The sequence below is a fragment of the Zingiber officinale genome, chromosome 4B (genome assembly GCF_018446385.1).
Source record: "Zingiber officinale cultivar Zhangliang chromosome 4B, Zo_v1.1, whole genome shotgun sequence".
Classification (NCBI taxonomy): domain Eukaryota; kingdom Viridiplantae; phylum Streptophyta; class Magnoliopsida; order Zingiberales; family Zingiberaceae; genus Zingiber; species Zingiber officinale.
In genome coordinates, this window is record NC_055993.1 from 102171790 (window position 1) to 102243878 (window position 72089).

At 37.6% G+C, this 72089-nt stretch overlaps 3 protein-coding genes across 4 annotated transcripts; 2 read left to right on the top strand and 1 right to left on the bottom strand.

Annotated features, from left to right (window-relative positions):
• The first annotated feature begins 10982 nt into the window (after positions 1–10982).
• LOC121977783 (F-box protein SNE-like) lies at positions 10983–11749 on the top strand. Its single transcript, XM_042530206.1, has one exon. It carries the CDS (start codon positions 11008–11010, stop codon positions 11455–11457), a length of 450 nt encoding a protein of 149 aa, XP_042386140.1. The 5' UTR covers positions 10983–11007; the 3' UTR covers positions 11458–11749.
• Positions 11750–13495: 1746 nt separating this feature from the next.
• Positions 13496–23668, top strand: LOC121975793 (GTPase Der-like). Its single transcript, XM_042527661.1, has 12 exons — positions 13496–13913; positions 15394–15461; positions 16648–16731; positions 16833–17126; positions 17651–17790; positions 17966–18053; positions 18159–18341; positions 19919–20080; positions 21850–22043; positions 22431–22581; positions 22704–22863; positions 23391–23668. The coding sequence occupies exons 1-12, from the start codon at positions 13553–13555 to the stop codon at positions 23450–23452; spliced, it is 1947 nt and encodes a 648-aa protein (XP_042383595.1). The 5' UTR covers positions 13496–13552; the 3' UTR covers positions 23453–23668.
• A 20988-nt stretch (positions 23669–44656) lies between these two features.
• Positions 44657–48004, bottom strand: LOC121975794 (zinc finger CCCH domain-containing protein 24-like). 2 transcript variants are annotated; one of them, XM_042527662.1, is made up of 2 exons: positions 47691–48004; positions 44657–47268 (listed from the first exon to the last, which is right to left on the bottom strand). In XM_042527662.1, the coding sequence occupies exon 2, from the start codon at positions 47182–47184 to the stop codon at positions 45100–45102; it is 2085 nt and encodes a 694-aa protein (XP_042383596.1). In that variant the 5' UTR covers positions 47185–47268; positions 47691–48004; the 3' UTR covers positions 44657–45099. The 2 variants fall into 2 exon arrangements, with proteins under 2 accessions (XP_042383596.1, XP_042383597.1); XM_042527663.1 differs by having other exon boundaries at positions 47575–48004.
• Between the last annotated feature and the right edge of the window lie 24085 nt (positions 48005–72089).

The following is a 72089-nucleotide window of genomic DNA, read 5'->3' on the forward strand; positions in this document are numbered from 1 at the left end:
GTCTTGGCAAATAAGGAAATTTAATTAAAACTTCCTTAATTCTTTTGCCATGAAAAGGAAAAATTTATTTAATTAAAACAATTTTCCTTTTCTCAATTTACATGGTCGGCCACACCAAAGCTACAAACAAGGAGAGTTTTAATTAATTAAAACTTCCTAATTTGTCTCCAGAAATTTATAAAATTTCTTCAATAATTTAATCCCTTCATGATTGGTTTATAAAAAGGAAATTTAATAAATTAAAATCTTTCTTTTAAACATGTGGATAAAAAGAAAGTTATCTCTAAAAATTAAAATCTCTTTTAATCTACAAATAAGGAAAGATATCAAATCTTTTCTCAATCTTTTGTAGAAACTAATAAAGAGAATTATTAATTTTTTAAACTTTTCTTTTAAATCATGAACATGGTTAAAAAGGAAAGTTTTCTTAAAATTTAAAATCCTCCTTTAATCAACAAATAAGGAAAGATTTCAAATTTTAAACTCTCTTTTAAACATGTAGATGATTTACAAATAAGGAAAGTTTTTACCAAAAATTAAAACCATCCTTTTAAACTACAAATAAGGAAAGAGATTAATCTCTTCTCTTAATCTTTTGTAGAAAACTATAAAAGGAAATTTTTAATTTTTAAACTCTCTTTTAAAATCATGATATCCACATAAGAAATAATTTTAATAAAAATCCTTTTTAATATTCTAGTGGTCGGCCACCTAAGCTTGGGACCCAAGCTTTGGCCGGCCACCTACATGACTCATCCACTTGATCTTGGCCGGCCCTAGCTTGGGTTCCAAGGTAGCTTGGCTGGCCCCATTGAATGGGTAAGAAGGTGGGTATGCGGTGGGTATAAATCTCTATATACTAGAGGCTACGATAGGGATCGAGAGGAGGAATTGGTTTTGGTCTCCCGATGAAATTAAGCATCCCGTGTTCGCCCCGAACACACAACTTAATTTCATCAATAATAATTCATTCCACTAAAGAACTATTATTGAACTACCGCACCAATCCCAAATTACATTTTGGGCTCCTTCTTATTATGAGCGTGTTAGTCTCCCTGTGTTTAAGATATCGAACGTCCACTAATTAAGTGAGTTACTGACAACTCATTTAATTAATATCTAAATCCAAGAGTAGTACCACTCAACCTTATTATCATGTCGGACTAAGTCCACCTGCAGGGTTTAACATGACAATCCTTATGAGCTCCTCTTGAGGACATTATCAACCTAGTATCTCTAGGGAACAGTTTCCTTCTATAATCAACAACACACACTATAAGTGATACCATTTCCCAACTTATCGGGTTTATTGATTTATCGAACTAAATCTCACCCATTGATAAATTAAAGAAATAAATATCAACTATATGTGCTTGTTATTATATTAGGATTAAGAGCACACACTTCCATAATAACTGAGGTCTTTATTCTTTTATAAAGTCAGTATAAAAGGAACAACCTCAAATGGTCCTACTCAATACACTCTAAGTGTACTAGTGTAATCATATAGTTAAGATAAACTAATACCTAATTACACTACGACCTTCCAATGGTTTGTTCCTTTCCATCTTGGTCGTGAGCTACTGTTTATAATTTATAAGGAACCGATAACATGATCTTCTGTATGTGACACCACACACCATGTTATTTACAATATAAATTAATTGAGCAACTACATTTATCATAAATGTAGACATTTGACCAATGCGATTCTTATTTCTAGATTAATGTTTATACCAAAAGCTAGGCTTTTAGTATACACTCTAACAATCTCCCACTTATACTAAAAGACTAAGCTGTCATATCTGCTGCCATACATCTGATTCCCAACCCTTCAACATGTCCATCAAAAGCTCTTGCCTTAAGGACCTTAGTGAAAAGATCTATAGGTCATCACCTGATGTAATCTAGGCAGCAACAACTTCTCCTCGTTTATACGATTTCTCGTATTGGGTGGTACTTGCGCTCTATTGTGTTTACTTACCTTATAGACTTATGGTTTCTTCGAGTTTGATACTGCACCAACATTATTACATTAAATTGTAACAATCTTTGGACAAACCAGAAATCATATCTAAGTCTATCTTGAGGTTATTGAGTCATTCAGCTTTTATGGCTACCTCAGAGGCTTGCCATATACTAAGCTTCTATGGTGGAGTCCAGAAAAACACCTATGCTTATCACTCTTCCATAGTTATGACTATACCTCCTAAAGTAATCACAAAACCCCGAGGTTGACTTATTATTATCCCTATCCGATTGGAAGCCAAAATCCATGCAACCCACTAGGACCAAATTAACTGCCTTGTAAGCTAGCATATAATCTCTAGCGCCTCTAAGGTACTTTAATATATGCTTTACTGCAGTCCAATGTCCTTGTCAATGGTTACTTTGATATCTGCTAACTATGCCCTTGGCAAAACAAATTTCAGATCTCGTGCATAGCATACATTAGGTTGTCTAACTGCCGAAGTATAAAGAACTGCCTACATGTCCTCAATCTCCTTTAATGTCATCGGAGACATCTCTTTAGATAAAGACACTCCATGCTTAAAAGGTAAGAAACCTTTTGAGGAGTTTTGCATGCTTAAAACGAGCAAGGATTTTTCCTATGTATCAAGCTTGGAATAAATATATTTTTTCTTGTGATCCCTTATTACTTTGATCTTAAAAATATATACATTCTCCCAAGTCCTTTATATCGAATTATTTGGACAACCATACCCCTACTTCTGACAACATTTTGATATTGTTTCCAACTACCAAAAATGTTATCTACGTATAGTACAAGAAATACCACCACGTTTCCATCACATCTTTTGTATACACAAAACTTTATCCGTTTACTCAATAAATCCATAGGTGTGGATTACTTTGATAAACCTGGATGTTCCAAGACCTTGAAGCTTTGTATCAGTCCATAGACGATTGAGCTTACACACAAGATGCTCTTAGCACTTTGTAATGAACCCTTCGGTTGCTTTATATGGATGCTTTCTTCAAGACTTCCATTAAGGAATGTCTTGACATCCACTTGCCAAATAGATAAAGAATCCGGATAGACTTATGCATGGCTACCGGTGAAAAGGTTTCCTTTTCAATAAGCCTTCTTTGAAGGTTTCTACCTTCCTGTCTATCCTCTTTTCTTTATAGACCTTTTACACCCAAAGGCTTTTACACCACTTGGTGGTTCTACAAGCTTCAGATTTTATTAGAATACATATATTCTAATTCTTTATTCATTACTCTTTGCCAAGATGCATCTTTATCTTGGAGTGCTTCATCATATGTCAGGAGATCGGGTTCATGTCCTCCGGGATCGAGTCCAAAAACTCTCCCAAAACATGAACCTATTTAGGTTGCATAACAACCCTCCCACTACAACAAGACACTTTCTGTAATTGTGTATCAATTTGTGATACGTGTTGCAGTTTTCTTGTGGTATCTCATCTTGTACAGTTGGTACTAGGTTAGACATGTCCTTTATTATTTCCTTAAGAACAAATTTACTTATGAGCACGTGGTTCATTATATAGTCCTTTTCTAAAAAATCCATTGATGCTAACAATGACCTTCTGATTTTTAAGACTATAAACCTACTTTTGTTTATCTAGGATAACTTACAAACAAGTGAACTCCTATCCAACTTATCATTGTCTCTCTTTAACATATGTGCTGGATTACCCGAATCCAAATATGCTTCAAAATAGGTTTTCACCTATTCAGCAATTCTATATGAGTAGAAAGTTCTAACTTGGAAGGTACTATGTTCACTTTCATTTTCAGAGTTTATCCTTAAAACAAATTTGGTAATTTTCTGAATAACTCATCATCTATCTAATTATTTCATAAGAGTCCTTTACCTTCTTTCTACTACACCATTCTGTTGGGGTGTACCAGGTGCAGTTAGTTTGGATTGAATCCCTACTTTTGATAAGTGACTCCTAAATTCTCCCAAGAGGTACTTGCCACTACGATCTTACCATAGTGACATTTACTTTAACATTTCTCCGCATCAGCCTTGTACTCTTTGAACTAATCAAAGTACTTAGTCTTGCGGTACATTAAGTAAATTTATTTGTATCTTGAATAGTTGTCTATAAAATAGACGAAATATTCAATACTACCTCTTGTTTGGATAGTCATAGGATCACACAAATCAGAATGAACCGATTTCAACATATCTTTGACTCCATACCCCTTGGACTTAAAAGCTTCTTGGTTATTTTCCTTCCAAGTAAGACTCGCAGGTTGGAAAGATTTCCACTACCAATGAACCCAAAAGTTCATCAGCTACCAATGAATCCTACTTAAGTATAACCTAACTTTAGGTGCCAAAGATATAATTGGTTCATTTTGAATGTTGCTTTCTCTTAAAATTAGAAGATGTGTTACTAATTTCCATTTGTTGCATCGTGAGAGTTATTGGATTATAAATTGTCAACCATCATACCAGAATAGATAACTTCCCTATTTTTCTTGATAACAACTTTGTTATCAAAATAGACACAATATCTATAATAGTTTAGAAACTGAAATCAGGTTCTTTCTAAACTTGGTACGTAAAGACAATTACTTAAAATCCATATTTTATTTTTATCAAAGGATAAATATCTCCCACTGCAACAGCTACCACTTTTACAGTTGTGGACGGTGATTTACCTTTCATTTAGTTGTCGGGTTTCCTGGAACCCTGCAATGAATTGCAGACATGATTAATGGCATCTTGTATCTACACTCCAGGTTCTGGTAGATAACACCACTAGACATGTTTCAACTAATGAATTAAATACACCTAAATTGTTCTTAGTTCTTTAGAAGACAGTTTACCTTAATGTCCAAGTCCTATTTCCAATCATTACAATTGGGACTACTAAGTCTTTTCTATAGTATGACTACTGGGGATTGACAAACATCATAAATCCTAAGAATCACAAAAATATTTGGTCAAGATCAATTCTTTAAAATCCCCATGAATTTTGTATGCCACGATAGTGTGGACGTATACAAAATCAAAGAGGAGATTTTATCCATTAATTTTATTATCTCGTCAATTTTACTTTATGACGAATAAAATTAATAGTTGATCTGTCTTTGATCAAATATTTGGTCAAAAACTTTTTGAATTTAAAATAAAATATTGATTCCTCAAACAATATTATTTAAATTCACCAACACCTCAAACACCGTGAATTTTGCATGCCACGTTAGTGTGGACGTATACAAATTCAACATTTGTAAAAGGAGGGTTTTACCCATTAACTATCTTGTCAACGTATCTTTATGACAAATAAAATTATCTCAAACACCGTTAATTTTGTATGCCACGTTAGTGTGGACGTATACAAAATCAATCATTTGTAAGAGGGGTTTTAACCCTTTAATTTTATTATCTTGTCAATCTAGTTTTATGACAAATTAATAGTTGGTTTCATTTGGTCACACAAATAATAGCAGTGACTCCGATGGGGAGGATACTATTAGATGTGTCTAAGTGTATACCATTACTTGACACTAAGTCCATTAATAAGATTATGCCCCTTCCGTTGGGGAAGATCACACGCTCTTAATTAACTTCCTATAGTCATCCAAAAATGGAAGTCTGTTCTAGTGATCCACAAACAAGCTCATCCGTTATGGAGGAAGGCACTCAGAGCCAACACGCAAGCTTGTTTGCATCACTTACAAACCAGTAATGGAGACCATGGGATTTATTTAAAAATCCCTCTCCCACTTAGTTATTTATAAATGAGGAATTTTAACTATGCTAGCCTACTAGTCATGTATACTAACATGCACACACAGCACAATATAAAAGCAATAAATAGAAAATCTAATTTTCAACTATTATGGCTTTTATCTCTAGTTGTCCTCCGTGTGTTGTCATCTCAAGCTGCTGCCATATTTGGCCACCGCCACCGGGTCGCATCCATCTTGCTCCTAGTTCCGCTGCGCCTCTGGTCCTTAGAAGGTTCCACGCTTTGCAAGATTCGATCCATGACATACATAGAATTTTACATTTTGATCCTATATTCCATAAAAGGAATGTACATGTATCTAGATCAAAAATAAAATCCTAATAAAACTAAATACAGCTCCTGCTGTATTTTAATACAATCATGCACACACAGATAAATGCCTTTGACATGTCCAAAGGTCCAATCACACACATAATAACTAAAAGCCATAATAGTTGGATCCTGCATCCACAAAGTTAGCACATCCTACTATTAACCTGCCTAAATTATGTATGACATGTGCATAATTAAACTAATACCAAATACACAGAGGCAAAACCCTAGCTCTAATACCAATTGTTGGTTGCTACTCGGAAAACCTAGAGGTTCCACTGTACAAAAATTTTGTACAAAGGTCTGAACCTTTTCCTAGCTACCATGTGTTCTTTTAAATTAAATTTTGGATCGCCTGCGGAACTTAACACGTTTGATCCAAAACTTAATCTATTTATTCTTTTAGGTTTTGACTTGGATCTCTTGCGGAACTTAACACGTTCGACCCAAATCACCTTAAGTTATTAATTCCATTAAATATTAATTTCCATAATTAGTTCCCAGTACTGACGTGGCGAGGCACATGGCCTTCTTGGATATGGGAGCAACCACCACCGACTAGACAAAACCTTTTATAGAAATCTAATATTTAATTTCCTAAAATAACTTTAGGTTAACCGAAAAGAACAATCAAATCACAAGGAAAAATAAAACAAAAGAACACAACTTCGAAAAACATATTTGAAATACTAGAATCGTAAGCCTCTTGTATTTGGTATTATTTCCAAAAATAACTAGTATGATGCGGAAAGAAAAAATACTAGTTATACCTTTTAGAAAGACCTCTTGATCTTCTACCGTATTCCTCTTCTAACCTCGGACGTTGTGTGGGCAACGATCTTCTGAGATGAGAATCCACCAAAGCACCTTCTTCTCCTTTCTTCAAGTTTCGGCCAAGCACAAAGCTTCCAAAAGATGAAGATCTTTTCCACTAACCAAGCTCCAAGGGATACAAGCTTTCTCTCCTTCTTCTTCTTCTGCTCCAAGTAGTATCCGGCCACCACAAGCGCTCCAAGCAAATTGAGAGGGTTCGGCCACCACCAAGAGGAAGAGAGGGAGAGGTTGGCCGGCCACACCAAGGAAAAGAGGGAGAGAAATAATAGAGGTTGTTCACATGAAGGCCCTCTACCCCTCTTTTATAATCCTTGGTGCGGGCAAATAAGGAAATTTAATTAAAAACTTCCTTAATTCTTTTGCCATGAAAAGGAAAAATTTATTTAATTAAAACAATTTTCCTTTTCTCAATTTACATGACCACACTAAAGCTACAAACAAGGAGAGTTTTAATTAATTAAAACTTCCTAATTTGTCTCGAAATTTATAAAATTTCTCCAATAATTTAATCCCTTCATGATTGGTTTATAAAAGGAAATTTAATAAATTAAAATCTTTCTTTTAAACATGTGGATAAAAGAAAGTTATCTCTAAAATTAAAATCTCTTTTAATCTACAAATAAGGAAAGATATCAAATCTTTTCTCAATCTTTTTGTAGAAACTAATAAAAGAGAATTATTAATTTTTAAACTTTCTTTTAAATCATGAACATGGTTAAAAGGAAAGTTTTCTTAAAATTTAAAATCCTCCTTTAATCAACAAATAAGGAAAGATTTCAAATTTTAAACTCTCTTTTAAACATGTAGATGATTTACAAATAAGGAAAGTTTTACCAAAATTAAAACCATCCTTTTAAACTACAAATAAGGAAAGAGATTAATCTCTTCTCTTAATCTTTGTAGAAAACTATAAAAGGAAATTTTTAATTTTAAACTCTCTTTAAAATCATGATATCCACATAAGAAATAATTTTAATAAAAATCCTTTTAATATTCTAGTGGTCGGCCACCTAAGCTTGGGACCCAAGCTTTGGCGACCACCTACATGACTCATCCACTTGATCTTGGCGGCCCTAGCTTGGGTTCCAAGGTAGCTTGGCCGGCCCCATTGAATGGGTAAGAAGGTGGGTATGCGGTGGGTATAAATCTCTATATACTAGAGGCTACGATAGGGACCGAGAGGAGGAATTGGTTTTGGTCTCCCGATGAAATTAAGCATCCGTGTTCGCCCGAACACACAACTTAACTTCATCAATAATAATTCATTCCACTAAAGAACTATTATTGAACTACGCACCAATCCCAAATTACATTTGGGCTCCTTCTTATTATGAGCGTGTTAGTCTCCACGTGTTTAAGATATCGAGCGTCCACTAATTAAGTGAGTTCGACAACTCATTTAATTAATATCTAAATCCAAAGTAGTACCACTCAACCTTATTATCATGTCGGACTAAGTCCACTGCGGGTTTAACATGACAATCCTTATGAGCTCCTCTTGAGGACATTATCAACCTAGTATCTCTAGGACACGGTTTCCTTCTATAATCAACAACACACACTATAAGTGATACCATTTCCCAACTTATCGGGTTTATTGATTTATCGAACTAAATCTCACCCATTGATAAATTAAAGAAATAAATATCAACTATATGTGCTTGTTATTATATTAGGATTAAGAGCACACACTTCCATAATAACTGAGGTCTTTATTCTTTTATAAAGTCAGTATAAAAGGAACGATCTCAAATGGTCCTACTCAATACACTCTAAGTGTACTAGTGTAATCATATAGTTAAGATAAACTAATACCTAATTACACTACGACCTTCCAATGGTTTGTTCCTTTCCATCTTGGTCGTGAGCTACTGTTTATAATTTATAAGGAACCGATAACATGATCTTCTGTATGTGACACCACACACCATGTTATCTACAATATAAATTAATTGAGCAACTACATTTATCATAAATGTAGACATTTGACCAATGCGATTCTTATTTCTAGATTAATGTTTATACCAAAAGCTAGGCTTTTAGTATACACTCTAGCACGTATACGGCAAGGTAAGCCATTATCTAGACAATGTTTCACCAAGTTAACACTCAAACTCAACGTTCAGACACTTCTGTTAAGTTTGTCAGGGAGTAATAATAATAATGAAAAATAATTTCGAATTGATTTCAATCAATTGAGATTTATTATATTTGACAACACAATCAAAATCAAGATCAATATGAATCAAATAGTAAAAATTAATACTTCCAAATATATTATATTTATTACTATGCTTATAATTGTATTTCATATTTAATCTTTCCATTATTATTTGGATAATTTGTATAAATAAGCCTATTGATTTTAGTAAATAATAGATCAAAAATTAATTCTTTATTCTATTTCTTTTCTTTATCTATTATATTTTTAACATGGTATCAGAGTCATCCTCTCTTCTTTCCCATTTTTCTTATAGCAGCTACCTACAGGAGTTTCTACATACAAGCCATTATTCAGACAATGTTTTATCAAATTAGTACTCAAACTCAATATTCAGACAATCTCGTTAAGTTTATCGGAAGTAATGAAGATAATTAAAAATAATCTCGAATTAATTTTAATCAATTGTGATTTATTATATTTGATATCACAATCAAAATCAAGATCGATATGAATCGAATAGTAAAAATAATATTTTCAAATATATTATATTCATTAATATACTTATAATTGTATGTTATATTTAATATTTCAATTATTATTTAAATAATTTATATAAATAAGTCGGCTTTAGTAAATAATATCTAGTAGTTTTAACAGTTGTCTTTTTCTTTTTCGTCTCCTTCTTCCCATATATATAATACCTCAAGTAAATCTAACATGAATATCGGAGTGACCTGACGAGATCTTTTCGATGCTAATCTAACCTTCTTTTAGGATACATTTTAGGACATTTCATCTCATTCATCGGCGATCTCCAGGGAATGCACATGTTAACATGTTCATTGATTGATGGCACGGTATTTGACCGAAACACGAACTATTATGCACTGCAGGAAAAATCTGGGACGTTGGATACGAATTCATCTGTGCTTCTAAATTTACCCGATGTATGAATAGAGAGGGAAAAGTTTGTCCATCTCTAAAATTATTTGAGCCCAAAAGGCCAAATACCTGAATTATATAAAATATTAAAGTTAAATAAATATTATGAAATATCTATTTACGCGCGCCGTTCAAATAAATTGTGGAAGAGCACGGACCATATCCGGCAGTCTATTTTGCATAATCGATAAGAAGAAGAAGGAACAGTAGATTGGATGATGGTCCTCCGTCCGATTTCCCCTCCCCTAGAAAATCTCGAACACTCAGACGAGTTTCATGTTCTTGACGGATAGCAAAATCCAGAGAGAAGTCCCATGCAGAAGACGACACACGTAATCGCTTCTGACTCTGCACCAAGTGCTCCAGTTCAAGCACTCGGCCCCATCCATCCATCCATCCATCCATCAAGGCCATGGGATATGATCCATTAACAGAGCAGAGCAGAGAGCTTCTGTTCTCTGTTGACTCTCGGGCTACGCAATTAATGTTTTGGCAGTGATTGCAGGGTACGGGAGGGAGAGACTGTCAGCAGAAGGCTTTGGAGCCTCTCCGTTTCTCATCTTGCTCCTCAAAGAATCTGGCTGCCCACCGTTCTGTATTTGCCATTTGATCTCCAAGGTATATATATATATCTATGCAAAAAGAACATCTTTCAAGTAATAAATGCAGCACATCTGTTCGAGCATCGAAGAAGAATGCACGAAGAAGAGGAGATTTCTGTATATAACAGCATAATGCACGGGAAAGGAGAAGACTTTAGTGCTCACATGAGTGCGTTTTGGAGGATAAAAATAATAAAGAAGAGAGAGAGGTTACGTATACTTGGACGGATCTTTTCATTTACGAATCCCCATACTGTTGGCCCTTTTTTGTTGGCCCCATCCCCTCGTCCATGAAGATGCCTTTCTCCTCCCTCCTCCTCTGGTTATTATAAAGCCTTGCCGTTTTCCGTTGGGTTGAAAAGCAGGGGAGAAGGGGAGGAGTTGAGCGGGCAGAATGCTGCCGGAGGAAGAAGGGAGGCGCTTCTCCATCAACGACAACGCGGACCTGCTGGGGGAGATACTGGGGCGGTTGGACGGCCGGTCGCTGGCGACGGCCGCGTGCGTCTGCCGGCTCTGGAGCGCCGTCGGCCGCCGCGAGGGCGTGTGGGAGTCCGTCTGCCACCGCCACGCGCGGCCCTGCGGCGACGAGTGCGGCGTCGCGACCCGGGCTGTGGTCGCCGCACTCGGCGGGTACCGCCGGTTATACCGCCTCTGCATCGGCCCGGCGCTGGACCGGCTCGCTGACGGCGGTCGAGTGCCCCTGTCGCTCTCGCTCTCGCTCTTCTCCATCGACTGCTACGAGAGGCTGGGCGTCGGCGCCGCCGCCGGCGCCGCCGCCGGCGGGAGGCAGCAGCAGACGCCCGCGTCGCTGCTGTTCCTGTGCAAACCCGTCGACGTGTCTTGATCTCTTGCCGCCGGATTCCGGACACAGAGAATCGCCGGCGTACCTGCTTCTTATTCATTCGCTCGATCAAAAACAAGAAAAAAAAGTTCAAAAATTGCACCACTGTTTCTAAACCAATTCACGTTGATATTTAACATATCCATCTGATTCTTGAGCAGGCGATTCGATTGTCATCTTCAGTTCAGATTTTTTCTACTGTTCTCTCTGTGATAGCAGAAATTCTTGATAAATTGTTGGAGATGGAACCTGAAACGGCTGCATATTTAAGACTTTTCACAATGTTTTCAGTTCATACAAAAATGAATAGGGGAAGAAAAAAATCTCCTGTGCATTCAAAGTGGGATGAAAAAAGATGTCCCCCAGTCCTTCACCTTTTTTCCTTTGTTTTTTCATGCAAGTATTCGATCTGTTTTGTTTGTTACTTCAGAAGAGTCATTGTTCATCTTTTTATGATAACGAACTGTAAGTCATCGTTGGATTAAATTGTGTGACACGATGTACAAATTGGTTTGGTAGGTAGTGTGTCACCTTCATTGCGTGTGCCTTGTTTATGTTTGTAGAGCAATTATTAGAATTTACAAATGTCGGAGTCACATTTGAGTCGATTGGACTAAGTGATCAATCAAATGGAGAGGTCCACGCAAGGCGAGTAAACCCTCTGAGATATCGCATGAGAGTTAAGAAATTTTATTGTTGATGATTTATTGAATCACATTTATATGGATTTCAGGATTTACGTATTTAACTTTCATAATATTAAAATCACACAGCGTTCCTATTATATCCCTCTTTCTTTCTTCTCATTTAAAATTTACTGTTCTGACGTCAAAAATTTAGAACAATTATGCATTAACAATGCTTCTATTAGTACATTAATTTTGATTTGAAGTGATTTAAAAAATTTTATATTCATTAGTAAATTTTAGATAAAACAGGTTAATGGACTTAAAAATTTAAAAGTTTAATAGTTTTCAAATCAAAAGAGTACTAAAAATTTATTGATGGTATTGATTAGTAAGTATCATAGTCTTAAACCTTATAATGAGTTTGAAATAAATTTTATTAAAATTTTATAAATTTAAAAATTTACTGTTCTCAATTTATATCATCAAATTCAAATATGAGGACATAAATACAATGATAAGACTTTAAAAATTGACTGAATCACTTCAAATTAAAATTAATATATTTTTAAAAATTTATTCTTAAATTTAAATTCGAATTTATAAATTGAGAACAGTAAATTTTTAAATTTAAAAAAAAATAAAAAGTATAATGGAAATGAGTTGAGTGATTTTGATATTACTAAGGTTAGAAATGAACTTTCAATTTAAAACGCACGGTTTAGTAAAATGTAGATATTTTTTTATTTATCTATTAAAGAAATAAATAAAGCGAAATAAACTTTCAATACTCTTCCAAAATAAACTCTCACAACTCATTGTTGTGGACTAATTTCCACCCAAGCCAATATTTGACTTGACGGTTCATTCATCGTGAACTTTGACTTTTCCATTATGCAATCAACCCCACTCGATTTATATGGTTTAGTATTCCTTTGCGAAGAAATATTCACGTTTTAATGCATTTCATAAAGCAATTTTACTTTTTAAAATTATTAACTAAGTGGAAATATTTTAGTAGGGACTATTTCGATATTAATTAAATACTGGGGCATGTTGCAACAGGCAGATAAATAATGGAGAATTTTAAAAATTTTCAGTTAACTGGACTGGAGTAATTTTCATTTATAATAAAATTAAATTTTCAGTTAAAAATTTGCAGATAAAATTGTCTTTGCTGTAGTGATATTTTTTTTTAAAAAAAAAGAAGAAAATATTATATTTTTTTAAAGTAAAAATAATTACTCTATTTTGAGATTTCAAAAAATATATATTTCTAATAAATTAGTTAATTTTAATATTTTCATGATTGGTTTATTAAAGCATGTAAATTTTATAATAAATTTATTAATTACTGGAGAGTAAAATAAAAGCCCCAAACCCTTTGTTTTTTTAATCGTCTTCTCGATTCACCCGTTGCGGATAACAAGTTAACAACACTGGAGTCTGTTCTGCTCCGTCTCGTCCCTCCCATGGCCTCGCTATCACTTGCCGGCCTTCTCCCACGACTGCCCACTGTTCCGGCCTCTCGTCCAATTCTTTTCGCCATGGTTCCCTGCAGAGACCCCTTCTCCAGCTCCTTTTTGCCTTCCCCTTCGCCGTCAATCCTCATTCGCAGTAAAATCGCCCTTAGCGCCCTCCCACGGAGGCTCGTTGGCGAGGATGATGATCAAGGCGAACTTGAAGAGTGGGCGGTGGAGGAGGAAGATTCTGAAGTAGACGAGGGAGGCGGTCCCGACGATCTCTCCTCTTTTGACCTCGAGTCGATGGAGGAAGAGGCGATTGACGCTGTCAGAGAGTACTCCCTATCGTTGTCTCGTGAACTAAATTTCGGTATCGGTTCCTTCTCTTATATTCTTTTCCCCTCCAAAATTGAACCTTTTTTGTTCTTATTTAAGAAAGCTCCTGTGTTTTAACTGACTTTCAGACATAGTATTTGAGAATGCTTCTTCGTTTATGATTTTCGAACTTGAAAGAATGAACTACGCATTTGGTTTCATGCATTTTTTGGGAGTTATGCTTTAAGTTTTTTTTACGTTCGCAACAATGTACAAACAGCATTGGAGAGGTATATCATTCCTACGTTAGTAAGATGAATGCATAGCATTATATTTATTTTCCCAATAACTTAAGCTTTCGAGATAAGTGGTCAACCAATCAATTTATAACTTGATCCGGTGCACGAAGCTCCCTCTATGCAGGTCCCGGGGAAGGATCCATCGTACGCAGCCTTACCTTGTTTTTTGCAAAAGGTTGTTTCCAGAATTCGAACTCATGACCTTTTGGTCACAAAGCAACAACTTTACCGTTGCGCCAAGACTCCCCTTCAATATATAACTTGATATAGGAGTATAAATTCTTGTGTTTGAATCTTGCTCATGCTAGTAATATTTCATCTGTTCCTGTGATTAGTTTGGGTCAGTCAAATTCCATCATCTCAGGCTCCCACTTGCATGTGGAGGGGAGTGTAAGAATATGTATGTATAGATTAACCTCTTTTTTGAAAACTTGTAATACTGTTGGGATATGTCTTCAACCTATGAGAAGTAAGATCCTGAGTGTATTCTATCAACCTCTTTATCACATTATGGATATGCGATGTTTAAGGTCTCTCTCTGTGTTTTCTTCACCATTTGTCATTACAATAACTATTAATTTTCTGACATGCCACTTTTGTTGTTTATCATATGAAAAATTATCAAATATATTTTTGACAATAAGATGATTAGAGATGAATGCAATATAGTTTCATTAAAATTTATGAGCAAAGTGACATAAGAATTTAATAGGTGGGCAAAATGGAAACGACATATAGGAGTATTAACTTGAATTAATTGTATCAATGGAAATGATCTACTAATCTTGACTAATAGTTTTCTTGTCAAGGAATAACCAGTATATTGACACTCCTTATGGTGTTGATGGTATATGTGAGCTATGTAGTTGCTTTTAGACTGTATTACATATTCTGAGAAGCTAATATTGATAAATTAACATTTTAAAATGAATAATGATGTAGATAATGGGTGCATTTATGCACATGATACCGTGTTGATTTCATAAGCTCTTAGCATTCTACTTCAGATGATTAGATAGAAGCGTTTGCAATTAATTTATGTAAACTAATGCCAAATCTTATCTAGCATCTGAGATGCTATAAGTTAAGCGAGTCATTTGGTTGCTCATGATATTTCTTCATTGCTGGTTGTATTCATGTATCTAATTGCTCGATCAAGATGCTTCCATGCTGTTTGTGCTTTTATTTGAAAGAATTTAATTTTTGTTTCTAACTTGATACACTTAATGATTCTAGAGGATGAGGTCAGTGAGAGAAGGCATACAACTGAGAAGCAAAGGATAAAGAAAAAAATTAGCAAACATGTCAGTATGGTTCTGTAACCTATGACCTTAAAGATATTTGTTTATGATCTACATGCTATAGCTTATGCTATTTGTCATTGGATAATAGATTGATAAACTTCATAAATGATGTTCTCAAGAGATTAAAGTCATGGAAGACAACTTTTACAACTATGAATTTCGATGCTTGAAAAGTTATTTGACAATGTTTTGGCAGTAACAAAGATATCCACTGGTAGAGGTGTGTCTCAGCTTTATTAAAGGATTTTTGTACGAGAATTTATACATAAATGCTCCTTTCCAGTAACTTTTGCCTCTTTCTTGAGTTTATTTGCAGATTCTGTTTTCAGTAATTTGCATTTCTTGCTTCTACTGAAATTATATATTTGATTGAGTCAGATTTGTTAAGTTCAGGCTTGGGCGTCTGTTTTCATTTTTTTTTTTGTTGTTAGTAGGATTGCCCTGCAAGTTAGTTGTAAGAGGTAGCAGGCAAGATACCAACAAACAAACCGACCTCATCTCCAAGAAGAGGATATTATGGCAACCGTCTGCTACATATGCCTTGAACTTGAAGGGAAAAGTGCCTTAACTTGTTCCTTTGTTTAGTTGATCTATCTCACGAGGTGTGTGCTTTGTAATGGGGCTGGAGGAGATCTTTTTTTAAGGGACGAGAAATTGTGATTTGTTACCAAGTTGAAAGGTAGAATAAAAAATATTCAATCTAGAATTAGAGTTATTACATTCAGAGCTATGACCCCAACAGTGTTACTAATAGCTAGCAAACCATGTGAGACTAGTATACATGATGTATTCTTTATATTCTAACACATTCAAAAGGCCAACGAACTTCAGATTGACACTATAGATATATTACTTCTTGACGTGCCAATTTTTTGGTAAGAATTTGTTTCTTTCAGACTACCCTTTCTTAGATTTGAGCAAGTTACAGACACTAAAGTGGGAGTTGTCTGAGAACTACATCTCATTCTTTATTTTAGTCTTAGATTTGATATGTTTCTTCATGTTTGCCAATGCATCACTTTTTCTTTTCTTTGTGGTCCTGAACTTGTCATTCCTTTTACGTTAGTTTGACATTTTCATGCTTAAAGGCATGCTTAAGTCAATTATCTAATATTTCCAATTCTGTCAATTATCTAATATTTCAAATTCTGTCAATTATCTAATATTCTCCAATTCATCCCTCCAGATTCCAGACCATCTTCTTCCAAAAGTCGCCATTGTTGGAAGGCCAAATGTTGGTAAATCAGCATTGTTCAATAGGCTTGTGGGGGTAATTGATAATTGTATTTGAATCTAGTCCATCAGAGTTAATTAGCTGGCTTCTTTTTGGGAGATTACTATGTTGAAGTTGTTATTTATGAGTTTTTATAGGGGAACAGGGCAATTGTTGTTGATGAACCAGGAGTTACTAGAGATAGGTTGTATGGGAGATCCTTCTGGGGCGATCGGGAATTTATGGTAGTAGATACTGGGGGCATTATGACCTTTTCTAGGTCACAGGCTGATGTAATGGAAGAGCTTGCAATTAGTACAACAATAGGTATGGATGGGATTCCCCTTACAGTTAGGGAAGCAGCTGTTGCTCGGATGCCATCCATGATTGAGAAACAGGCCACTGCTGCTGTGGATGAATCGTCTGTTATTATATTTCTTGTAGATGGCCAGGTACACCAATGTTCAGTACATATTTTCATTACTTCTTTTAAGAATTTTCATTGCCACAATAAATTTTTTTTTAACTAACTGATGAGCCAAAAAGTGATCATTTTCTTTGCTCAATCTGTGTTATACCTGATATAGAAGTATAAGGAGTAGTCTTCTGTTCCATGTATTCTTCTTTGCCACATTCTCATTAACCATCATATCTTCTCTGAGCTTCCTCTTCTTATTCCATCTAATAGGAAAGAAAAATAAAAAAATGTCCTCATCATGCATATTCTTCACCTTTAGCTGGGTACTTGTCATTCTACTTCACTTGTCTGGCATTTTTGTGGCTTCAATGCTCACTTTAGGTGTCCTCTCTCAGTCTTTATTGGCTAGTGTAATGGCATTTCCTTGGTTGTTCAGGATTTCAACTAGCAATTTGGTTTAATATTCAGAAAGTTAAACTATAAATGCTACTAAAATAATTAATGGAAAATTATAGAGAAAAATGACATTTTCTAACTTTTTTTTCTTATAATAAACAGGCTGGCCTTGTGGCTTCTGATGTGGAAATTGCAGACTGGTTACGGAAGCATTACTCAAATAAGTGCATTATCCTCGCTGTAAATAAATGTGAATCTCCACGCAAGGGGCTGATGCAAGCATCAGAATTTTGGTCCTTAGGGTAAGATGTTCTTCATCTATGCTAATCTTTGTTTTAATAATATGCTGCACGTGGGTATTGCACTATTGCAAGATAAATTCTGAATCCTTTTTACAGTCTTTGCATACCTTTCTCTTTATTTGTGATAGTAAAGATAAATTTCATTTTAATTATCTGAATCCTTTTTATTTGTTAGGTTTTCCCCTATACCCATATCGGCTATTTCTGGCACTGGAACTGGGGAACTCCTTGATCTTGTTTGCTCAGAACTGAAAGCAACCGAGGTACAATTAATCTCTAGTCTAAATGCAATACTAAAATATATTCCACTTTTCATCCATATTTTAGGAATGTTCTACTGATGGGATGAATTGGAACTCTTTTTTCAGGCTTCAGATAACGTTGAAGGAGAAGAAAACTATATTCCTTCTATTGCTATTGTCGGTAGACCAAATGTTGGGAAAAGCAGCATACTGAATGCATTAGTAGGGGAGGAAAGAACAATTGTTAGCCCAGTCAGCGGGACAACTCGTGATGCTATTGATACTGAAATTGCTGGACCTGATGGACAGGTTCTGACGTTCTGTTTGTCAACATTTTCTTATCTTCATTAGTTGTTGGTACTACTAGCAAAGCTATACTTTTTCAATCTCAGTACTAATTTATTATGTCTGAAATGCATGTGCGTACCTACATCCTGCTACAAATTAATTGAACATGATATCTTAATACTAGGGAACTTTATTGTTGATTGGGTTTTAAGATAAATATTGGTTTTTCTTCCACCTATAACTTCCATAGGTAGCATCTCTAGATTGTATTGTGTTATTCTCCTGTTATGTTGAAGTTATTCCAGGCTTTGTAAAATTTTACTCACGCAACTATATTTATTTCTTCAGATATTGTTACTTTTAATACCTATCATATTTGCGAAACACACGTAAGATTTTTTTTATTATTCCAATTGATAACATTAGTTTTAAGATTGTAGAATTAGATGATTGGTGGAAATAATTATTCCTTTAATATATGATCATTGTGTAGATGACATCCTATTTCATACAGATTACAACATAAGAAGAAATATAGATATGGTAATATACCAAATGAAAATATATAATTATAATTAGGTAAAATATGAGAAGCGGATTGGGAAATAATCAGAGGGAAGTGCAGGATGATTTATACCATCTTCAAGATCATTTGATATTTACACACCTATGGATTTTTGTTAGCCACCTAATGTCAGATTGGGCGACACACAAGGTTGACAGATGATCTATGCATTTTATGGCTGGAGTGACAAGATGATTGACACACCCAGTAAGATTCTTCATCTTGAAAGAGACATGATTATCCAACTTCATGTTTGTGCTCATTGCAATTGACATAATTGGAACACTAATCTGAAGGATGATATGGTAGGTAAGAGCAACGTAATGAAAAGCGGAAAACTAGAAGAAGGAATGATAGATATGGGAGGGAGAACTAGTTCTGCATGTGACCTCCCCTCGCTAGTTCTCAAGGGGATTAGACAAGAAACCATGTTGGCTTTGATATCGTGTAAAATTAGATAAAGAGCAGTCTGTGCATGAAGCTCCCGTCAATGCGGGTCCTGTACGCAGCCTTATCCTACTTTATAAGAGGGTGTTTTGGAGACTCGAACTTGTGGCCTCTAGGTTACACGGCAACAACTTAACCGTTGCGCCAAGGCTCCCCTTTACCATGTAAAATTATATGATTGGGGGAAATTAGTTTTCATTCAATATATAATCATTGTATACATGCCACACTATTTTATACTAAATGTAAATATATAATTATAATTAGAAAAAACTATTAGAGGCTGATCTAAAAATAATCGGAGAGAAATGGGGTTGATAGCAGTACCAATATCCTTGACAAAAATAAAAGATGAAGTGTAATTATTTTTAGGAGTGATACATTTGACACTTCTTACTAGGTCTATTAGGATTCTACTGTCCGATTATCAAAACAAATAAAAGGTATCAGCATACTTGATCACCTGTGATGATCACAAAGAGATAATTTTGAATTATTTGCTGTTACAATCGACTATGCATCTAGAGATGTCAAACTTGTATTAGATCACCACCCTAAAGTGTCTAAAGTTAATTTGTTTTTGCAGAAATACAAGCTTATTGACACAGCAGGCATACGTAGAAGAGCAACTGTAGCATCTGCTGGTAGCACAACTGAGGCATTATCAGTAAATAGAGCATTCCGAGCCATCCGCCGCACGGATGTGGTGGCTCTTGTTATTGAGGCATTGGCGTGCATTACTGAGCAGGTATTCTTTTAGCTTGATACTTATTTGATTGTATTATCCTTGTAAAATTCAAGACAACTTTATCTAGATCTTTCATATTGGCTTGATGATATATATATTGATGCCAGATAGAAGAGCATGCTTTATGATATATTTTTTTTGCCAGATAAGTAAAATTTCATGTTAAAAGAAATGATGCATGTTGCCTCTTTTTACATCTATCAGTCTGCAGACAAAATTCAAAGTCATTCAATGTTGTTATTGTAAGACTTATGCAACAAGAAAAGCCTTTAATCCTTATCACTTAAATAATTTTAACTGAAAAAAATTCAATATGACATTTGCTAGTGACATGTCATTGGATTAATATTTTTTAACTAGAAGTTTAACCATAAAGTTTATATCTGCTAGATTTGTCTCACAAAATTGTGTGCATAAGTATGTTAAAATGAAAGTTCATGCTAATTTGACAAAACCTTTAAATGATCAAACTAGATTTAGCAATTATCTTTGAAAAATGGCAGGACCTGAGTGATAAAAAATGTTATTGAATATTGGAGAATATCTTTCATCCATCTGGTTCTTAACACCCACTTTCTAAAGTCCTTTTATGTTTCTATTTCTTTTGAGATTCCAGTGGATTTTTTAGTTGCGATCTTATACTGTTGTTTCAAGTAGTGTAATGAAAAATGGCATTCTTCATCCTCCATCATTGGCATCTTTTTTCATTTGCAACTGGTCTTTGTTTATTAGGTTAGGGTGGCCAAACCCCCAACATATTTGATTTTACTACAACAATAAACCAGAGTCATAAATATTTGGGGTTATACTATACTCAATAATTATGCCTAAGTTTTTTAAATTAATTTTAATTATCTTATGTCAAGTTCTCTTTGGTCTCTCTTTATCCCTCATTTCTTCAACTCTAATCGAACCTTTATCTAACTGTAGAATTCATTTTATCATCTATCAGAGTTGCACCTCAGTGTTCCTTTATCAGTCTTATAAGATTTTCCTTTCACCCCAAGTCCTAACTCCTAAGAGATAAACAAATCGTACACAACTCTAGAAACTCCTTTTTATTTGAACAGCCCAATCTTTGTCCTGCCAGTAATACCTTCAATCTCATGTTGAGAATAGATCCGAACTCAAGAACTTTCGCATATATATTCCTTCCATACAACTTTTTTTTTTTCATTTTTAAAATCTATCATTGAAGAGCAAAGGGATATTAAGAAATATGATAACCCATTTACTTATGATACTACAAAATTTACTCAGAATGGATTACATCTGTCATTGAAGAGCAAAGGGATATTAAGAAAAACTTACCCCAAACTTTTGGGTTGGTGCTATTAAAAATTGTATTTGAAGGGGAGCCTTGGCATAACGGTAAAGTTGTTGCTTTGTAACCTAAAGGTCACGGTTCGAATCCTGAAAACAACCTCTTGCAAAAAGCAGGTAAGACTGCGTACAATGGATTCTTCCCCAGGCTCCCGCATGACGGGAGCTTCGTGCACTGAGCTGTCCTTTTTTTGTTGTTAAAAATTGTATTTGCGAAGCATAATATAGTTTAGTCATCATAAACTTTTAGCAATTTTTTTCTCTCCATACAATCTGAAGGAAGCAGATTAGATTTGCTTCTAAATTTTTATTGTTCTAAATAAAATATCTTTTGTTGTACTAGTAAATACGATCAGAGCCCAGTTCAGGTTTGAATTATCTATTATTAATTCCATACTTTTAATTAGCCTGAATTAGTTGTCCTTGTCTATGTATCTATTGATAAGGATGTCAGGATTGCTGAAAGAATTGAGAGAGAAGGAAAAGGTTGCATAGTTGTAGTGAACAAATGGGATACTATACCAAAAAAGAACCAACAGACAACATCATACTATGAGCAAGACGTCAGGGAGAAGCTCCGGTTACTCGATTGGGCACCGATTGTCTACTCGACTGCAATTACCGGCCGTAGTGTCGATAAGTATGCCTCTTCTTTACTTTAGTAGTGTTTATCTTCATTGATGCTCACTCATCTCTCTTAATCTATATTCATGCTTGACTCAAGTAGTACTTCTCCGAGATCTTTAGTCGACCATTCTCTACTATTAGCATCATCTTATGATACTAATATTGTGTTTACTTCAAGGGGAGGAAGTAGGAGGGGTAATGAAGTAGTTGACATGTAAGGGAATAGAAAAGTAATGAGATATGGTATCTTCCATTCATTTCTGTTTTCCTTGTTTACTTGGACATACTTGAATAGTAAGAAATACATCTATTTGTGTTTACTAAATGGTAGCAGCATTCGACTGTAGAGTTTAGTAGTTCATTGTATGGTTGTAAACTCGTGCTTATCGCTGTTATGTAGGATCATAGCTGCGGTCGCGATGGTCGAAAAGGAGCGAACCAGAAGGTTAGGAACTTCAATTCTTAATCAGGTGGTGCAGGAAGCTATAGCCTTTAAACCCCCACCAAGAACCAGAGGTGGAAAACGTGGACGCATATACTACAGCACTCAGGTAAACTTTGGAAAGTCAAAGAACTTTCGATTGTCAATTGCTAATGGCAGTGACGAGATAAAGCCAAAGTTGGCTTCTCCATGAATTCACCATATGAAATTCTTAAGAATGTTGTGTTGCAGGCTGCTATAAGGCCTCCTACCTTTGTTTTCTTTGTCAACGATGCAAAGCTCTTCCCGGAGACCTATCGGCGTTACATGGAGAAACAGTTGAGGAAGGATGCCGGCTTTCCTGGCACACCTATTCGTCTTCTATGGCGCAGCAGACGGAAAGGCGATAAAGGTGAATAGATCGAAATCTAACTAATCATTTTAAAAAAAAAACAAATTGAACCAACCAAATTTTATTATTAAAATGGAACAAACTCAACCAATATATATTTTTTATCAATCAATTGATTGATTATGTCATCAGTCAAATAATGATATTGATCGACTTTGAATAGATCTGGTTTATTAGTCGAGTTGTGCAATTATTTGATTTAGATATATCAATCGATTATTTACAACATATGATTGGTTTAATGGAATTTGATATTTTAAAATTGAGATCGATGGGAATAAATTGTTGAAAACAATCTCTTGTAAAAAGTAGGATAAGACTGTGTACTATGGATTATAGTGAGAGTTTCATATATCAGACTGTCCTTTTTTATCGATGGAAATAAATTGAATTAATTATTTTAAAAAAAAATTACTGAGCTTTCTAATTCTGTTGGTTATTTCAATTTAATCTAGATTTTATTCACCCCTATTTATATGTACATTGAACCTTGCATCGACATCTCACTTTATGCTGTTCTTGCACAGGTAGAGATGCTGATGCCAGTTTTTCAACTTCACGAAATGAGAAAATTGCAGCTGCAGCTTGACTTGACATCTGAAGGTTCTCGAAAAGCAGTCCTTTTTATTGTTGCTTTGATTGATAAAATTGAGGTATTTATCTGATTCGGATATGGAATTGGAGAAGTTACTGATCAGTTTACGTCCTTGATACGAAGCTACGGCGTCGTGCATGGCCATTTATGGTAGACGTTGTGTGCAACAGTATGAGAAAATTAGTATATTGTGATACTTTTTCGACGACACTTGTTTTATAGTATTGATAAATATCTTATAAGGACACCTATTAAAAATATTTTTTCTTAAAAAATAAATATCAAATTAGGCATATTTAATAAATGTCAATATTAATTTATTAATAAAAAATATATAATTAGTTAAACCTAATTTTTGTACGAGCATGTCTAAAGGATGAACACTGCATCCTTCTCTTTTTCCAACTATTCTCCGTGTTTGTTGGTTGACACCCCCCTCTCCCCTTTTCAACTTCTTCCCCTCACGACGTGGTTGTGATGGTAGTTGTTGGTGCTTGGTCTCACGATGGTTTTGCTGAAGCACGCTCAAAAGATCGGACATGTTCTTCAAAGATCTGACCTCCTCGAAGAAGGTATGATCCTCAGTTTTTTGCCTTATCTCCTTGGCTTTGAAAATGTGTGAGCAACATGTAACTAAGCAACACTATTAGGGCTTATCTCATATTAAATGGTTGTGTCGTTTATTAGTTGTGATTATTTATATTTATACATTCATATTGTGTATTGTAATTTATGAGTGTTAAATTTAGTATACATGTATTTTAAAAAATTTCAATTTATCATAGTGCTAAACTTATTTGAATAAGCATTTTTGTAGAATCATTATGGATAAGAGTTGAATGATTTTATCGATACAAACTGAGAAGTATAGAAATGGAGTTGAGAGTTTCTTACATTTTGCATTTTCTAATGTTAAACATAAATAGAATGATTTTATGCCCTTGTGTACGGTGTAAGATTGGTATATTTGTTTCAAAAGAGGTTATTTATGATCATTTCACGGTTGATGGATTTATCAAAGGCTATATTCATTGGGTAACTTATGGAAAGATAACATATAGTGCATCTACAAACTTTGCTTTTGTTTCGTCTCGAAAGGATATAGATGATATGCAAGGATTAGTTTATGAGGCATTTGGGATCCTAGAGTATAATGATAGTATTATTAGTACATCGGAATTTGAAAATGATAAAGAAATTCCAATTAAATAGGTTGAGAAATTTTATAAATTAATTGATAATTTACAAAAAGAATTATATCCAGGTTATAAAAAAATTTTAAAACTTGCATTTATTATTTATTTGCTTCACTTGAAGTGTCTAATCAAAATGAGGAACAAGATTTTTGATATGCTTTTAAATTTGTTGAGAGAAACATTTCAAAATGTAATGGATGATTTGTCTAAGTCATACTATGAAGCAAAAAAAATTGATGAAGTAATTAGGACTTGATTACGAAAGATTGATGCTTGCCCGAATGATTGCATTTTGTTTTGGAGGTTGGATAAAAAAAGTATTCAATGCAAAACACATAGTGAGCTTAAATGGGAAACATCTTAAAATCGCATGTAAAGTTTTTGGTATTTTCCAATAAAGCCTAAATTACAATGTTTGTTTATATCATCCAAAACAGCATCCCATATGAGATGACATTCTGAATCTCTCACAAAGGATGGTTATATGTGACATCTGACTGACTCCCCAGCTTGGCAAACATTTAACTATAAGCACTTAGAATTTGCAAAGGATCTTGGAACATAAGGCTTGGCTTAGCATTAGATGGATTTCATCTGTTCAAAAATATATGTGTGACATATAGTACATAATCGGTTATTTTAATATCATATAATCTTCCCCCATGGATGTGTACGAAACAACTATACTTTATGTTGTCGTATTGATACCTAGCCCATCCGCTCCAGGAAATAACATCGACATCTACTTGCAACCTCTTATTGCAGCTTTGAAGGATTTATGGCAGATAGGAGTTCAAATATATGATGTATCAACTTAACAAAATTTTCAATCATATGTCACATTAGTGATTTTCTTGGTATGCAATCTTATATGGATGGAGCACTAAAGGAAAACTTAAATGCCCAGTATGTCATCAATTTACATATTCACAGTGCTAAAAACATGAGGGAAAATACTATTATATGGGTCATCAGATGTTTCAAAATAGTGATCATGCATCTAAAAAAAATACTTAATTTTTTGATGGCACATAAGAGTATGGAAGACCACCTATATTATTAGGAGACATGATACATAAGCTCCCGAGGCTATGGTGCAGTGGAAGAGCGTCAAGTTGTTGCTTAGGTACCTACGATTTGATCCCAACTATAGCGCATTTGTAGGGATTTTTCCTTCAAATAGAGTGCGTAACGACGGGATGTTAGGCTTCTGAGGTGCTCGTCTCAAGTGATTTCCGATTTACCCTGGCAGTCGATAGGAAAGTTTCATGGGGTCGAATCGGTCGTCTTAGGTTCGGTGTTACCTGATTTATAATTTTCCTGATGTACTCCCTCCTAATGATGTGTGCCAGTTGGGGGGACCGCCAGGGTGACAGATTTCACCTTTTGAAGGAGACATGATGCACAAAAAATTGCTCATTTATGTGAAAATGATTTGCTTCCATTCACATAATTTAGGGATGATCTGTGAGGGACGGATGAGCATAATCACTTTTTTGCTAGAAAAGGAGATATGATGATAAATGAGTTGAAAATTTTTAAATTTACTTTTGGGAAAACAATTAATGATAATTCTATTCAATTAGAAAAAAATGAGTATCTTCTTTGATTTTACTATATTGGAAAGATAATGTGTTACATCATAATCTTGACCTTATGCGTATTAAAAAGAATATATGTGAATCAATTTGTGGGACATTACTGAATATAGAATGAAAAATCAAAAGATAATCTCAAATCACAACTTGATTTGTAAGAAATGGGGATAAGATCATCACTTCATCCTATTGAGGAAAGATCAAAGAAAATTTATTTACTTCTAGTATCTTTTTCAATGGGGAAAAAAGAGAAGGGTATATTTTGTAAAGTCTTAAAAAAATGTAAAATTCTAGGTGACTATGCATCCAAAATATCACGATGTGTTCAAATGAAACTGAAAAATTAAGTGGTCTAAAAAGTCATGATAATTACATTTTGATACATCAATTATTGTCAGTAGCACTGTGAAGAACTTTATCTAAATCCTTTCAGATTCCTTTGATTAAATTAAGTAAATATTTTTTAGAGTTATAATGTAAAGTAATTTCGTGTACAGATTTATATTGTAGTGGTCATATGTGAATTGGAAAAGATTTTTCCTCCATTAGTTTTTTGATATAATGATTCATATAACTATTCATTTGGCAATTGAAGTATAACTTACTAGACTAGTTCACTATCGTTGGATGTATCCAATTGAAAGGTAATATATAAATATTATTGATGTTTTAAAAAAATATTTTTTTTAGATAAATAATACACAATCGTTGTGTGTTGACATAAGGTATCTAAGAACATTAAAGTCTTATATTCAAAATAGAAGTAGATCAGAAGGATCTATTGTTAAAGGATATTTAGTTGAGGAACATTTGACATTTTGCTCTTCATATTTTGTAGATTATGTAGAGACAAAATTTAATCAATCGTCAAGAAATGATCATATAAATATTGACTCTACATTCGCATTAGATGTGGCAGGTTATGCATTTGGAATAGTCATTGCAACTAATTTTGATATTAGGATATTAAAGAAGACACATCAATATGTGTTATTCAATTATCGTTGCATCCAATCTTATATAAAATATGTTTTTTTATATAAATTATGTGTTTAAATATATAACTATTTAAGTCATCTTTATTTATAATTTTTTTTTTTTTTAGAACATCATAGAATTGTGAATCTTTGTCATTCTCGTTTTCCACCACGCCAAATTGAGTGTTTACATAGTGAAATTTGTACCTCATGATTTGTCAGTCATGTAAGTTGTGTTGTAATAGTTATTAAAATTATATATTACAATTATTTTCAAATATAATTAATTAAGTACTTATTGTATGATGGATTGAAGGTACAAATTTTCCAATAAATGAGAGAGTCAAATGATTTGAGATCAATTGCCAGAGGCTCAGATGTCATTGGGATACGATGTGAAAATTTGTTTCAAATAAATTTAGGTTTCATACAAAGGAAGTGGAACGTAAGAGAAAAACTTAAAATTATGTCTTAACTATTAGGATAACTACTTTAAGTTATTTAAGTATAAGAGATCATAATACAATATTAAATGAACTTGATTATTATGACATTTTACAAAATGTTACTAAGTTAGATATGGAGGAGGTCGAAAAGTTATTTTATTTGAATATGAGCATGTGTCCAAAGGCAAACGACTAAAATTAGATGTGGATGGTTTTGTGTTAGCCAATTTTTAAAATGTTAGGTGTCATAATGAGTCTTATATTTTAGCATCTCAGACTATGCAAGTATTTTACGTGGAAGATCCAATTGATTGTGATTGACATGTTATTATCACCATTGATGGAAGAGCAAAGTATAAAATGTAGCCTATGGAAGATGTTGTTACATGTCTTCAAAGTTATATTCGTAATTCTGAAGACTACAATGAGTAGGAAGAAGTGGTTTGGGTTCATGATAATGTTGCAGAAGTAAAAATTGATATTAATCTATGATGAAATTTTATCTAGTCTATGCATTTATATTTAGTTAATTATCATTGTAATAATAGTAAAATGGATTGTTATATGATGATTGAATGATATATGGTGATATGTATTTGTTTTTCATGTTTAATTTTTAACTTTTTATATTTGACATTAGAAGGTTTATGAGTCCATATTATTTATAATTTGTAACTAACTATTATTTGTAATAGGAATGACTTTTAAGCATCGAACTAATAGGAAACCTCACTTTAAATTTCAAACTAAAATAGATATACAACCATTAGCTATAAGTACAAATCACACAAATCAACATTCAATTGAACAACATATTATCTAAATTTATGCATCAAAAATTCTTATTTGCATTTTTACTTGAATCATTACTTTTACAAATGGTCAAAATATACAAGGTACCTTGAATAACTAAAGAGATGCAGTTTGAAACCAATTCCATGTTGATGTGCAAAATAATATCCCACATGTTGAAAAAATGCTTTAGTTCTTGACTAAAATAATGATATGAACGAAGAATCTAATGAAGATAACATGTATAATAATAATAATTTATTTTATTATTTATATTCAGTCTTATATCTTTTTTATATATATACAGATAATGATGAACTTTATAATACTAATAGGAAAAAAAGGTCCTACATTTATGAAAGAAGTCTGGGATTGACCTAGCACATTACCACGTATTAAGATTCCATGTGATGATAAATGATAAGTATTGCCTAATTGATATGAAAAATTGATATAAAATGCCAACAGATAAAAAGAAAGACAAGTTAAATGTTATAAAAGTAAATAAATTGATTTTTCATTATGGTAATATTGAAGACTTTTAATTTATATAATGATAATTTATCTAAATAATTTTTATAGGAAAAGTATAATCTTCCTCCAGGGATACAAAATTGGATCTTATGCTCAATAGTAAAAAAAAATAGAAAAATTGGAAGTTGAAACTTAAAAAGCACTATAATTGAATTGTCAATTTAATTTCTTTTACAACAGAGAGAGATAAAAGAGCTCATGCAGAATAGTATATGAGACTAATTACTTTTTGGAACAAGGAAAAAAATCAAAGTTAGACAATATTTTTTTATTTAGAATATAATTTGATTCAAATCATATGAAGATTTTTATTTTGTGTATTATGTGTATTTAAATATATTAGAAAGGAGTGAAAAAAATAAAGTTTCTAGAGAGCACAAGATAATGCATCAAACAAACCACTAGAAGGACATCTTTTGCTCAAGTGCGACACAAATTAATAATTCTTTTTACCCATGTTATAATTTTATACAAGTTTTAGTATCCCCATACTTTATAAATGATAGAGTTTGTGTTGTACAATCTGCAAGTGCATAAATGACATCAAGTAATAAAAACATAGATCTCATATGGATTGTTGATTAAGCATTAGTCAATTTCACATGGTGAATTATCTAGGCAATAAGTAGTTGATTGGAAAGTTGAGAGCTAAAGTTGAGAAAGAGAGGGAAGAGAGAGAGTAATTGGTTTGGGAGGATGATTCTAGGAGTTCAGTTTTACTATGATGTTATTTAATATCCCTATGCATTGTTCATCTCCTTACCTCCATGCCTACACTTTGTAGGATTTCTAACTAAAGTTTGGCTCAACCCCGTGAAAATTGCACTGGAGAGTTACCCAAGTTCTAATGTCATTAAGTAAAGAAGAAACTCTAGAAAGTCTGGTTAAAGGGTTACCCTAAATCCCCTCGGTCATACAATCCTCGAGTTATCTAATTTACTTTCTAATGATGATTAATGCAACTAAGTAGAAGAGATAACCTAAAAAGTTAGGTTAAAGGATTATTTCCTGTCATAAGGTCCCCTGGTCATACAATTCTAGATTACATAAGTCACTTTCTAACATTAATTTGAGAAAAACCCTCTAAACTCTAATTAGATACTTCTTTGTAATGAATCAGTCTCCTTACAAGAGAATTATCCCAGAAAGTTCACTTAAAGGATTATCCCCTGTAACAGGACCCCACTATCATGCAATCTAGTATTTCTCCTCTACAAGGTGACAAATCCACCATAATCCACATACATATATCACACACACATTTCGTCAAATATGTACAAGGCACAATACACAAGAACAAGTTATAAACTCTTCATTGAATAAGAAAACAAGCAAGTACATGCTTCATACATAAATATCACTTCATAAATACTCCCTACATCCTAAGAATTAGAGGATCTACTCCATTGTGAAGGATTTACAATCAAGAGATAAGAAAATAGCAATCTACAACTCAATAAAGAAGATAAAGAGAGGAGAAAGTTTATCAATGCATCGCTGGTCTTCTTACTTGCAATCCTTGCTCTGGAGGTGAACTGATCGACAAAGATGGATGATCTAAAGCTCCCCCGAGAGGGAGAACCCTTTCTTAAGAAATGGAGGCGGAGCTCCAATCCAAAGATGAGTGAAAGGGAGAGAATACTTCTTTTATAGGTGGGGGTCACGCCCCTGCCTGGGTTATGTCATGGTCGTATGATTTCACACTACCCCCTATGAATAAGCTTTGGATGGGAGACATGGTTGTATGATTTTACACGACCTGCCTATGAATAGGCTCTGGTGAAGGGGCACGACCGTGTGATTTCACACGGCCGTGTCTCATGGCCCTGGAAAAAGACATGGCCCTAGGAAAAGACATGGCCTTGGTGAAGTAAACATGGTCATGTCTCATGGAAACATCTTTTAGCCAATCTAAATGTGATATTCTCTGGTTGTAGTCTAAAGCAAAGTTGTAGATCTTGAAGTTATCTACATTTTGATATCTGGAACAGCCCATAATTCCAACTAAGTAAAAATTTATGACCAATTTATTTTTACTCTACGGTGTAGAAAAATCACATGGACGTGTTTGAAAAAAAAAACACAATCATGTCTAATAGGCACGACCAAGACATGGGTTGTGTCAGATTTTTATATGGGCATGCCTTATAAGCATGACCTAAATATTTTGGAGACTCTAGACTATATTTTAGCTCTGGTTTCTATCAAAGTTCTTCCGTAGAAATATGCGCGTGTCAAGGAATATGACTAGAGCACATTCCTTGATTACAACTCTAATTTGAAAGTCTTTTAAAAGTCTTTTCCTTCATGTATGTTTTGTATATTTGTCTAGCCCATGTTGAGTCTTTTTTCCACTCTATTCTCCATTCCAAGAGCAGATCTATGAAGAAATAGAATGAAAGTAAGATATTATAATGAAATATTATGCAATAAACATAACTTATATGCATAAAATATAAGTAGATGTGCATCAAATAATACCTAAAAATATATATAACCTATGCATATCAATTTGTCTTTTGCACATTAACCTCAAGAGAATTTTGAATTTTATTGACTAAGTAGAATTTATTGTTGCCAGCCACCTATACATGTGCAATATATTATGGCGCATATGAATTACAACACTTGCTAAATGAGTAAAGTATGGTGGATCGTCAATTGCTTTAGAGAATGTCTCTTATAAGCCTCAAACTTTGATTTCTTTAATATCATACTTTTCTTCAAGTTTGATGCTCTTTGGATGTACCAAGTACAGGTATAGTATTTGGGGCAGTAGATTTATTAGTGAACTCATTATAAGTATTTCTTTGATTCTTTATAGTGGAAGTGTATTTGAGTTGGAGAGATTTATCTAGCTTTTGCTCATTAGATAAGATATCAATGATTAGTTTTATTGAAGTCGCTGAAGGTGTAAAACATTCTAATTAGATTGGGATGGACTTGAATATTTGTAGGAAAAAGAAAAGATACACCCTTCTACACGAGTTAAATTATTCCAAGTTTGCTTTACTCATGGCCAATGGAAGTCTATCCAACAATGTTACAGTAGAAAGATTGGTAAGTTATTTTATCCTCTTTAATATGTTGTAGCAAAAATAATTTATTTTAATTATCATTATGTATTTAATAAGTATCAACATGTCATGTTTTGATTAAAGCTGCAATGAGTAAATTAACAAATCAACTTCCTAAAGATTCTAATGATCCAGTGAATCAGAATGATATATTTACTCAAATCATAGGACCAAATATACTTGGTAGAATACATATGTTTGGTAATGGTGTTAGTCCATCTGATTTATGGGAAGAAGTTTCTAATCATCACACATACAATTGACTAGTGATGGATCAACAGACACAATTAGAAAAAATGAATGAGCAAATTAAAAAGTAAGACCAGCAAATTACAATATTAGATGCAAAGATTTTTGATCAATTCAACTATAATCCTCTTTCAAATTGTAATAATAATCAACACACATCACCAAGTAGTAATCCATAAATTTCTATTCCTCATAATCCATTTTTATGGGTAAAGTTTGCTTAATTTTATTTTTATTATCTGTTTCACACATCTTTAAACTCTTTAAACTTTTTAAACTTTTATCTCTTTTACACTTTTATGTAGATTAGATGTTCTGTTTTGATTAAAAGTTTATTTGATTCAATGAAAATTATGGCAAAAGGAGTGCTTCATAGCATGAATCCAAATACTATAGTATGAAGGTAAACACTAGGATCAAATTGGTGTGCAATAAGAATACAAGTTGTCCTAGAACTAGAAGAGAGTTTAATTGGACTTATGATCTTTTACAAAAATTTGAGGATAAACTTACAGGAATGATAGCTTGGCCTTATCATCTGGTATAATTTTAACATTTCATTTAGGGTTGTAAACAAGCCGAGCCTAGCCAAGCTTTGGGGTGTTCATGCTTGTTTGATAAGGTAACTAAACCGAGCCAAGCCGAGCTTAAAATTGTGGCAAAAGGCGAATACGCTCGCCCCCAGCGCCCCCGCCAATCCGTCCCAAGGCCAACACGGAGGAGGTAAATCACGAGCGGCTACTAGCCTTTGGAATAGTGACTAGCACATAAGGGAGGTATTTATCTCGGCTTTGCGAAGATTCGAACCCCAGACCTCAATGTGGCAACACCTCAAGCCGAGCTTAAAATGAACCAAGCTTTTAAAATGATTGTTTAAGCTTGATTTGGTTTATTTTTTATGAGCTTGAGCTTGTTTAAAGCTTGGCTTGAGCTTGGTTCATTTAGATGTTATCAAGCTCTCAATTCAAGCTTGGTTTGAGCTTGGTTCGTTTAGATGTTATCAAGCTCTCAATTCAAACTTGTTTGATTGTTTGAATCTTTTAGTTATTTGATTGGTTATTGAACTTAATAATTTAAATTTATTTATTTATTTATTTTTAGTTTATTATTTATTTAGCATATTGAAAATAGTTTTATTAATGAATATGATTTGTAAACATTGTTCATAAACGTTGTTCATGAACGTTAATGAGTTGAACACATATGTGTTCAAGTTTGTTTGTTTTACTTAACGAGTTATTCAAACTTGTTTGTTTAATTAATCTTTTGTATATTGAACGAACATAAACAAGCTCTTACCAAGCCGATCACCAAGCTTGTTTACAAATGGTTGGTTCATTTACAACTTGAAATATTATTAATTTTTTTTATTTATCGTGTTATTATAACTTTAAATAAATATGAAATGTATTTGTAGTTAATAAGCAAAAATTACCATTAGGTAAATATGAAATGATACTTTACATTTTCTTATTTGGTATGATATTAAATCTTTATCATTATTTCTATTAACTTTTTGTCAATATTGTTTTATTTCACTAATACAAATATATTCATTGTATTTGTAGGTGATAGGTACTTGAATTTTTGTGAATCTATATGATGGTTGGAGATGGTCTACCTAGTTGAGTTTTTATTTTATAAGATTTTGCTAATTTTAAAATTTAATATTTTAAGTGCATTACATAGTTAGTTTTGGATGTAAATGACTCGTCATTAGTTTGCATTTGAAACTTTGACTCAAATATTTATCGGATGAATCTATTTACACTTTAAATTATATTTTATAATTTTTGCTATTTAAATGGTGGATGAATTATAATGATGTGTAAATATTGAATTCATATTATACATTCTAAATAAATACTAATGTAATTTTAAATGTATTTATAAATTAAATATCATTATAGATTAGTTAAGGTGAGATTTTAAAATAAATTATCTTTAATTATACTTATAGAAAAATATAAATATTATAATAAATGAGTTTTTGTGACATTTAGCTTTGCCCCTATTATGATAACTTTTTTTATTCTATACAGGAATGTCCAGTTGGTCAGAGGGTGACAAATTTACTACAATGGAGCATGAATGAATTCCCGGCGGGAGTAGGTCCTCAGGGAAAAACTCCTCCCATCCCCTAACCACTTAGCGGTCGACTATAAGCTAACCTGTCACGCCCCCATAGGAGTCCCTGTCCGAGAAAATTTCGGTAGCATCTCCCCTGTATGGTGGACAATCTGAAGCTTTTCTACATCTCATATACCTCAGCCACAGGCGGCTGGAATAATAACAGAAAATAAAATCAATCACCACGCAGTTTATATATGTATTCAGCCTCTGGCTGTCACAACCACGCAGTTAATAAAATAAACAACATAGTAATACTCTGACTCGAAATCAACCCTACTCAACTACACTCGTAAAGCCCAAATCCGATTTTTTTCTTACCTCTTCTGCTGTCCAGGCAGGCATGTAGTAGAGTAAATCCAAAACATACTAAAAGTCCATCCAACGGAAAGATTCCATACAATATCCATATGTAAATCCAAAACAAAACTAAAACACAGTCTGATAGCGAAAAGCTAGAATGAAACAACAACTCAAAAACCAGCAGAGGAGTAGCACTACTTGCTGTGGGGACTGTTGGTTGCTACTCGGAAAACCTAGAGGTTCCACTGTACAAAAATTTTGTACAAAGGTCTGAACCTTTTCCTAGCTACCATGTGTTCTTTTAAATTAAATTTTGGATCGCCTGCGGAACTTAACACGTTTGATCCAAAACTTAATCTATTTGTTCTTTTAGGTTTTGACTTGGATCTCCTGCGGAACTTAACACGTTCGACCCAAATCACCTTAAGTTATTAATTCCATTAAATATTAATTTCCATAATTGGTTCCCAGTACTGACGTGGCGAGGCACACGGCCTTCTTGGATATGGGAGCAACCACCACCGACTAGACAAAACCTTTTATAGAAATCTAATATTTAATTTCCTAAAATAACTTTAGGTTAACCAAACAGAACAATCAAATCACAAGGAAAAGAAAAAAAAACAAAAGAACACAACATCGAAAAACATATTCGAAATTCTAGAACGTAAGTCTCTTGTATTTGGTATTATTTCCATAAATAACTAGCATGATGCGGAAAGAAAAAATTACTAGTTATACCTTGTAGAAAAACCTCTTGATCTTCTACCGTATTCCTCTTCTAACCTCGGACGTTGTGTGGGCAACGATCTTCCGAGATGAGAAACCACCAACCACCTTCTTCTCCTCCTAGCTAGGTTCGGCCACAAAGAAAGAAGCTTCACCAAGGACGAAGAATAAAACACCAACCAAGCTCCAAGGGATACAAGCTTTCTCTCCTTCTTCTTCTTCTCCAAGTAGTATCCGGCCACCACAAGAACTCCAAGCAAGAGATAGGTTTCGGCCACCACAAAAGAGGAAGAAAGGAAGAGGATGGCCGGCCACAATAATTTTCTTCAAGGATGAAGAATTTCGGCCACCACCAATGCTCCAAGGGATGCTAGAGACGAGACTTGCTTTCTCTCCTTCTTCTCCTTCCTTGATCCGGCCACAAACAAAAGCTCCACCAAGAAGATAGGTTTCGGCCAACAAGAGGAGAAGAGAGAAAGGGAAGGGCCGGCCACCACACCAAGGAAAAGAGGGAGGGAAAATAATAGAGGTTATCACCAAGAAGGCACCCTCACCTCTTCTTTTATATTCCTTGGCCTAGGCAAATTAGGAAATTTAATTACAAAATTTCCTTAATTCTTTTGCCATGTAAAGAAAAATTATTTTAATTAAAACAATTTTCTTCTTTTAAAAACAATGGCCGGCCACTTTAAAAAAAACAAAACAAGGAGAGTTTTAATTAATTAAAACTTCCTAATTTGTCTCCAGAAATTTTATAAAAAATTTCTCCAATAATTTTTATCCCTTTTATGATTGGTTTATAAAAAGAAATTTCTATAATTTTAATTTTTCAACATGTGAATAATTTATAAAGAAGAGAAATAAAATATCCTTTCTAATCTACAAATAAGGAAAGAGATTTAATCTCTTTCTTTAATCTTTTGTAGAGACTTATAAAAGAGATATTTTAATTTTTAATCTCTTCAATAAATTATATCTTTCACATAAGAAAATTTTAAAATTAAAATTATTTTTAAATTAAATAGGGCCGGCCACCTAAGCTTGGGTTCAAGCTAGGGCCGGCCACTGAACCAATGGTTTGGCCGGCCCTAGCTTGATCCTCAAGCTAGCTTGGCCGACCCCTATAACATGGGTATGAAGGTGGGTATAGGTGGGTATAGTACTCTATAAATAAGAGGCTACGATAGGGACCGAGAGGAGGAATTGGTTTGGTCTCCCGATAAAATTAAGCATCCCATGTTCGCCCCGAACACACAACTTAATTTTATCAATAATAATTCATTCCACTAGAGAACTATTATTGAACTACCGCACCAATCCCAAATTACATTTTTGGGCTCCTTCTTATTATGAGCGTGTTAGTCTCCCTGTGTTTAAGATATCGAATGTCCACTAATTAAGTGAGTTACTGACAACTCATTTAATTAATATCTAAGTCCAAGAGTAGTACCACTCAACCTTATTATCATGTCGGACTAAGTCCACCTGCAGGGTTTAACATGACAATCCTTATGAGCTCCTCTTGAGGACATTATCAACCTAGTATCTCTAGGACACAGTTTCCTTCTATAATCAACAACACACACTATAAGTGATATCATTTCCCAACTTATCGGGCTTATTGATTTATCGAACTAAATCTCACCCATTGATAAATTAAAGAAATAAATATCAAATATATGTGCTTGTTATTATATTAGGATTAAGAGTACACACTTCCATAATAACCGAGGTCTTTGTTTCTTTATAAAGCCAGTATAAAAGAAACGACCTCAAATGGTCCTACTCAATACACTCTAAGTGTACTAGTGTAATTATATAGTTAAGATAAACTAATACCTAATTACACTACGACCTTCCAATGGTTTGTTCCTTTCCATTGTGGTCGTGAGTTACTGTTTATAATTTATAAGGTACTGATAACATGATCCTCTGTGTGTGACACCACACACCATGTTATCTACAATATAAATTAATTGAACAACTACATTTATCATAAATGTAGACATTTGACCAATGTGATTCTTATTTCTAGATAAATGTTTATACCAAAAGCTAGGCTTTTAGTATACACTCTAACAGGGACTAGCGACTGAAACTCCCTCCTGACAGCATCAACCTGAAAATAACAACAATGGAGGCGGGGTGAGTCCAACACTCAGCAGGTACAATTGATATGCAAAGTAAAGAAACAACACCTAGCACTAATCATGCGTACAGTCTCCTGATAAGAAAGATAAAAATGCATCTGAAGTAAACAGGAGAATACTGTACTAACCAGGTCCTGAGTATAAGGTCAAACAGTCCGAGTGGTATAGGGATCCTGTATGCATGTCAAACATAGGTATCCAAACAATATGCAGCATATAAATGCAGCAACCACAAACACAAGCAATAAATGCATCATGCATATGATGCCAATGATGCGTCCTGGTCACCCCTGACGCCAGTCGATCATCTCACACCATAGTGAGGCCGAGTGGGTAGGGCTGTGACAACCGTGCACTCTGCCGTCACTACTCCTGATGAGTGACCGAGTGGACGGAATGCTGTCGGAGTACACCTATCCTCCTACCCCAAATCATAGATGGGGGAGCGCAATGCTCTCAACTCCCGGTACACGATGACGGGGAGGAATCCCTGCCGGATAGCTCGTTGTGTCACACTACCCATGAGCGAACCAACGGTGCCTAACAGAGTCCCTGCTGCAACACACTCTGCCTGAATCGACCACTAACCCATGAGTGGTGTGTGTGCAGATCCATGTAACTGGCGATGTGCTCAACAATAATGGAGCGGACTATCGCACAGCATGCAATCATGCAAATGATGCATGGCAATAACCATATAAACATCCTGACCTAATCCATATATATAGAAAAGTGCACCCTAGGTCAACGAATCATATCGAATCAAAGGTACACAGAAAGTATAAAAACCTAGGTCCTGAACATGGTGAAGCATGATATATCACTACCCGTATAAGCATGTATAGACAGGTAAAGTATACATGGGATGCAAAACAAATCAATCAATCAAACATATATCAAGATTTGGGTAGTGATTAACCGAAACAGATAAGAAACACAATTGATGCAATATGTTAATTTCATTACTAAGCATATCAAAGACAAAAAGTCAAAAGTACCCGCCTCCGATAAAATGGTCCAAATCTGACTCCGAGATACTCGTCTCGCGTCAAAGTCCTGTGATACCAATGTAAATATATTTCATTTAACTACAATTCTCATAAATAACTAAATGAAATCTCTAACCCTAAATTAGGGCAAACCCCTAATTCAAAAGCACATAAACCTAATCAACATCACATAATCAACTTACTTTAGGTCTAAACCTAAATAAACTTGATTTCTCCCAAGTAGACTCATAAGATCGGAACAAATTATACACCTTACCTCAAATCACCAATTTCTGTTCTTAATCAGCAGCCAAAGAGGAACTGGCTGGAAGGAGTGTTGCTTGAACAAAGTGAGCTGAAATCAAGAACACCACAGAAGAGAACGTAACAGAATCTCACAACCGCACTTGTTGATCTGCAGCACTAAATTTCACCTCACAGTCCTTATCCTTCGATCCACAATCAAGAATCGGCACTACTGGAACCCAAGAGCATCTTCACAATCACAAAACCTCCTTTCCTGGATCGGACCAAGATGAGAAGATCACAAAACCAAGCATTCCAAATTTAAACAACAACCTAATTTCTGAAACCAAACCTTACCTTCCAGATCACAATTAGGGCACCAAAGTGAGCAGAGCACTATGGTTATTGTGTGAAGGAATCTAGGGCAAAGGGAGACAGGCAGAGGTAAAGACCTCGGCACAGAGAAGAGCAGAAGGCGTCGGGTGGTTGCCTGGTACAAGGCCGAGAGAGGGTTGGCCGCCCTTCCCAACGTGATGATCCTAGGGCTAGGGCACCGGGTGGCCGGCGGTGGCGCCGGCTCTGTGTAGTGGCGTTGGCGTCACGGCGGCAGGGAGGAGGGGGTCGGCGAAGCAAACTCGGCGGCGGCACAACCCAATCTAGGGCACGGCTGACGCTGCTCCGGTCCAGAGAGGGCAGCGGCGTCGGCAGAGCTTTGGTGCACTCGGGGAAGAAGGAGAAGAGAAGACATCTGCGGCGGAAGAGGAGAATCGGAGAAGAAAAGAAGGAAAAATGGAACCGTCGGGTGTGGGCACGCGACACAGTTCGGCGGAGGAAAAGAAAATAAAAGAAAATAAAGAAAAGGAAATGTAAATATAAACATTTCCTCGCTTAAACGGGGTAACCTAAACAGGCTTTTCCGGGCCCCGTTTTTGTCCCCGTTAACTCGTCCGTACGAGCTCCGAAAAATACCCGAAAAATTTCCAAAAATTTCGAAAAATTTCCTTATCAATATTTGCCTATTTTCGGTATTTTACATAACCTCATGATTTACCTTATTTTACATAACCTGAAGATGAGCTGTAAGAGGTGCCTGGGATGAGCATAATCACATGCTTCCTCCATCTCTTCCATTGTAATTTCCATCCATCTCCTTGTAATCATCCTCACAAGTAAACGGGAATTGCCAGGGGCAACCGCGATAGGCAGCAGCCGCAACTAGGTGAGAACATGAAGGGTCACCTATCCGGGTCTCAAGCCCTGGCTGTGGCAACCCACTCCCTGTCTGCGATGGTCTCCTCGAGCTCACCGGACTCATTCTCATTGACTCCCTCATCGGCCTAGTTGTGAGGACGTCGTTGTTGCTGCTGCTTAGCCCAGTGCTAGTGCTAGTGGTGTCATAACTGGTAGCACTAGCAGTTATGGGCTAGAGACATCAGATTAGACTCATTTCAGGTCCTGTGAATTTTTGAGACTACAAGGAGTTCAACGATGTTATCCATTGTATATTTTGGTATCTCTAGAGGTGTTGAAATATTATCAAAAAAATCAGCTAAAACATAAAGTCATTCATATCAAGCCCACGAGGTTATGATTTGGTTGATTCTTCTAACAATATTTTAACACCTTCGGAGAAGTCGAAATATACTATGGACGACACCATTGGACTTCTTATAATCTTAGAAATTCACAGGACCTTAAATGGGTTGAATCTGAGATCTCTATGTCCATCAGTTGAAATATATTATGGATAACATCGTTGAACTCCTTGCAATCTCATAAATTCACGGGATTTGAAATGAATTCAATCTGAGGTTTTTAGGTCCATCAGTGGGTTTTGGTCAAAATCCACTAATGACCCTAGAGAACTCAAATTTGACCCATTTAAGGTCTTGTAGATTTCTGAAATTGCAAGGAGTTCAACGATATCATCCATTGCACATTTCAACGTCTTCAGAAAAATCAACTAAAATATAAACTCATTCATACGAAATCCAAATTGGGCCTGATATGATTCCATATTAGGTCCTAGGGTTATGCTACGAAATCAAATTCAAACTAAAAGTTGAATTTGATGAGAATCCAATAATTATATGGAAAATCTTGGAGAAGAACAAGGAAGAAGTAATTAGAAAATAGTAAATCATTGTAGAGGTAATTGGAGAGATGGAATTGAAAATTTTAACATAGGGAAAGGTAGGTTCATGCTGGAATCAATTATTACCTCTCATTTTCTCTCTGATTATTTGTTTATGATCACAATTATGAAAAACATGACTGTCTTAGATGATAATATTTGAAGTTAATGTTGCTAAATTCAGCTTGTTGAAATGAGACGTTCAAGTTTCGGTTCTATTTATATCTTTCCATTTTAACAAGTCAGAATACATTGCTAATTTTTAGTGCATGACATTAATTCTGATAAACTTTTATTTTGGTTATGATACTTTTTCTTTGAAAGATTATTTATTATTTACGATCTTATTGTTTATCGCTTCTTGTTAGACTATTGTCGATGATATAAAGGAATTGCTTACAACTAAAAAGCTAAAATAGCATACTTGATGGAAAAGACTTTTGAAGAGAGAAGAATGAAAGCAACTTTGCAGCAGAGCCTGTCTGAGGTAAGCGGCTATTTTCTACTGAGTTGTAGTATATTTTTTTTCTGTGGCAGTTGTGAGCTGGGCCATGTATTGCTCTTCTTCCTATAATATGATTCAAAATCAGATTTGTGTTAAGCTGATATGAAATCACATCATACCAACTTCGGCTTGATATAAATAAATTTATATTTTAGTTGTTTTTTTTATAACATTTTAATACGTTTAAAGACGTTGAATTATATATGCGATAGAGAGTATCGTTACTCCTTGTAATTTTAAAAATTTATCAGATTTCAATTCAATTTAAGATCTCTAGGGTTATCAGTGAATTTTAGTCAAAATTTATTGATGAACCTAGAAATCTCAGATTGGGTTCATTTCAAGTCTTGTAGATTTCTGAGATTACATGGAGTTTAGTGGTATCGCCCATTACATATTTCGACTTCTCCGGAGGAGTTAAAATCTTATCAAAAGAATCAATTAAATCATAATCCTTTTGACCTGATATGATTCCATATCAGACCCAACTTAGGCTTTATATGAATGAGTTTATATTTTAGCTTTTTTCGACAATATTTGAACATCTCCGGAGACATTGAAATATGCAATGGACGACACCATTAAACTCCTTAAAATCTCAAAAATCTATAAGACCTAAAATGAGTTCAATCTCAGGTCTCTAGGTCCATCAATGAGTTTTCACCAAAACTCATTGTTGGACCTAGGGACCTCATATTGGATCCATTTTAGGTTATATGGATTTCTGAAGCTACAAAGAGTCTAACGGTGTTGTCCATTACATATTTTGATTTCTTTGGATGTATTAAAATATTTAAAAAATCAAATAAATCATAACCCTGTGAACCTGATATGATTTCATATTAGGCTAATGCTGGACCTGATATGGAATCATAATAGGTTCACAATATTGGGCCTGATATGAATTAATTTATGTTTTAATTGTTTTTTCTGATAACATGTCAACACCTCCGGAGACGTCGAAATGCAATGAACGATACCGTTGAACTCCTTGCAATTTTAAAAATTTATATGACATGAAATGAGTTCAATCTAAAATCTCTAGGTTTATAAATAAATTTTAATCAAAACTCATTAATAGACCTAAAGACCTTACCGTGTCATTCATTGCTTATTTCAATCTCATGTGTTAATCTTGTTGTGCTTTTATTCATGCATCTAAAAGAGAGAGGTGGACATAGAAGAGAGATTGTGTGGATTTAAGAGAGGGAATAGAAAAATATATATATATATATATATATGAGAGAGGCAAAAAAAGAGTGAAATGATAAAGGTATAGAACAGGATGAATAAAAAATTGAATACATCTTTTAGCATTTAGTAAATACTAATTCACATACCTGAGTGTTTTTTCATAAATTGCCGTATAGAAAATCATTTTTATCCGCTGAATTAACAAATATTTAATGGATGCCAAATCAAGATGAATTTTAAATTTTAAATGGTATATAAATGTTATACTTGATTAAAAAAAACATTTAACAAATTACTATCCTTAAATATTAATCCAAAAATTTAAAAAAAAGGACACAGTTGGATGGAAATAATGGAATGGGAACTTTTTAATTTTAACCTTTTCTATCTTGAAATTACTACATTTCACTCTGCATTGCTCCATCTATTCATCATACTTCACTATGAAGATTGAGAGGTGTAATCGAGTCGAGCTAAATCGAACTCTTGGATGTTTGAGTTTGACTCATTTATAATTGAACCGAGCTCGAGCTTTATTTAACGAATATATTTATGACTCACGAACTTATTCGAACTTTTGTCGAGCCTAAACGAGCTTAATAAATATAAATTATAAATTTAAATATTCATTAAAAACTAAATTAAATATTTTTAAAAAATATAATATTCTTGTTAAAATTTATAATTTTATTTTTAATAAATAAATATAATATATTTGTCTATGTTTTTCATAAGTAGAATGTAAAATATATAAATTAAATATCAAAATTATTATTTTTTTTATTTAAAAATTAATTGACGAGCTTAACGAACATATTCACGAGCTAACGAACTGAATATTATGAATCTTGAACTTGGTTTGTTTATCTTAACGAGCTTCATTAAATAAGCTCAAACGAATTTTTATCGAATCTAACTTCAAATAACTCACGAACGACTTGACTTATTTACACCCCTATATAAATCTTTACAAAAACAAAATTAAAAAAGATCTCACTGTTTGTTAGAATCATTACCTGAGTTGTCAGAAAGCTTCCCACCCAATAGCCCCCTGCCCTTTTAAAATGTCACATGTATTCGTAAACAAATAATTGATATTATTATTTTCTACCATATCATCAATTATATGAGAAAAAAAAACTACATTGTAATAATTATAATATAAATATTTATAACAATCAACATCTACAATTTCATAATTATTATAACAACCACTACAATTTTATAATTACTGTAGCATAAATATTATTAAATATGACAATATGAATGTGAGATGAAAAAATTAAATTCATATTTTAACAATTACAAAATCATAAATAATACAATATGAATATTTTTAAACATATTTAATATGTATTATAACCACTATAAAATCGCACCCAAACTGTTCAGAATTTAAATTTAAAAACCCATCAAAAAATTTAAAATTAATCTCCTAAAAAGTCAAAATTGATCAAATAATATACTTGATGACAAAAAATGGCTGATGGAATGGAACGTTTTATAAAAACAAAACCATTTCAATAAAAAAAAAACGCCCTTTGGTTTTTTTATTGCCAATCTTTCCAAATGCAGGATTCAACAAGCCACATCAAAGGTTTTCACCCACTTCATCTGCCTCCTTTCTCTGAACAAAACTTGAATGCTCATGAAAGCCTGCCTTGAGGGTGGCAGCCCATAGTTCCACTGCATTGATGGTTCATAACTTCGGAGTGAAAAGAAGCAGATCAGATGTGAGACTCACAGACCACTTAAACAATTAAAATAATACACAAGTAGAAGCTCTTGGCCTCTTGCCACTTAACAAAATCCATGTGTAACCACGGTTAAAGATGCTTGAGCACAATCTCCACAAATGTGGTGGCGGCAATGGACAGTGTGAGCTTTGAGATCAGCAAACAAGTTTGCACATATTCAGCAAGAACATTCAGGAACAGAACAAGCAGACATAAGAAATAATAAAGAGAATGTTATCCAAATTCCCAGTGTTTGAATATCACAAGAGGTAAGTTTGCTCACTAACCCAATAAAATTCAACTAAGAGATATTACAACAGACCAAATGAAAACATTAGAGTACATGTTTTATTGCCATGCAACATATATTGAGGTTAAGAAGCCAAAAAAGGGGAAAGGAAAGAAAAAAGTTCAAAATATTGGGAAGCAGTTCACCTGGGTGAATCTTGACAAAACCCAGCACAAAAGAACTTCATCCTTGAACAGACTACACCTAATGTAATAATAAATCTGTTTTTTTAATGAAATGAATCTCAAAAATTACTCCTTGCATCACCTCGAAACAACAAGAAAATTTACTATTTCGTCTATTGTGAATTGCTGCAAACTATCTTCCTTCAGAGATTCAAGTGAGAAACAAAGCAATAATTTTGCGCTTATGATGTCACCTGATCGAGTTGCATTTGTTCGAGCCATGCGCTAAGTACTGCAGCTTGATCATGCCCCTCGATTGTACTATTGGAGCTTGAACACTCAGTGCCAACCAACTTCTCCGGTGGTGACTCTTTTACCAGTGAATGAACCCAGGACAAGTCAGGCTCGTCTACATTTCCATGCATCTCAGAAGAGTATAATCCCTTGAGACGGCCAGGATCATTGCCGTTCACTCCCCAATCAGGTGCACCAGAGGGAGATGCCCACTTGGACCTTGATGAGCTAACAGGAGAGCCAACAATTGGAGAAGAAATCGGAGCGAGATCACGTGAGCTCTGGCTGCGTAAAGTCTGTTGTTGTCTCTCCCACTGTGAAAGCATCGCAAGTTGAGTACTCATCGGAGAGAGAGGCTCTGCACCTCGTGGAGACATGAAACCAGGAGAAGCCGCATTGCGTGATGCCTGTAACAGTGAAGAATGAACAGGCATATGTTGGGCATCCGCAGTCCTCGGCGAGAATACACTTGTGTTAATGGGTGATAGCAAACTATGCTGCTGCTGAAACTGATTGAGTATGGCAGCCCTGTGAGAAGGTGAAAAAATGGCACCTTGATCAGAGCTAAACCTAGGAGATGAGGCGATCTCAGCAGAGAAAAGCTCATCAAGGTTTGATGGAGTTAGTGCTTTGGTTCGGACAGAACGGTTCCCAGTCAATGAGTTCAACCGAGAGAAGCATGCATCGTTTAGAAGCTGCTGGGCATCAAACTCAGGGAGGTCCTCCAATGGCATATCCCTTGCACTCAGAGACGAGCGCAACCTACTTGAATGGATATTGTTTGCGGGGAGATTCAGGATAGGCACATTAGGTTGAGGCCAACCTGGGGTTGAGTGGCTGTTTCCGTTGTTTGCTGACGGTGATATGGGCGGAGTAAAGGGTGGCATGACAGCAGAAACGGAAGATGGAGATCCAGGCATAAGCCCCAAAGCTGCAGCCATCTCCATTGCAGCCGAGGATGATGAACGGGGAGAGGGCATAGCAGAGCCAGTGGACATATAAAGTGGTCGTAGCTCCTCGTTTGTGTGCGCAAAGAAACAGACCCGGCGGGCGCAGCTAGTGCCATCCTTGCAGGGCCTAGTTCGATACTGGGCCGGATGAAGCCAACACTCAAAGACCCCGTGTGCATAGTCGCACATGTCTCCCCTCCGGCATGCTCCTTTCCGGAATTCCGGGCAAGGGACGCAGCTGTAGTGGTACTTCCTTGGGTCACGCCGCCGTGCATTCTCGCCTGGGTGGACAAAAGGGCACTCGGTCCAGTCATGGGAATAAGCACGAGAGCATGGCCGGATTTTGAATGAGAACATCCGGAAGTCATCAGTGGCATAAATGCTGTTCTTGATATCTGGGAGTGACGGATCGATAGGATACTCTTTCCTCTCAGAGATGGCAACCCGAGGAAGCTCAGGGAACTTGGCCATGGAAGGAGAAGAAATCGAGTTCGACAATAGGGAGGCATCGTCATCAGGTGATAAAGAAAGCGCTGAAGATTCTGGGTTCAACGAGGCAGTCGCCACGCAAATAGGAAGAGTGTGGTGATCTTCTTCCCCGTCCATGAAATTTGTGCTCCCTCCAAGAAGTTGTTCAAGAGCATCCTTTGCGTCAGGCAACTTGGGAGGCACCACAACGACATCGGCTGGGCGGTTTCCATGAGCATCTAACAAAGTGGGATCCGCTCCGGCAGCGAGGAGAATCTTCACGGCATCAACGGCATCAAAGGATCCGCCAGAGGCGGCGCAGTGCAGCGCTGTGGTTCTATCAGGATCAGTGCCGCGATTGATATCAACGGAAGGCAAGGAGACGATGAACTTGAGCACATCAACACTTCCGTAGGTCGATGCAACCATCAAAGGCGTGCGATGCTCTAGGACCATGCGATTGGAACCTTTCCTACGGCCGTACCAAAGGCCAACCTCATCGATCGCAAAGGGCTCGTGTTCGATGGAGCGCCTGAAGGCTTCGGCGTCGTTATTCGCGGCGAGCTCCAGAAGGTTGGACGACTTCTCGTCGATCTCGACAGTGAGGCAGTTCATCTGGTTGTTTGTTCTTCCTGCAAGGTCAGAGCTTTATGACTACCTATACGACGGTTTTACTTGCTCCGGGGCAACCTAATTCGCCTGGAAAATAATAGATCCATGAGAAAAAAGATCATCTTGGCAAGTCCAGATAGGGTAAAAGTAACAAGAGAGGAAGGAAATAAATGATTTTTCTTCCAGAATATTGAACGGTGTTGGACAGAGAAATTACTAGATATCGGCTTGTTGATTTATTCAAGCCGGAAAACCCGAAGAGAAAAAGTTTTTCGACAGAGAGGAACTAGCATCATAGATTCAAAACAAAAGAGACAAGAATCGCAAGGCGTTCACTCTACCAGATCACGATATTACCCTAACAAAGACTAAAACTATGAGCTTTCCACTCACCGCGCAGAAAAAGAACAGCAGTTGACTAGATCGCATCGGAGAAAAAAATCTCATTGAACTCAAAAAATTATCGTAGCAAATGAATCAGTGAACCGAATCAGAGAAAGATCTCGTACTCCACCAGCTGGCGTCCAAAGATCAGCAAATAAACGATCGCAACAAGTATCAAAGAAGAAGCGGAAGATTTTTCAAGTCCGACGATCCTTCAACTAGCCCAGCAAGAGCAGCAGCAGCCGTCGGCGAGCACCGCGAGCTTGAGAAGAATTCGGCGATCTAACGGGAACACTCGACGCACCTTGCACAACTCCATCGCCGATGAAGCAGGAGCACGCCGATGAAGAAGGAGAAGAAAAGGAGGAGAGGAAAAGGGTGTTCTTCCAGCCCCAGCCAGATGCACCCCCAAATGAAAACCAAATGAAACGCTTTCCCAAATGAGAGCCAAATGAATTTAATTCATTTTTTCTTCCCCTTCTTTTTCACTGTCGACGACCCTGCTCAGTCATACTATGCAGACGCACACAATAACACCCATAATTTCACCCTTTTACTATTCGGCAGGATATATTGGGACCTTTTCGGCACCGGTGAGTCCGCGAGTAACATTCCTGCTGAGTAATCCGCCGAGCGGATGCGATTTGCGAAGTGGGGCCCGTTCCACGTGGACTGCGGTCAAATCCGGTTGAATGGGTCCCTTCACTATTCTTACTCCGCCTTTGCCTTTTGGCGTCCGAAGACGGCTCCTGTTGGGGTGTTACACTGTTACAAGGAGTGCATGGACAAAAATTAGAGTGGGCATAGTAGATTTCTCGAAGTTTCCGTCAATAACCATTTGGTTCTCGTAAGCATCATAATTACTATATTGCCCTCCTCGCCCAATGGGAATCGGGAGAGGAATGTCTTTGTCAGAAAGGGGTTTTTTTGGGTACTATGTGACTTTAGTTGCCACTGATAGATGCGGGACGACGACGACGACGGCTCATGCAGCGGTAGACCTCACCCGACTATGGTTCGGAATTGTCGGGTTGAGAGTTCGGAATCGTCGATCTGAGGTTCGGTTCGACGGTTAGAAATTACCGGTTCAATTATTTTAAACTGTCAATTTGACGGTTTGAATCTTTCGATTCGACCGTTTAGAATTATCGATACAATAATTTCTGATAAATGGATTCTTAATTTTAATTATCCAAAATAATTATGATTTATGTATATATATATATTCTACTGTGCCGTACAGTATGTAACTGTAGGTGTGCAGCATATCACACTTTTCTAATTATTTGTTTTTATAATTTGAATTAAAAAAATTAAAATTTTTATATATAAATTCTTAATATATAAACATATCTCCTAAATACACTATAATATTTCATAAATATTTAAATTTATTTTATTTTTAATTTTTCTTTTTACTAAACATTATAATTCAATTGAAATACCTATATATATAACTATTGAATTGTCAAGAGTCAATTCAGTAACTTAATGAACTCCTGAATCTTAATCGGCCCGATAAGATGTCGGATTGGTTATGATTCAGACCTATAATCTGAATCAACAGATAATTGACCCATTGATTAAAATTAAAGAGGTATTCTCTATTTTAATTTTATACATTAACAAAAAGATAAATTATCCTCAACTTCCTCCTTAATCTTTACATCAGAAAAAATTTATTCTCACTTCCTACCTATAAATTTTTCTTTATTTAAACTTCCTAATGGATACTGATTTATCTAAGTGTCATATTTTTAGATAAAAAAAAGTTCAAAATGAGTAATAATTCTTTTTAAATTCAATACATTTAAACTATAATTTATAATATTTTTTTATCAAATTGAACATGATTTTTGTTCGCTTGATCAATTAATTGTGAGATTAATACCAATTGATTGACATAGACTAAATCGATTGGGTCAATCGATTCGGCCTAATTTAATCGATTGATATGACTCCTAATCACTAATAGGGGCTTCTGTTCACTCACGACAAACTGATCGATTGTCAATCGATCGGAGTTACCCAATTGATAGAAAATATATTAGATTTTAGTTAAATAATATTGAATTTAGGTGAAATTATACTTAGGACTTTTTACCTAAAAAATGAGGATAATTAGATAAATAGATGTGTATTAAGGAGTTGAAGTAAGAAAAATTTGTAAGGAGTGAGAATAATTTTTGCTTGACGCAAGATAAAAAAAAATGATAATCTCACTTAACTTCATTGACTATCCCTAGGGTTGATCAGCTCGATCCCACGGAAATTTCTCACAGGCCACCAGGGTAAATCGGGAAGCGTGCACAGCAGTCAACCCAGACACCCAACATCCTTTGATTGCACTCCCCATTTGGAGGAAAATTCCTATAAATACGTCGTAGTTGAGGATCGAATCGTGGGTATCTGAGTGACAACCTAGATGTCCTACCGCGGCACCATGCCCCGGGGACTTGTTTGACGCAAGATAACTCATTATAAAGCTATATTTAAATTGCTATTATTATCTAATCTACCTAAATATTATTATAGTAATTTGCATCCAAATTAATTCACGTATATCAAAATATAGTAAAATTTCCACTTTATTTGAAAAAAAAAACAAAGAAGCAAATTTCATAGCACGTAGTGGCTAATCCACCAAAGCAAACTAACGCTTCAAATCTCCCTTGTCTGCCTCTACGCCTGTGGTGTTCTTTCAAGCTGAAAAGATGGAAAAACAATAAAATCTTTTGGTAGAAAGTAAGAAGATCGTTGGTGCCGAAAGTGGCGGATAACTTCTTCCTTTTTATGATAAAAAAAATTATTTAATGTATCATTCTTTTATATTTTTCACTACTCGATTCACGTAAAATATAAATTATATTTTAAATTTATCCGGTAGGTGAAGAGAAAGATTATCTATTTAATATTAAAATAAAAAAATAATAATATGTGATTAAAGAATCGGGATAATCCAAAGAGATTAGATATGAGTGAGGGCGTCCAAGGTCCATCCCATGTGGGTTGGGCCTTAAAAGAGAAGGTGATGGTCAAGAACATATGTGAGGGGATGGGATCCTTTGGACTATAACCCCTGGTCCGCTCCTGGATCAGGGGTTGTTGATAGGTGGGATCTCATGGATCTTACCTGTATAACAGGTAGGGTTCATAAATTTTCACCTATGAGTGAAGTGATCCATCCTCTGAATCGTACTTTGCGGTCCAGAGGATCCGACCTCATATGTGAGTGATAGGAACCGTTACAAGAACAAGTTAGTAGTCAATTGGAGATTTTTTTTTTTTTTAAATTTATCTAATGTAAATAATTAATTATTTTATTATTTTAGAATTTAAAATTTATGTATAAATAATTAATTATTTTCTTAATAATTAGGATTTAAAATAATAAAGATGGCAGATCGAATCTTCTTAATTATATTCTCTCCCTTATTAAATTTAAATTTTCTATTGGTAGTTTGATATAAAAATTTAAAGTTACATCGCAACCTTAAAATTATTGGTAGTTTGATACTAAAATTTTAAAGTTATATCGCAACCTTAAAACGAGTAATCGGACTCTTTTTTATGTGAGCGTTGCATGAGAACTTTCGCCATCGTCGACCATTATGTAAAATGGAATGATGACTTTTAGAAAGCTTTTTGCTCAATTCCAATCCCACATCGAGAATTCAGATGTTGTGATGTTGTTTGAGAGTGAACAAATTTTTGAATTGATTTATTCCATTTTGATATTAATAATTGATATTTATTGTATCTATAAATTTTAATCCTCCAAACTAAAAATTTTAGAAAATGAGGGCGACTTGTGATAGCGAACATTAACCATTACTAAAAGAGATCATCATGCGAGCCATTGCCAAATGGGCGGCTAGTAATGATGGTCGATAACCCGGTTACAAAAGGGGAATCATAATATCATAACGAGTATAATTAATTGATGAAACCCGGTTACAAAAGAGAGATCGAATCCTTTGATCCACTTTAGGAGATAGTGCATAATCCAATTGTGGTCGGATTATGATCGCAATCCGACCGTAATTGGTTGTAATGCCCATGGGTTCACCTTCCCATTTAGATTGTAGTTTTTAGCCGCCTCCCACTCAGCGCATGATAGTCCGACCACTTGCCCACTGCGACGGCCTCTGGATAGCTTTCGTCGTCCGTCTCAACCTAAACTATAAGTTAGGTGGGAAGATGAATAAAGTGGGATTGCAATCAATTACAATCGAATCGAATTGTGATCACAATCCAATCACAATTGAGTTGTAGACCATCCTCTATTCCACAAAATCCTTTCCCCACAAAAGAAGAATCATGATATCATAACTAGTGTAGTTACTTGATGAAGGCTATAACAGGAAATCGATAATCAAACAAATGCTTATATTATTTTCTCAACAAGATTTCACTACTTCATTTCATGATCTATTTTCTTTCATGAAGTCTCAATGATGATCACTTGTATTTAACGATCACTCAGCATCGATACAGTTAGGAACAATTAAGGGCAAATTAAGCCAATGACCAGCAATTAATATAAGTTTATTCCCAATAGAATCAATGAAATAGGGACGCTCCTCGCCGCTGCGCCGAGCTCGATTCAGTTGACGCCGCCGGTAAGGGAGACGTCGAAGTTAACACTGCCGTCGGTGGAGATGGAGGTGGGGATGACGCAGGCTTGCGTGCACATATTGTTGCAGGAAGTGTCACCGACCTTGCCGTTGGCGCAGCGAGCATAGCAGTTGAGAAAGCAGGTGGCTTGGGCTGCCGACGCCGACGAGGCCACGAGCATGGCGACGAGGAGGAAGGCAACCACAACCATCTTGGTCTCCGCCATTACTAATTAGCGATATATTAATTAATTAACTAATTATTGCCGAGGGAAAATGGATATAATAAGCGAGGATTATGATTAATTAATCCCTATGATCGATGGTTAATTAGTTGGCTATAACGAATGAAGGGGAGGGGGAGGGGGGTTTTATAGGGTGTGGTGGGAGGGTGAAGAGGTGGTCGAGAGAGATCGTCGGGTCGGATTAGTTTGAGATTGACCGAGTCGAATGATCTTAATTAATTAAAGTTATCATAACCAAACATAACATTGATGAAAGGCCGGGCTTAGCATTTGGCTAGGAACCTTAAACCTTAGGGGGCGTTTGGTTCATTCCTAGGTGATCCTGTCCGAATCGCCAAACCCAAGGACGCTGGGCACGTGGTGCTTTCCTAGTCGATGGCGCAGGCCCTCGAAGCTCCAGCGATCCTGCACAGAAGTCGGGCCGGGAAGGGGTTCCCGGCGGCGACCCTCCGACGCTCAAGTCAGGCAAAGCTCAATAGACAGAAAGGGGCTCCAAAACTCGTAGAGCGCGTACCTCCGGCGAAGTGAGAGGTTCTTTATATAGAGTGGTGAAAGAACTAATGCACGTCCACCGAGGTGCATATGTGTCGGCAGCTCATACCCCGGTATGCACCTATCAGAGAGCTTACCTGACGTCATACTGCAACAGTCCCATTGCGCCTTCGATGGGACAACAGGACACCCCGTTGTCAGACTAGGAGTATGGCCTAGCCATATGACTTGACGGCTGTCAGAAGATGTTCCCCGTTCTTTACTGCTCCGTCCGGCCGGCCCCTCCTCCTTCTACGCGCTGGCCGGACGGCAGTCACCTCGCGTCCGGCCTGCCGTTGACATTGGTGTGCTGGGGAAATTTCCAGTAGGCGCTATGTAGAGACTGTTAGCAGTGTCATTTTCTCCTGGTTCTTCCGCTCGGCTCTTAATTACTGTTTCGACAGAGCGTCAGAACCCCTACCCGGTCGGGGCGCCTTTTATTACCGAATGTCCCTTGGTCGGCCGATCGGTCTTATCCATTTCTTCCATGTCCGGACGGCTCACCCTTCTCCGGCGGGCTACTTGGCCATTTGACCTCCACGTGGCGTTGACCCCTCGTTAGGGGGTCCCGGGCTCTTACCACCGGATCACTTGCCTTCCCCTCGAGTCTAGTCGAAGGAGGCGAAATCCGACTGACTGGACTGCCGATCTGACTGAGCAACGATCGCTGCATTGGGCCGGTCGGCCAGGCATAAGGATGCTCGTCCGTTCGGCGGCATCTTGTCCGTGCCTTGTGTTTTCTTGGAATCCATGTCCGATGCTCTCCCCTACTATCCATCACGTGCGCTGCGCACGGTAAGGGGAGCTCATTAAATGCGGCCAATATCCCGCTGACACGTGGCGATCGTGCGTTCGTCAGCGTATGGCGGTGGCGTCACTTCCGATGGGACAGCCGCCGTTTGAAATGAACGGCTGGATGACGACCTTGATATTGGTGACCTGCATCGGACGGTGGAAATTGATGGCGGCCGCCCATATAAAGCTCCCGACCCCTGCTCTTCGCCGCACTTCGACCTCCTCGTTTCCAGACATCCCGCTGCTCCTCCTTTCGCCGGCGACCCTGCGTTTTGGCTTTCCGGCGACCCTACAGCGTCTTCCGACCGTCTTCCTTGCTCGTAAGACCTTTTTTCTCGCTCCCAACGTTTTCTTCTTTCTGTTAATCGTCTCCTTTAGTCGGTTTCCATCCATTCCTGGCTTGAACCTTCCCCTTTTGTCCCGCATTCTTGTCTTTCGATCATGACCAGTACTTCGCAGTCGACCGGCGGTGCTCCGGGTCTTTGGTTTCGGCCATGGAAAGTCGGTTCGACGAGGAGGACGCCTTGCGCCTTACTCGAACCTATGACCTGCCGACTGACCACCAAATAGTGTTAGCCACACCGGCCGATCGGCCTCATGAACCGCCGTTCGACACAGTTCTTTTCTTCCGAGACCAATTTCTGGCCGGACTGCGTTTTCCACCCCACCAATTTTTCTTACAAGTTTGCAACTATTTTTGCATTCCGCTCGGCCAGGTAGTTCCAACTCTATTAGGCTCCTTAGCGGAGTGATAGTTTTGTTCAAACTGAACGGCATCCCCTTAGACCCAAAAATTTTCCACTACTTTTTTTATCCCAAGCAAGCTGAATGGGGCACCTTTGTTTTCCAGTCTAGGATAGGTTTCGTTCTCTTCGATAACATGCCGAGCTCCAACAAACACTGGAAGGAGCATTTTTTCTATATACGTTTTCCCGAGCGGCCAACTTTTCGTACCAAGTGGCGAGCTCAGCAAATTTAGAGGCGACGCGGCCTACCTTCATGCAGCCGAACGGCTAGTTGGTCAGCGCTATCATATTGACAAGCTGCTCCTTCCGGGAGTAATGCACATATTCGGCTTGTCTTCTACCCCAGCCGATCTGCCCTGCAGCATGAGTAAGTTCCCTTATCCTCCCGCTTATTTTGTTCTAACTGATTTATTTCTTGTTTCTGCAGCTGAAGTCATGTGGCGTGCTAAGGCGACAGAGAAGCTCAAATTGAAAGCCGCTCAGATCGAGGCGGTGAAGAACAAAGAGGTCGCCGAGCGGGGCTTGGCTCCAGCTGATCCGGCCGGCGAAGAAGGTGAGGGGACTCCAACTGTCCCCGAAGCCTTAGACGCCCCTGCCTCTCACGATGAGGTCGTGGGCGACATAGCACCTTCTACCGAAGCCGAGGTGGAGGGTCGTTCGGCCGAGGATGTGCCGCTACGCACTCGGAAACGCCGACGACCGGAATCCGCATCTGCCTCAACTCCATTTGATGAACCACAGCCCGAGCGGGGCGCGGATGCTCCGGTGTTGTCCGGGACGGTTTCCCTAGAGAGTACCCCGACCCCACATGGCTCTCCGAGGTGCCGCCGTCCAGTCCTACAAGAACCCTGCGCTGTATCAGGCGCTTGGGCGAGCGGTCGTCCGGTAAGGCCGACACTTCTCAGAGCGAGCCGAGCGGCCAGAATTTAATTAAAACCGTTCTGCACCTTCCTTCGGAGGCGTACATGGCTGCTGCTGATCGGCCAATGGTCCCCGAGCAGCAGATCACCTTGACGGGCCGGGCCCTCTTGCCCAAGCTTGGGTGGACGCTCGGCGTCGAATAGCCAAGATGACTCCCGGACAACTCGGCGACAGCAACCTACAACAGGCCACCGGGGTATGCTCTGTTTCTTTGTTCGCGTATTTGAATTATGTTTTTAACCTGTCCAGATTTGCTAGCAGAACTGGGTGGAGCAGATCGCCATTAGCGATCGATTAGCCGAACTGGAGGACGACTTGAAAAAACAAAAAGCTGCAGGGGGTACCGGGCCGTCGACGGCCGCTCTGGAGAAGGCCAAAAAACTACTGGATGCCGAACGGAAAAGGGCTTCCGATCTGGCGAGCAAGGTCGTTCGGCTTGAGGCGATGATCAAGCAACGGGATAAGGAGATCAAGACGGCGACCACCCGGAAGCTCCAGGCCATCGATGATATGGACCGCATGAAGGTGGAGATCCGAGGGCTGGAGCAACGCATCAAGGATCTGGATGCTCTGCTGGCTACCGAGAAGGAGAGCCGCTCGGTCGATCTCCAAAGATTTGATGGAGACTTGAAGGATCTCCAAGCCGCCAGCGACGCTGCCCACGCCGCGCTCAAAGAATATCAAGAGGGGGAGTCGGCCTGTTCGGACGAAGTGAGGAAGGCGTATCTCCGCTCGGAAGATTTCGGAGAGAAGTTTACTGACAAGATATCCCTCACTTTCGAAGAAGCGGTCAAGGCGGCGGTAGATTACCTGAAGACCAAGGGCCACCTGCCCACCGAGCTGGCCATCCCCCCCGAGGACCTCGCGACCGTGATGGGCGCCATCCCAGACACTCTTTTTGACTTTGACGCGTGATAAGCGTTTTTTAAACTTTTTTGTATTCCAGCCATTCGACTATACTTATTTTTGTAGTAACCTTTTTGGTTCACCCAGTGCATAATAGATAATCTTTTCTGTTCCTCCAACCTCTGTTTTGACAAGAAATTTATCTTTCTTCACATTTTAAGTGTTCTTTATAACTCCTCCGCTCGGCTTTACGCTATAACGTGGACTCAAGCCGCTTGCCTTGAATAACATCTTTCGCCATGCAACTAGGTAGCCGCTCGGCGCTCGAACGTCATTCGTTCACTTGCTCACATTTTTAATTCTAATTAACCATCTCTAGCTTTGCGCCTTATTTCAAAGGGGTTTGCACTAGATTCTTGCAATGCGAGCCGCTCGGACGTTTATAGACGCCGGCTCGTCTCGATTTTAACGCCTGAGCTCGACGGTCTTCCGCCGGACATTTATAGACGCCGCTCGTCTCGATTTTAACGTCGGAGCTCGACGGTCTTCCGCCGGACGCGTTTATAGACGCCGGCTCGTCTCGATATTTAACGTCGGAGCTCGACGGTCTTCCGCCGACATTTATACGCCAGCTGCCTCTCGATATTTAACGTCAAGCTCGGCGGTCTTCCGCCGACATTTATAGACGCCGGCTCGTCTCGATATTTAATGTCGGAGCTCGACGGTCTTCCGCTGGACGCCGGCTCGTCTCTCGATATTTAACGCCGGAGCTCGACGGTCTTCCGGACATTTATAGACGCCGCTCGCTCTCTATATTTAACGCCGAGCTCGACGGTCTTCCGCCGGACATTTATAGACGCCGTCTCGTCTATATTTAACGTCCGAGCTCGACGGTCTTCCGCTCGGACATAGACGTCCGCTCGTCTCTTGATATTTAACGCCGAGCTCGACGGTCTTCCGCCGGACGTTTATAGACGCCGACTCGCCTCTCGATATTTAACGCCGAGCTCGACGGTCTTCCGCCGGACGTTTATAGACGCCGGCTCGATATTTAACGTCGGAGCTCGGCGGTCTTCCGCTAACAGACTTTATATCGAGGGGCGAGGGGTCCTCGTTATCGATCGTGCGGCTCGTTTAATGTACCTCCGGCCGAACGGTCCGGGGCCTTCGATACTAAGCCTTTGGCTTGGATACAATTCACACTGCCGAACGGCGCGGGGTCTACGTCATCGAGCGTTTAGCTAGTATATTTGTACGCCCCGGCCGAACGGCACGGGGTCTTCACGCAGTAGGTCGTTCGGCGAATAATGCTCAATGCGTTTTCATCTTTTTGCTTCCTACATTACAAGGACATAGGCGACTAGCATATACACAAAAATGAATTACATTCGTGCACCTTTCACCCAGCTCGATAAGGCTGGAGATGATTGGCACTCCACGGTCGATCCATCTGCCGTCCGGCTTCATCCTCCAAATAATATGCGCCTGAGCGGAGCTTTTCAATAACCTTGAAGGGGCCCGCCCATGGTGCCTCCAATTTGCCGACGTCGCCGACCGGCTTGACTTTCTTCCAAACAAGATCGCCGACCTGGAATGATCTGGGGATTACGCGGCGATTGTAATTTTGCTTCATCCGTTGCCGGTACGCCATCAGCCGGACGGACGCCTTGGCTCTTTCTTCTTCGACCAGATCCAGCTCCACGTTCCTCCTCTCGACGTTGCCCTCATCATAACTTTGGATCCGAGCGGATTCGACTCCGACTTCAACAGGAATGACCGCTTCGCCGCCATACACCAAGTGGAAAGGCGTGACGCCCGTCCCTTCCTTTGGAGCCGTTCGGATGGCCCATAAGACGCCCGACACTTCATCTAGCCAACTTCCTCCCAAATGGTCGAGCCGAGCGCGCAAAATACGAAGAATTTCCCGATTGGCCACTTCGGCTTGACCGTTGCTTTGGGGATAAGCCACTGACGTGAAGTGTTGCTCGATGCCGTAGCTTTTGCACCAATCCTCTAGCATCTTCCCTGTGAATTGCCGCCCATTGTCTGAGACCAAGCGGCGAGGGATGCCGAACCGACAGATGATGTGTTGCCAGATAAATTTTTTGACCATCTGTTCGGTGATCTTGGCTAGCGGCTCGGCCTCCACCCACTTGGAGAAATAATCAACCGCCACTAGCAAAAATTTCCGCTGCCCGGTCGCCATCGGGAATGGACCAACAATATCCATTCCCCATTGATCGAACGGACAGGAAACTGTTGATGCCTTCATTTCTTCTGCCGGTCGGTGGTTGAAGTTATGGTACTTTTGGCATGAAAGACACGTTGACACTGTCCGAGCGGCATCTTCTTGTAGCGATCGTCCGCCCGGATGTCCTCCGCATGATCCTTGATGTACTTCTTGGAGGATGTAAGCCGAGTCCTCCGAGCTCACGCATTTCAACAACGGGCGTGAGAAAGCCTTTTTATAAAGCTGATCGTCGATGAGTGTGAACCGACCGGCTCTCCTCCTTAGCAGCTGGGCTTCATACTCATTGGATGGTGTGGCGCCCGAGCGGAGGAACTCTATGATGGGCGTCCGCCAGTCACTTGGAAATGTGAGGCCTTCCATCCGGTCGACATGCGCCACCAACAGTACTTTTTCAATTGGCTGCTGAATGGCGACCGACGTCATTGAGCTCGCGAGCTTGGCTAACGGCTTCAGCGTAGAGCTTGAGCCGAGCGCTGTTGATTTCGAAGGTACCGGAGAGCTGCTGAGCGGCCAACTGCGAATCCGAGTGGAGCGTTACCCGACCGGCTCCCACATGCCGAGCAGCCTGCAAGCCAGCTATGAGGGCCTCATACTCTGCTTCATTATTGGTAGCCTTATAATCCAGCCGGACGGATAAGTGCATCTTTTCTTCTTGAGGGGAGAGCAACTATTAGAGTGTATACTAAAAGCCTAGCTTTTGGTATGAACATTTATCTAGAAATAAGAATCACATTGGTCAAATGTCTACATTTATGATAAATGTAGTTGCTCAATTAATTTATATTGTAGATAACATGGTGTGTGGTGTCACACACAGAAGATCATGTTATCGGTTCCTTATAAATTATAAACAGTGGCTCACGACCATGATGGAAAGGAACAAACCATTGGAAGGTCGTAGTGTAATTAGGTGTTAGTTTATCTTAACTATATAATTACACTAGTACACTTAGAGTGTATTGAGTAGGACCATTTGAGGTCGTTTCTTTTATACTGACTTTATAAAGAAACAAAGACCTCGGTTATTATGGAAGTGTGTGCTCTTAATCCTAATATAATAACAAGCACATATATTTGATATTTATTTCTTTAATTTATCAATGGGTGAGATTTAGTTCGATGAATCAATAAGCTCGATAAGTTGGGAAATGATATCACTTATAGTGTGTGTTGTTGATTATAGAAGGAAACTGTGTCCTAGTAATCTAGGTTGAGAATGTCCCCAAGAGGAGCTCATAAGGATTGTCATGTTAAACCCTGCAGGTGGACTTAGTCCGACATGACGATGAAGCTGAGTGGTACTACTCTTGGAGCTAGATATTAATTAAGTGAGTTGTCAGTAACTTACTTAATTAGTGGACATTTGTTATCTTAAATACAGGGAGACTAACACACTCATAATAAGAAGGAGCCCAAAATGTAATTTGGGATTGGTGCGGTAGTTCAATAATAGTTATCTAGTGGAATGAATTATTATTGATAAAATTAAGTTGTGTGTTCGGGGCGAGCACGTGATGCTTAATTTTATCGGGAGACCAAAACCAATTCCTCCTCTCGGTCCCTATCGGAGCCTCTTAATTATAGAGTATTATACCCACCTATACCCACCTTCTTACCCATCCTATAGGGGCCGGCCAAGCTAGCTTGGAGACCAAGCGTATGTTCATGGGTGAATTCATGTGGTCGTCCCTATTAAAATAAAAAGGAATTTTAATTTTAAAATTTTTCTTATGTGGATAATATAATTTAAAAGAGAGTTTAAAAATTTAAATCCTTCCTTTTATAAGATTCTACAAAAGATTAAGAGAAGAGTTAAAATCTCTTTCCTTATTTGTAGATTAAAAGGTTGATTTTAATTTTGGTAAAAACTTTCCTTTTAATTATATTCATGATTTAAAGAAAGTTTAAAAATTAAAAATTCTCTTTATTAGTTTCTACAAAAGATTAAGAAAAGATTTAATATCTTTCCTTATTTGTAGATTGAAAGGAGATTTTAATTTTTAGAGATAACTTTCCTTTTTGGAAATTATCCACATGTTTAAAAGAAATATTTTAATTTATAAAATTTCTTTTTATTAACCAATCATGAAGGGATTAAAATTATTGGAGAAATTTTTATAAATTTCTAGAAACAAATTAGGAAGTTTTAATTTTTGTTTTAATTAAAACTCTCCTTGTTTTGGGGAGAAGAGTGGCCGGCCATTATAATTTGAAAAGAGAAAATTATTTTAATTAAATAAATTTTCCTTTTCAATGGCAAAAGAATTAAGGAAGTTTTTATTAAATTTTCCTTATTTGCCAAGACCAAGGATTATAAAAGAGGGGGTAGAGGAGGCTTCAAGGCTAACGACTCTATTCTATTTTTCCTCTCTTTTCTCCTTGGGTGTGGCCCTTTCTTTCCTCTCCTCTCCTTTGTGTGGCCGAAACCTTCTCATGGTGGAGATAGCTTTGGTGGCCGGATCTAAGAAGGAGAAGAAGGAGAGAAAAGAAGCCTCTTTTCTAGCATCCCTTGGAGCATGGTGGTGGTGGCCGAACCTCTTCATCCTAGGAGAAGTTTTGATGGCCGAAACTTGTAAGGAAGAAGAAGGTGCTTGGTGGTTCTCATCTCGAAAGATCGTTGCCCACACAACGTCCGAGGTTAGAAGAGGAATACGGTAGAAGATCAAGAGGTCTTTCTAAAAGGTATAACTAGTAATTTTTCTTTCCGCATCATACTAGTTATTTTTGGAAATAATACTAAATACAAGAGGCATACGATTCTAGAGTTTCGAATTTGTTTTCGATATAGTGTTCTTTTGTTTTTCTTTCCCTTGTGATTTGATTGTTCTTTTCGGTTAACCTAAAGTTATTTTAGGAAATTAAATATTAGCTTTCCATAAAAGGTTTTGTCTAGTCGGTGGTGGTTGCTCCCATATCCAAGAAGGCCATGTGCCTCGCCACGTCAGTACTGGGAACCAATTATGGAAATTAATATTTAATGGAATTAATAACTTAAGGTGATTTGGGTCGAACGTGTTAAGTTCCACAGGAGACCCAAGTCAAAACCTAAAAGAACGAATAAATTAAGTTTTGGATCAAACGTGTTAAGTTCCGCAGGCGATCCAAAATTTAATTTAAAAGAACACATGGTAGCTAGGAAAAGGTTCAAACCTTTGTACGAAATTTTTGTACAGTGGAACCTCTAGGTTTTCCGAGTAGCAACCAACAATTGGTATCAGAGCAAGGGTTTTGCCTCTGTGTATTTGGTATTAGTTTAATTATGCACATGTTATACATAATTTAGGCAGGTTAATAGTAGGATGTGCTAACTTTGTGGATGCAGGATCCAACTATTATGGCTTATAGTTATTATGTGTGTGATTGGACCCTTGGACATGTCAAGGGCATTTTATTGTGTGTGCATGATTGTATTATAAAATACAGCAGGAGCTGTATTTAGTTTTATTAGGATTTTATTTTTGATCTAGTTACATGTACATTCCTTTTATGGAATATAGGATCGATGGATGTAAATTTTATTTTATGTTCGATCTAGTTTACATGTACATTCCTTCGAGGAATATAGGATCAAAATGTAAAATTCTATTTATGTCGCGGATCGAATCTTGCAAAGCGTGGAACCTTCTAAGGACCAGAGGCGCAGCGGAACTAGGAGCAAGATGGATGCGACAGCTAGACTCGGTGGCAGTGGCCAAATATGGCAGCAGCTTGGGATGACAACACACGGAGGACAACAAGAGATAAAAGCCATAATAGTTGAAAATTAGATTTTCTATTTATTACTTTTATATTGTGCTATGTGTGCATGTTAGTTTATATATTTAGTAGGCTAGCATAGTTAAAATTCCTCATTTATAAATAACTAAGTGGGAGAGGGATTTTTAAGTAAATCCCATGGTCTCCATTACTGGTTTGTAAGTGATGCAAACAAGCTTGCGCGTTGGCTCTGAGTGCCTTCCTCCATAACGGATGAGCTTGTTTGTGGATCACTAGAACAGACTTCCATTTTTGGATGACTATAGGAAGTTAATTAAGAGCGTGTGATCTTCCCCAACGGAAGGGGCATAATCTTATTAATGGACTTAGTGTCAAGTAATGGTATACACTTAGACACATCTAATAGTATCCTCCCCATCGGAGTCACTGCTATTATTTGTGTGACCAAATGATACCAACTATTAATTTTATTTGTCAAAAAGTTAGGTTGACAAGATAAGAAAATTAATGGGTTCAAAACCTCCTTTTACAAATGTGGAATTTGTATACGTCCACACTAACGTGGCATGCAAAATTCACGGTGTTTGAGGTGTTGGTGAATTTAAATAATATTGTTTGAGGAATCAATGTTATTTTAAATTCAAAAAGTTTTGACCAAATATTTGATCAAAGACAGATCAACTATTAATTTTATTCGTCATAAAGTAAAGTTGACGAGATAATAAAATTAATGAATAAAATCTCCTCTTCGATTTTGTATACGTCCACACTATCGTGGCATACAAAATTCATGGGGATTTTTAAGGAGTTGATCTTGACCAAGTATTTTTGTGATTCTTAGGATTTAAAATGTTTATCAATCCCCTAGTAGTCATACTATAAGAAAGACTTAGTAATCCCAATTGTAATGATTGGAAATAGGATTTGGACATTAAGGTAGACTGTCTTCTTAGAACTAAGAACAATATAGGTGTATTTAATTCATTAGTTGAAACATGTTTAGTGGTGTTATCTACCAGAACCTGGAGTGTAGATACAGATGTCATTAATCATGTCCGCAATTCATTGCAGGGTTCTAAGAAACCTAGCAACTAAATGAAAATTAAAACACCGTCCACATGGGCACTATTGTAAAAATGGTAGCTGTTGTAGTGGGAGATGTTTATCTTTTGATAAGAACAAAACATGGATTTTTGAGTAATTGTCTTTACGCACCAAGTTTAGAAAGAACTAGTTTTCAGTTTCTAAACTATTCAAAGAACTTGATATTCTGCCTCTTTTAATAACAAAGTTGTTATTAAGAAAAAGAGGGAAGTTATCTGTTCTGGTACGTTGGTTGGCAATTTATAAATCCAATAACTCTCACTATGCAACAAATGGAAATTAGTAACACATCTTCTAACTTTAAGAGAAAGTAACCTTCGAAAATGAACCAATTATATCTTTAGCTTCTAAGGCTAGGTTATATTAACTAGAGTAGGATTCATTGGTAGCTGATGAACTTTTGGGTTCATTAGTAGTGGAAATCTTTCCAACCTACGAGTCTTACTTGGAAGGAAAAATAACCAAGAAGCTTTTAAGTCTAAGGGGTATGGAGTCAAAGATATATTGGAATTAGTTCATTCTGATTTGTGTGATCCTATGAGCATCCAGGCAAGAGGTTGTTTCAAATATTTCATCTATTTTATAGACAACTATTTGAGATATGGATATATTTACTTGATGTGCCGCAAGTCTAAGTGATTTGATTAGTTCAAAGAGTACGAGGCTGATGTGGAGAAACGACAAAGTAAAAGTCACTATGGTAAGAACATAGTGGCAAGTACCTCTTGGGAGAATTTAGGAGTCACTTATCAGAAGTAGGGATTCAATCCCAACTAACTGCACCTGGTACACCCCAACAGAATGGTGAAGAAAAAGGAAGGTATAGGACTCTTATGGAAATAAGTAGATTGATGAGTTATTTAGAATATTACCAAAATCATTTTTAGGATATACTCTGGAAACGGAAGTGAATATAGTACCTTCCAAAGTCAGAACTCTCTACTCATATAGAATTACTGAATAGGGGTAAGCCTATTTCGAAGCATATTCGGATTCGGGTAATCCAGCACATATGCAGAAGAGAGACAATGATAAGTTGGACAGGAATTCACTTGTTTGTGGGTTATCCTAGTGAAATGAAAGTAGGTTTATAGTCTTAAAAATCAGAAGGTCATTGTTAGCATCAATGACCTATTTTTAGAAAAGGACTATGTAATAAACCATGTGCCCATAAGAAAATTTGTTCTTAAGGAAATATTAAAAGACATGTCTAATCTAGTACCAACTGTACAAGATGAGATATCACAAGGAAACTGCAACACGTATCACAAATGATACACAATGTGCCTTGTCGTAGAGTGGGAGGGTTGTTATACAACCAAAAAGATTCATGTTTTGGGAGAGTTTTGGACTCGATCCCTGAAGGATATGAACTGATCTCCGGACATATGATGAAACACTCCAAGATAAAGATGCAATATCTTGCAAAGAGTAATGAATAATGTAATTAGAATATATGTATTCTAATAAAACTGAAGCTTGTAGAACCACTAAATGGTGTAAAAGCCTTTGGGTATAAAAGGTCTATAATAGGAAAAGAGGGATAGACAGAAGGTAGAAACTTTAAAGCAAGGCTAGATGAAAAGGAAACTTTTCACCGTAGCCATGCTTAAGTCTATCCGATTCTTTATCTATTTGGTAAGTGGATGTCAAGACAAGATTCCTTAATGGAAGTCTTGAAGAAAGCATCCATATAAAGCAACCGTAAGGGTTCATTGCAAAGGGCTAAGAGCATCTTGTGTAAGCTCAATCGGCTATGGACTGATACAAAGCTTCAAGGTCTTGGAACATCCAGTTTATCAAAGTAATCCAGACCTTTGGATTCATTTAGTAACTGGATAAGTCTTGTGTATACAAAAGGTGTGATGGAAGCGTTGTGGTATTTCTTGTACTATACGTAGATAACATTTTTTGGTAGTTGGAAACAATATCAAAATGTTGTCAGAAGTAAGGGTATGGTTGTCCAAACAATTCGATATAAAGGACTTGGAAGAATGTATATATTCTTGAGATCAAAGTAATAAGGGATCGCAAGAAAAGAATATTTTACTTATTCCAAGCTTCATACATCGAAAAAATCCTTGCTCGTTTTAAGCATGCAAAACTCCAAGAAAGGTTTCTTACTTTTTAGGATGGAGTAACTTTATCTAAAGATATGTCTCTGTAGACATCAAAGGAGATAAAGGAAATAAAGGCAGTTCTTTATGCTCGGCTATCGGAAGCCTAATGTATGCTATGCACGAGTATTTTACCAAGGGCATAGTTAGCAGATATCAAAGTAACCCTAGACAAGGACATTGAATACAGCATATATTAAAGTACCTTAGAGGCGCTAGAGATTATATGCTTACAAGGCGCTTAATTTGGTCCCTGTTACACGGATTTTGACTTCCAATTGATAGGGACAATAATAAGTCGACCTCGGGTTTTGTGTTTACTTTGAAGGAAAAGTCATAACTATGGAAGAGTGATAAGCATAGGTGTTTTTTCCGACTCCACCATGGAAGCTAGCCTCTGAGGTAGCCATAAAAGTCGAATGACTTAATTACCTCAAGATAGACTTAGATATGATTTCGTTTGTCCAAATATTATTACAATTTATTGTAATAATAATGGTGCAATAATAAACTCGAAGAAACCATGAGTCTATAAGGCAAGAAAATACAATAGAGCGCAAGTACTACCCAATACAAGAAATTGTATAACGAGGAGAAGTTGTTGCCGCCTAGATTGCATCAGATGATAACCTAAGGTCCTTAAGGCAAGAGCTTTTTGAAAGGCTTGGGAATCAGATGTATGGCAGCAGATATGACAGCTTAGTCTTTTAGTATAAGTGGGAGATTGTTAGAGTGTATACTAAAAGCCTAGCTTTGTATGAACATTTATCTAGAAATAAGAATCACATTGGTCAAATGTCTACATTTATGATAAATGTAGTTGCTCAATTAATTTATATTGTAGATAACATGGTGTGTGGTGTCACACACAGAAGATCATGTTATCGGTTCCTTATAAATTATAAACAGTGGCTCACGACCATGATGGAAAGGAACAAACCATTGGAAGGTCGTAGTGTAATTAGGTGTTAGTTTATCTTAACTATATAATTACACTAGTACACTTAGAGTGTATTGAGTAGGACCATTTGAGGTCGTTTCTTTTATACTGACTTTATAAAGAAACAAAGACCTCGGTTATTATGGAAGTGTGTGCTCTTAATCCTAATATAATAACAAGCACATATATTTGATATTTATTTCTTTAATTTATCAATGGGTGAGATTTAGTTCGATGAATCAATAAGCTCGATAAGTTGGGAAATGATATCACTTATAGTGTGTGTTGTTGATTATAGAAGGAAACTGTGTCCTAGTAATCTAGGTTGAGAATGTCCCCAAGAGGAGCTCATAAGGATTGTCATGTTAAACCCTGCAGGTGGACTTAGTCCGACATGACGATGAAGTTGAGTGGTACTACTCTTGGAGCTAGATATTAATTAAGTGAGTTGTCAGTAACTTACTTAATTAGTGGACATTTGTTATCTTAAATACAGGGAGACTAACACACTCATAATAAGAAGGAGCCCAAAATGTAATTTGGGATTGGTGCGGTAGTTCAATAATAGTTCTCTAGTGGAATGAATTATTATTGATAAAATTAAGTTGTGTGTCCGGGCACGGGATGCTTAATTTTATCGGGATACCAAAACCAATTCCTCCTCTCGGTCCCTATCGTAGCCTCTTAATTATAGAGTATTATACCCACCTATACCCACCTTCTTACCCATCCTATAGGGGTCGGCCAAGCTAGCTTGGAGACCAAGCTAGGGCCGGCCATGGGTATGTTCATGGGTGAATTCATGTGGCCGTCCCTATTAAAATAAAAAGGAATTTTAATTTTAAAAATTTTCTTATGTGGATAATATAATTTAAAAGAGAGTTTAAAAATTTAAATCCTTCCTTTTATAAGATTCTACAAAAGATTAAGAGAAGAGTTAAAATCTTTCCTTATTTGTAGATTAAAAGGTTGATTTTAATTTTGGTAAAACTTTCCTTTTAATTATATTCATGATTTAAAAGAAAGTTTAAAAATTAAAAATTCTCTTTTATTAGTTTCTACAAAAGATTAAGAAAAGATTTAATATCTTTCCTTATTTGTAGATTGAAAGGAGATTTTAATTTTTAAAGATAACTTTCCTTTTTGGAAATTATCCACATGTTTAAAAGAAAGATTTTAATTTATAAAATTTCTTTTTATTAACCAATCATGAAGGGATTAAAATTATTGGAGAAATTTTTATAAATTTCTAGAAACAAATTAGGAAGTTTTAATTTTTGTTTTAATTAAAACTCTCCTTGTTTTGGGGAGAAGAGTGGCCGGCCATTATAGTTTGAAAAGAGAAAATTATTTTAATTAAATAAATTTTCCTTTTCAATGGCAAAAGAATTAAGGAAGTTTTTATTAAATTTTCCTTATTTGCCAAGACCAAGGATTATAAAAGAGGGGGTAGAGGAGGCTTCAAGGCTAACGACTCTATTCTATTTTTCCTCTCTTTTCTCCTTGGGTGTGGCCGGCCCTTTCTTTCCTCTCCTCTCCTTTGTGTGGTCGAAACCTTCTCATGGTGGAGATAGCTTTGGTGGCCGGATCTAAGAAGGAGAAGAAGGAGAGAAAAGAAGCCTCTTTTCTAGCATCCCTTGGAGCATGGTGGTGGTGGCCGAACCTCTTCATCCTATGAGAAGTTTTGATGGCCGAAACTTGTAAGGAAGAAGAAGGTGCTTGGTGGTTCTCATCTCGGAAGATCGTTGCCCACACAACGTCCGAGGTTAGAAGAGGAATACGGTAGAAGATCAAGAGGTCTTTCTAAAAGGTATAACTAGTAATTTTTGTTTCCGCATCATACTAGTTATTTTTGGAAATAATACTAAATACAAGAGGCATACGATTCTAGAGTTTCGAATTTGTTTTCGATATAGTGTTCTTTTGTTTTTCTTTCCCTTGTGATTTGATTGTTCTTTTCGGTTAACCTAAAGTTATTTTAGGAAATTAAATATTAGCTTTCCATAAAAGGTTTTGTCTAGTCGGTGGCGGTTGCTCCCATATCCAAGAAGGTCATGTGCCTCGCCACGTCAGTACTGGGAACCAATTATGGAAATTAATATTTAATGGAATTAATAACTTAAGGTGATTTGGGTCGAACGTGTTAAGTTCCGCAGGAGACCCAAGTCAAAACCTAAAAGAACGAATAGATTAAGTTTTAGATCAAACGTGTTAAGTTCCGCAGGCGATCCAAAATTTAATTTAAAAGAACACATGGTAGCTAGGAAAAGGTTTAAACCTTTGTACGAAATTTTTGTACAGTGGAACCTCTAGGTTTTTCGAGTGGAGCGTTACCCGACCGGCTCCCACATGCCGAGCAGCCTGCAAGCCAGCTATGAGGGCCTCATACTCTGCTTCATTGTTGGTAGCCTTATAATCCAGCCGGACGGATAAGTGCATCTTTTCTTCTTGAGGGGAGAGCAACAATATTCCAATCCCACTTCCGAGCCGAGTGGACGACCCATCCACATATATTCTCCACATAGCTTCCGCAGTCACAAAATCGGCTAAGGATTGCGCTTTGATCGCCGAGCTGGCTGGTATTGGATGTCAAATTCACTTAACTCCGTCCATTTGATGAGCCGCCGGATGCTTCCGGATTACACGTCCGAGCGGGCTATTGGTCTTGACGATGATAGTATCGCCAGAAGTATGGGCCGAGCGTGGCGAGGATCGAGCAAAGCCACTTCTCGAGCCCAAGTAGCGAGATTCAAAGATCTTTAAAATATGACTAAGGAAATACATGGGCTCTTCTCCGCTCGTCCTCACTAAGCCGATTGCATGCTCGGTTGAAGATAAGTACATATAAAGTGGCTCACCAGCCGGCTTGACTAATACCGGGAGAGAGTTCAGATAGGCCTTCAAGTCTTCGAACGCCCGATCGCATTCTTCATCCCAGTGAAACTTTGTAGCCTTGCGTAAGATCTTGAAAAAGGAAGGCTCCGTCCGGCGGTTTTGGAGATGAATATGGATGAGCGGTTATCCGACCCACAAACGCACTTCCTTGTATTTTGGAGGTCGATATCTTGCGAGCTTTCACCTTGGGATTTGCTTCGATGCCTCGTTCGGTCACTATGTACCCCAAGAAACGCCTTCCTTTTGCTCCAGCACTTCGGGGATTAAGCTTGACTCCATATTTACGTAGCGTTCGGAAGGTTTCTTGAAGATCAGTCGCTCGGACGGACTTAATGAGAATGTCGTCCACATAAATTTCTAGATTCCGCCCGATCTCTCTGAATACTTTATTCATCAAACGCTGATGTGGCCCGCGTTCTTCATCCGAACGGCATCACATTATAGCAATAAGTGTCGTCGGCCGTTACGACTTTTCTTGATCTTCACGCAGCGGCACTTGGTGATAGCCCCGGTAGGCGCCAAGCACAGATTAATTACCATAGAGTCCACCGTGATCTATCCGGGAGGATAAAAATCTTCTGCAAGCTTTGTTGAGATCCCAAAATCTACACACTCTCCACTTGTTGCCGGCTTGAGACTAATACTACAACCGAACCGCACTCGAGTATATGGCGGCCTCCGAAGTTTTTCCACCTCCGCCGGATGATGGAATTCTTCTCGTGAAGTCCCTTTTCTTTGCTTCACCCTGGCCGGACATGTAGCGCTATGCTAGGCGAAATTCATGCGAGCCCGAAGACATCATGATTTCTTCGGAGGCATTGGGTCAGCTCCTCTTTCTGCTTCTCCTCCAGATCGGATGCAATAAAAGTCGTGGCCTCCGATCGGGTTGGGTGAATCTGTACCTTCTCTTTTTCTTCATAAATTAAAGAAGGTGGCTTCTCAGTGATGGCGCTTACCTCGATCCGGGGCGTCTTCCGAGCGGAGTTGGCTTCTGCTCGGACCATCTCGATATAGCATCGTCGAGCTGCTAGCTGATCTCCCCGTACTTCTCCCACTTTGTCCTCCACGGGGAACTTGATCTTCTGATGGAAGGTTGAGACGACCGCTCGGAATTCGCTGAGAGCCGGTTGTCTCAGAATGATGTTGTAGGACGAGGGAGAGTCGACCACCACAAAGTTTGTTGTCCTTGTCCTCCTGAGCGGATCTGTCCGACAGGCTGAACTTTGTTACCCGTAAACCCGTATAGCGGAGTTGTCATGGGTAACAGCTCGGCTCGATCAATTTGCAGTTGATCGAACGCCTTCTTGAATAAGATGTTGACTGAGCTCCCTGTGTCAACAAATACGCGGTGAATTGTGTAATTGGCTATTACCGCTTTGATGAGCAGAGCATCGTCGTGGGGTACTTCAACTCCTTCCAAGTCCCTTGGCCCGAAACTGATTTCCGGTCCGTTCGCCCGCTCTTGGCTGCAGCCGACTGCATGAATTTGGAGCTGCCGGACGCTTGCCTTTCTAGCTCGATTGGAGTCTCCTCCGGTCGGCCCGCCAGCAATAACATTGATCTCACCTCGGGAAGTATTGCTTCTATTTTCCTCTTCCCGAGCGGAAGGTCGGGACCGTTCTCTGGACGCTCGGCGATTCTCCTGCCTTGGAGAACGATGCCGATCGGGAGCCTGTTGCTGTGGCCTATCGGTTCGTGTCCGTTCGGTGTCATGAGTTCTCTGCCGCCTGTCGACTAAGGGAGACCGTCGTCCGGCATTCCGAGGCACGGGATGAGCCACGAAGGGAAAACTTCGATAATCTCTTGTATTGTGCGTATCCGTCCGGTGGAAGGAGCAGAACATCGGGGTCCATTTCTTCTTTGGCTTTGGCCGAGCGGAAGCTACCTCTTTCACGTGGGATCGGACATGAGGGGCTCTGATTGCTTCGGCCCTCGGTCCTCTGGGCGGCTGATGAGCGGCATGTTGTTTCCGCTCGGACGGAGGGGGCCGCTCGGCTGGAATTTATTTTTTCCTGGCCGCTTGCGCTTCTTCCACGTTGATGTACTCGTTAGCCCGGTGTAGCATGTGATCATAATCCCGGGGCGGCTTTCGGATGAGCGATCGGAAGAAATCTCCATCCACTAGGCCTTGTGTGAAGGCATTCATCATAGTTTCCGAGGTGGCCGTTGGAATGTCCATCGCCACTTGGTTGAACCGCTGGATGTAACCTCGAAGCGATTCACGGGCTTCTTGCTTGATGGTGAACAGGCTCACGCTCGTTTTCTGGTAGCGTCGGCTGCTCGCAAAATGGTGGAGGAAGGCCGTTCGGAAATCCTTGAAGCTCGTGATGGATCCGTCCGGCAGCCTCCGAAACCACCGTTGAGCCGACCCGGAGAGGGTGGTGAGGAAAACCCGACACTTCACCCCATCTGTGTATTGATGTAGGGTTGCCGTGTTGTCAAACTTACCCAAATGATCATCTGGGTCGGTTGTCCCATTATACTCGCCGATCGTCGGAGGCACGTAATGCTTGGGCAGGGGGTCTCGTAGAATAGCCTCTGAAAATTGGCGATTGATCCGCTCGGGCGATGCGTCCGCTCGGGGGGCTTTCCCCTTTCTGTCATCTCGTCTAGGCATTTCATCCGAAGAAGATCCCCTATCTCTGTGAGCTGGTACGGCTTCAACGGTGGCTGGTGGCGCTTCCGCTCGACCACCAGACGCGATGTTGCTTGCTACTCGGCCGCTCGGCTGTAGCTTCTGCTTTTGCTCCACGAGCTTGGCGGCCCTTATCTCGATCAGAGCGCCGAGTTCCTCGTTCGA

Excerpts from the sequence above, each read along its gene's own strand:
- LOC121977783 (XM_042530206.1), top strand. The coding sequence starts at position 11,008 with ATGCTGCCGGAGGAAGAAGGGAGGCGCTTCTCCATCAACGACAACGCG.
- LOC121975793 (XM_042527661.1), top strand. The coding sequence starts at position 13,553 with ATGGCCTCGCTATCACTTGCCGGCCTTCTCCCACGACTGCCCACTGTT. Across the intron at positions 18,342-19,918 it reads TTGCTGGACCTGATGGACAG|AAATACAAGCTTATTGACAC; the intron begins GTTCTGACGTTC and ends TTGTTTTTGCAG. Across the intron at positions 22,864-23,390 it reads CAGACGGAAAGGCGATAAAG|GTAGAGATGCTGATGCCAGT; the intron begins GTGAATAGATCG and ends GTTCTTGCACAG.
- LOC121975794 (XM_042527662.1), bottom strand. The coding sequence starts at position 47,184 with ATGAACTGCCTCACTGTCGAGATCGACGAGAAGTCGTCCAACCTTCTG.